General features: G+C 41.1%; 1 protein-coding gene across 1 annotated transcript; it reads left to right on the top strand.

Annotated features, from left to right (window-relative positions):
• Positions 1–31054: 31054 nt before the first annotated feature.
• ZFP64 (ZFP64 zinc finger protein) lies at positions 31055–47919 on the top strand. Its single transcript, XM_064167460.1, has 6 exons — positions 31055–31283; positions 31765–32004; positions 33374–33535; positions 34498–34560; positions 35092–35343; positions 39123–47919. The coding sequence occupies exons 1-6, from the start codon at positions 31232–31234 to the stop codon at positions 40421–40423; spliced, it is 2070 nt and encodes a 689-aa protein (XP_064023530.1). The 5' UTR covers positions 31055–31231; the 3' UTR covers positions 40424–47919.
• The last annotated feature ends 24170 nt before the right edge of the window (positions 47920–72089 follow it).

Below are 72089 nucleotides of genomic sequence, written 5' to 3'. Positions count from 1 at the left end.
CTAGTGTCACTAAGGCCAAGCTGCCAGTTTGTGCACCTAAAGCAATCTACAGCAATCCTAATACAAACTCCAAGCTTGTAAATCAGTTAAAGTATTTGGTGCCCACTGTTCTTCTCTTACCATCTTTCTCTGCTGAGTACATTTGGCGTTAACTGCTGTGTGTACCAAAGAGCTGTCAATAGGAAGCAACCTGCCAGGAGACGTGGAGTTAATCTATCCTGCCTGTGGTCATGCAAAGTTTCTGAAGGTTACTTCTTCAGTGGTTTTGAGAGGTTTTATTGAACCTGCAAATAAACTGTCTTTAAAGAGACTGTCTGGGCTTCGTGAACAGAGCAGTAATTATAAGGAAAATTAATTGCATCCTTGAGGTGTGACCCTGTTGAGCACCATTTGGTCAGCAGCAGTTTCAGATGCTAACAGCATGAACAAGAAGTCAGCCCCACTGGCTGAAGAATTATTCCTGCAAGCCTGAAGTCTAGTTTTACCCTGGCAGTGTCAAGCAATAAAAAGCTCCTGCTATCAGTATGCTGATGGCTCATTTTATAGAGGACACTAACCAACACTTCTCTGTGGAGCAAACACAAGAAGCATTTCTTAATTCCACTAACCAGTCACTGGCTGATATGGATTTCTGCCAAGAATTTGTAAATGATGTAAAGCAAGCTGAAGAAACAGAAACATGCTCAGTAACATAAAATATGGCATAATAAGCACACATTCTCTGCATGGACAAACAGGAAGGCACAGAACTATAAGCACATAAGTGAAAGTCTCACAATTAACACAGATGTGGCAAAAAGAAGCATGCTGAGATGAGGAGAATTATTTCTCCATCATATCAGGGAAGAAACAAAACATTCACCATTTTCCTCAGTTGCAGACAGTCATTACCTGGGTGCAGCCTGGATGCTCACCCAAGGCAAAGCAAATGCAGATTTGGGACGTGTGGAGCTCAGTGCACAGAGGATTGCACTTTGCCCAAAAAAAGGGTGAGGCAAGAGGAATGTGATGAGCAGACAGAGAGCTCACAGGGAACCTGCAGGAGCCTCCCGCAGCTCCTGGGCTTGTTCCAGCCCTGCACTGCCAAAGGCAGACCTGTGTGCCCAGTGCCCCATCATACCCAGACTGTTGTAACCGCTGTGGTCACCAAAGTGTGAGCAGTATCTACATGCACAGGCTGTCATAAAATCTTAATCCAACACATCTTTCTCCAGGCATCATTTCTCCAATAGTCCCCCTGGCCCCTGTGGAAACCTTCCTTAGATTGACTTTTCAGTATTTTTAACAGTATTAGAAGTGACTTCTTGCCTCTGTGCATACAAATGATTGTAACTATCCCTATTTATCACTGTGACAGATACATCCACTAATTAGATATTCTTTTATACTTTCAACCAAATCTCAACTTCTGAAAATCAGAGCCTCCAACAAGCTCTTCAAAATGGCTTCTTCCTCTTCAAGAATGCTTTCAAAATTCACTGCGTCCTACCACAAGGAATGGTGATGCTAAGGGTGCAACAAATGAATCTTGATCAAGAAAGCCATAACAAACCAAGCTTTAGAGGCATAATGATTTCTACATATAATGTGAAACTGCAGATTGCACTTTTCCAGCTAAGTGAATGAAACAGTGGGCAGAAGATATTGTAGCAGCATCTTTCACACTAGTGAATTTTGCACTGCTGTGCACAGTCTAAAGACTTTAACAGGCACAGGGCTGCCTGTGCAGATCAGTTCCCAACACTTTGATTCCTCTGGACCAGGCACAGGACCTCAGGAATGAAATGCCCAGGAGCTACTGGCAGAGCACATGCCCCCACTCACCTATGCTTGTGGGGAAGCTGCTGTCTGCTACACAGTGCAGCAGCAGAAGCCAAGAATGATGAGAATGAGTAAAGACCTTCCAGGAGAAGTACAAGGATGGTGTTTTTCCATGCAGTGCAAGTTTGTGACCTTGAGACTTGATGTATCTAGCAAGAAAGCAATGGAGTGATCTTCACCAGGCACCCCAGGCCCTTAAAGGGCTCAGGGTCCCACCACAATATCCTCCAAGGCACTGTCAATCCACAGGGAGCCCTGGGAACTGATTGGAACTAACAAATGCTAACAGAGGTAAGACTTAGATACAAATATTCGAAACACCTCAGGGCCGGTTTCTATATGTTCATTACTCATAACCACCTCAAGATTTCCATAAGCACTTTCTTTGTATGTAATTAAATAAGAGCCAGCTTTTTCAAAGGGCTTCATAGATCCCACCCCACTGTGAAACCATTGCTGAGCTCTTCTGGGAATCTGGCTGCAAGGGTGTGTGTTGAGCACTTGGAAAATCTAGCTCATTCAGATCTGGCAGGCTGATTTTGAAGTACTATCTGGTAATCCACTTGCAACATTTGTAATAACTATCCATTTGCATATACAAAAGCTGACTTTTGGCATGAATATATATTTCTTACACTTTTCCTTTGAAAGCCTGGGACAGACTGTCTAGACAAGTCAAAACTCTCATTTGTGCTTAATATTTTATAATTTATCATGTTGCTTTCCTTTCTGATTAATTTGGAGACATCCCTTAGCAAAGATGCAGTGATAGGAGGATATAGTTTTACAGGCTACTCATATAATCCCACTGCTCTGGTCATGCACACCCTTACACGCACACACACAGCCTCATAAATCTCATTCTACCTACTGGCATGCAGTTTCAGACATCCACAGCTCATCCAAACACACACTTATGCATTTGCTTTATATTTCTTCTTATTTGTTTTTTCCAATAGTAGTACTGTAAATGTTTAAGTAGAGGAACATTGTAGAGCTAAAAGAAATTTAAACGTGCCATGTATTTGCTAAGCAGATACCATAGCAAGACACAGAGACACCTTTAAAAGGGTCTGCCTCTTCTCTCTCTCTTTCTTACTCAAAATGCAGCTTCTACAAATATGACATCTTAAAATTAAAATGTTTGTTCTGAAAGTAGTAGCCAAGATCATAGAATATTTATGTGATCATTAATATTTTAATTTTGAATTATGCATACTTACATATTTCCACAAAAGAATGCAATGTGTGTTTTATACCAAAGTCATATTCTTTTCCCTGTAACAAGTAGAGAAGCAACTTTATTTGCACTACTTACTTGCAGGTATGTAGTATCAGGTTACACCGTTAATTCTCTTTGTTTCCTGAGAATGTCTATGTCAGGCTTTTCTACTGTGCATCCATTGGAAGCCATATTCATAACAGTCTATTTTAAATGCAGAAAGGTTCTGTGCACTTAACTGTTAATTTTGAAACAGCTTCTCTTTTAATTTGTCCTCTTTCACTTGTCACTAATTGTATCTGCTTCTTACCAAAAGTTTTGTCTCTAGGAAATCTAAGCCACATCCTACCACCTCATCAGTAATGGTGTATCTGTGTGGAAGGACACACAGCTGCATATCAAATAGCACTTCCATGCTCTGTCATTCACCATCACTCCTCAGGATGCTGATGAATGTGCTGACAGACAAAGGCTAATTGGCAGACTGTACGGAGTCAGTTTTTGATGACATAGGAGAAATAACAGGAGACAGAGCAGGTAACAAAGAAAGTTTAGAGGGAATAATAACAGAGCTATAGACAGAGAGGATTTCATGCAAGGAGAGGACACAGCCTGAAATACAGTGCAAGGGAACTGAAAAGCCTAAGAAATGCACAAAAGCATGAAAGAGGGAAAAGGGAAAGAGGAGCTAAGCTTGTACTCACTGCTGTTATAACACAGAAAACCTCTCTGAGAGAAAACTAGGTTTGAGATGGCACTTTCAAAACTGCGATCTGGTTCACTGAAATGTTTGCTTAGGGTTCATGAACCTACTAAGAAAACATGAACTCATTTTCTGAGAGCCTGCACTTGATATCAGTTTTGTATTCCAAATTGTGGGCTCAGCATGCAGCAATTTCGCCTGGAGATCTGGGTGCAGACACAGTACTTATGAATGCAAACACTCGTTAAAATAACGTGCTGGACATTCACTGTCAAGCACAGTACATGTTTTATGACCACCAGAGTGTTCATGGCTTTTTTTGTGAGGCTACTTGTGAATGGACAATTCTGAGCATGTGGACAGAGAACTAATTTGAATGCAGCCCAGATTTTGCATGTGCTCATGCTGACTCTTATTATGGATTTCTGTGGCACCCAGCTGCAGGAGAGCTGATGTAGTCTTCAAGTACAGTCACAAAACTTAAAACCTGAAGAAGGGATTTTATGGAAAAACCACTTGAGAAAGATAGTGTAAAGTGAAACAAGTCCAGAAAATTGTCCACAGACAGTTCTTCTTTAATTGCAACTGATTGGTAAAGGATTTCCTATACTTAACTCTGTAATTAAAAGGAGATTGACAACCTCTAGTGCATTCTTCCATTAGAAATCCTGCATGTATTTCCAAAGCTGAATTTTGAACCTTAGAAAATGCATTTGATCTGTTGCCTTACATAAATCACTTTTTCTCCACAATTCTCAGCAAAACTGCAGAAGTTGAGTCTGCAAACCTTTATTTCTAAACTAAGTGCTGACTAGCAGAAGTAGGGGGAGGGCTTCCATGCTCAGGCAACTAAGGGATGTAACTGATTGAGGAAGAACATGTGCATTTAAATCAGTTGAGCCTGTTGCTGACATCTTTTGCCTCAGTTTTTAAAGGGAGCCAGAGTACTTGGCACCTTCTTCCCCAGCATAATCCCATTGAGCCAAACAGACTGTGGCTAGACAAAGTGTCTGCATTGCCGTCTGTGAGCTTCCATCAAGGACTTAGACATCTCCCTGATCTAAACTCCAGTTGTAAATAATTGCAGGTGAAATATGCACCCATAATTGTTATTTTCCTCATAAAAAATGTTGGCATTTGATCCTTTCCTTTCTCTTGTTTTTATGATAAAGCACAAACATGAAAAATATACCATCACACTCTGCACTGTGAGAGACATTTTACCCTTTAAGCCTCCACAGAAATATCAGGCCCAAGCAAATGACCTAATTACTGTGTCTCCATTCAGTGTGTCCCAGGTCAGTGTGCAGATATATGCATAAAGGCAATAGCAGCTTTGGGAAATAATCTTCTTGATTATAAACCAGCCATATATGTGTTCTCCTGTGCGTGAATATGTGCCACTTAACAAAACAGAACCTCGCGCTTTTGCTGATGAGTTATTAAAACAGACGGGGGATATAGGTATGTTTAAGAGCCTTTTTTAAAGCTATTTCTCCCTTAAATCACACAGAACATCAGTTAGTGGGAGTTAGCCTTTTAAAGCCTGACCTTTGCATCACACATAATGTCTTTAAGCGAGATATTTTTCTCGGTAACTCACTTCAGAGGTAGCTGAATAACACTCCCTGATAAAAGGAACAAATGCAACCCATGCATTTACTTTTATTTTTCCAGCATCCTTAATGTTGGGGTTTCTTGCTCAAAACTGAGCATTTACTACTGCACTGAGGCAATGAAGAAGACCTGCCTTTTTCTTCTTCCCTCAGCATACGAACTGGATTTCTAAAAATTCACTGTAGTAATCACAAAATGCTGCTGCAAAGAATTACTTGATAAAACCTTCTGAGATTTCAGCCTACCTCGTCCCTTTGTTTCATAACTAGAAGGAGCATAATGAATGCAAAAACTCTGTGAATAGAGCTCAGCAGGGCCTACTTTTTTCTCATGACTCCTGTGATTATAATAATTTGATTTTATAGGTGTCTATCCTAAGACCCCAGCTAGGGAGCAATCTTTACTGAGTCATGAACTTTCACATCATTAAATCTCTCTACATTTATCTTAAACATATCAGAAGTGTCAAACAACTTTAGATCTACTAAATTTTATTTGCATTGGGTAAAATGAAGTTTAGCCACTCGGGAAAAGAAATGAAATCGTTTCCTTAACGCTCAGGAAAGCAGTTGGGCTCTGGAGGCTGTGTGATTCCACCCGTGCGGCAGCACAGCACATCTCCTGTATGGGCCAGGACACATGTTTGCAAGGACAGGAATCTGAGTAATTTCCTACCAGTCTGAAGGGATATTAAACTCTTCTGTCAGTTGGATGTATATTATTTATGTTCCCTTTTTTATTGTTGTTGTTGTTGTTGATTTCAAAAAATATTTCTTTGTTGGTCCAACGCTGACTCCCGATAGAAAGTGATGAAATGCCCAATATGTTAAAAAACCTTATCACTAAATCAGAAGCAGAACTATAAATTTTGGCTTTTGAAACTGAACTGACTGTTGAGGATCATTTTGCTCCTGAAATATTACAGCAGTGATCAATTTGCTGTAAAATTAAGCAGTTTAGCTCTGCAATCTATAGATGGAAAACATGTTGTTCTTGAGCAAAGTTTATGCCCTGCCCAAGGGATAAATTAAATTTTATGGGTAAGACATGCATTATTATATGCTTATCTGTTTAACATATCATTCTTTTCCACATCAGTATTATAAATATTTTTAATCATACATTTGATCTCTTGTGCATATAGTGATATGGTAATTCCCCCTACCCCCCTGAAAAAATATGACCAAACACAGTTAATTCATCACAGAACAGGGGAGAATATTCTAATCTTAAAAAGAAATATGCTGAAGATTGAAGCAGAAGCACTTAAAATTGGGGCTACTTTGCAATCATGCAGTGGGATAAAATTTTCCTGAAGGAAGGGGTGGAACAACATTACCCATTTTTATTACAGTTGTTATTATTGCATATTTATATTACAAGTCTCTAATCAAAACTAGAGACTGCGATCTAAGACAATTCACTGGTGACACAAGTTGGAGAAATCAGTCAAATGGATGCATCTGATACCTTTGTTACTGGTTCTATAAATTTTTACTACTTTCCCTTGAATTTTAGTTTCAAAGCTCTCAAACTGGCCATCACCCTGGCTGCCAAAGAGTGGGCAACTTCTCTTAAAAGTTTCAAGAAATTAATCTCTTTAAGGAAATGGAAAGAAGAGTGAAAAGCTGCAAATCATTTGGCTTTCATAGATGAGAAACAGCATGAAGATGGCCCTTTAAGGTGTCTGTAGGAAGAATCACAGAATCACAGAACTTTAGAGGTTGGAAGGGACCTCCAGAGATCATCCAGTCCAACATCCCTGCCAAGGCAGGATACCCTAGGGTAGTTCACTCATGAACGCATGCAGGCAGGTTTTGAAAGTCTCCAGAGAAGGAGACTCCATAACCTCTCTGGGCAGCCTCTTCTAGGGCTTTGTCACCCTCACTGTAAAGTTTCTCTTCATGTTTAGGTGAAACCTTCTCTGTTTCAGTTTGTAGCTGTTGTTCCTTGTCTTATTGCTGCTGACCAGTGAGAAGAGATTGGCCCTAGCCTCTACACACCCACTCCTCAGATATTTGTGTACATTATAGGAGCTCTTTTCAGTCTTCTCCTTTCCAGACTAAACAGCCCCAAGGTTCTCAGTCTCTCTTCACAGGGGAGATGCTCAAGTCTCCAAATCATCCCCTTGGCTCTCCACTGGACTCTCTCCAGCAGGTCCCTGTCTCTCTTGAACTGGGGAGCGCAAAACTGGACACAGAGGGGACCCAGTAGTCCTCCTTCTCTGGAGACATTCAAGGCCTGTCTGGATGTGTTCCTCTGTGATCCGTGTTAGATAGTATTGTCCTGCTCTGGCAGGGGGGTTGGACTCAATGATCTCCTTGGGTCCCTTCCAACTCCTAACATCCTGTGATCCTGTGATCCTGTGATGCAGTGACAAATAAATTCACAGGCTCAAGGTGTACAATATGTGACACTATAGCATCCAAATGAGAAGCGAATGAGCACCATTTACCCATATTTACTATCAGCCACATCACTGCATATATATTTTTCTAAATGGCAGTGTTTTAAGACCAGAGAAGGTGAAGGTGGACAAGCTGGCAGCGTCAGTTACCTCCAGCATCTTTTTGCCTTTTTATGTTTGTTCATTTGTGTCTGGTAAAGCAGATTAAAGGGGGTAGACTCAAATCCTCAATTATGAGTTCATTCTTGGGTTAAGTTTGAATGGAAAAAGTAAACAACAAAGACATCTCCATTTGGATATTTGCTCACCAGCCACCTCCAGCATCCATTGTCTCTCCTTGATGCTGTGAATGCTATTTTATGTAAAATCTCTCCCCACACAGAGTTTGGATTTGAGATACATGCAAATTCTACTAATTTCATCTGGAACTGTGTGACTTATTTCTTTGCTCAGCTTTGCAAATCCAAAGCGTGGGTCTTTGTAACATTATCTTCATGGCTGACAGCCCTTTTCTGCTCTCACCACCCACTTGCTTCCTTTCAGTCACACAGATCATCAATCAGTCTTCCCAGAGTTTTGGTGACATGGGTATCACTGACATATTAATTCCAGTCCTCTTCATCTGCACCTTCCTGTTTCTTGTTCATTTCTGCAGCATACACTTCCATCCTTTTTGTCTTATCGGTATAAATGCTCTAAGCAAGCACATCTGAGCCCCTATTTTAGGCCACCTATGTTTCCACTGAACTATGTTTTTTCCATTTTTATGGATTGAGAAATTTAAAGTGAATATTAAAAAAAGAGAGAGAGAGAGGAATCCCTCACCTTCCTTCAAGGTGAGATCTACTCCTCTGTGGAGAAAGCACTGCAGAGGACAACCCTGCCCTGCCAGAAAGATGTACCTAGTGAAAACACCTTGCCTTCCTCACCAGGGTGCTGTGACGATTAGCCAGTGAGTGTTTATAGTTCTCTGAACTCATAAATAGCCACAGAACTGGTAAATATTAGGATGGTCTTGTCATGTTTTCACACTTTGCATTGAAAGCTGAGCAGTCTGGAGAAGACAATGCAGATGTGTCACCAAGCTGGAGAGCTGGGGCTAGGCCAAGCACAGGACATTCAGCAAGGCCAAGCAGAAGGTCCTGCGCCTGGGTCAGTGCAGTCCCAAGCACAAATCCAGGCCAGGTGGTTGAATGACTGAGAGCAGCCCTGAGGAAAAGGACCTGAGGAAAAGGTCTGGGTTGATGAAAAGCTCAACAGGAGCTGGTAGTGTGAGTGCAGCCCAGACAGCAACTGTGTGCTGGGCTGCAGCAAGGGCAGGGCAAGGGAGGGGGTTCTCCCCCTCTGCTCTCGTCATTCCCCACCTGGAGTACTGTGTGCAGTTCTGGAGCCTCCAGCATAAGAAGGACATTGAACTGTTGGAATGAGTCCAGAGGAGGCCACGAAGATGATCAGAGGGCTGGAACAGCTCTGCTATGAGGACAGGCTACAAGAGTTGGGGCTCTTCAGCCTGCAGAAGAGAAGGTTTCGAGGAGATCTTGTAGCAGCCTTTCAGTATCTGAAGAGGATCTACAGAGAGGCTGGGGAGGGACTGTTGACAAGGTCTTGTAATGACAGGACAAGGGGTAATGGGTTTAAACTGGCAGCAAGGAGATTCAAACTAGCTGTTAGGAAAGGGTTCTTTACAGTGAGGCTGGTGAGACACTGGCACAGGTTGCCCAGGGAGGCTGTGGCTGTTCCCTCCCTGGAGGTGTTCAAGGCCAGGCTGGATGAGGCCTTGAGTGACCTGTTCTAGTGGGAGGTGTCCTTGCCTGTGGCAGGGGGTTGGAACTGGATGAGCTTTGAGGCCCCTTTGAGGTCCCAACCTAAACCATTCTATGATTCTGCATATTCTCCATCACAGCAAAAAGCTGTACAGATGTACATCTCCAGAGTGTGCTGCCACAGTGAGTTGCTGCATGTGTGTAAATGAGCTGCTCCTCAGGCTCTGAAGTAAAATCTAATTCTATTTCTATAAAAATCCCTTCTAAAATGCATCTCTCTGGGGCAGGCACTGTCTGTACGATCTGTATTTGTACAGCTTGGTGAGATCTTGCTCTGTGACTCAGTGTCTTGGATACCAGCACTCCAAAATATTAAATACACACACAAATGTCACTCACTGAGCAGAAGTTGTATCAGGCGAAAGATTCAGGACCTAGACATAACAAAGGTAAACACCAACACTTTTCAACTTGTCTTTGTGAGGGACATAGTGCTGCCAGGAAATTATGCACCAAAACTGACTTGTAACCTATGTACGAGCACAGATTTTTACCTGCACACTAGGAGGAGGTCATTGTACATCTGGATTTTAAGAACTATCACAATGATCATAACTAAATGGAAACTCTTTGAAAAACAAGCATCCAACAAAACAGTGCCCTCCAGACAAGCACTCTGGTGGCCTCTTCACCTGAAAGGCACCTACTGGGAAGCTGGGAGGGGGATTTTCACAAGGGTTTGTAGTAATAGGATGAGAGGGAAAGGATTGAGGCTTGAGGAGGGTAGATTTAGACTAAATATTAGGAAGAAATTCTTTACATTAAGGTTGGTGAGACACTGGAACAGGTTGCACATGAAGGTTGTGGATGCTTCCTCCCCGGAAGCTTTCAAGGCCAGGTTGGATGAGGCCTGGATCAACCTGGTCTAGTGAAAGGTGTCCCTGCTCACTGCAGGGGGGCTGGAACTGGATGATCTTTAAGGTCCCTTCCAACTCAAATCATTCTATGAATCTATTAAATTCCTGAGGTCAATGTAAGTGAATGACGTTCTCTGAAAGTGACAACTTTTTGATGCAACACCTATGTAGTTTTGCTCATGTCAAAGCTATCCTGTAGGAGCTGCTCCACCTTCTAACTCCTGAGGAATGTGCATCAGGCACCGTGGGCAAGCATTTTAACAGCATCCTAACAAAAAAATGATCCCGTGCACTGAATTCAATCACTATTTCCTACTGTCTTCACTGTCCCTGAATGGGACAGCAAAATATGTTCATACACTTCCCTGTCTCTTGGAGAAGAGCAAGACAAAGGAGGTGGTTCTAGGACTCCAATATCTCACACAACTCAACTACATTTGATTATTATTTGCTGCTCACAACCTGAAAAGAAACCTACTACCAGATTTGTCTGTCTCAACTCTGCTGAAGCTGAATACTTTCATACATATGTATGGATAGCTTAAGTTTTTATGAGCATAATTTGGGCTTTTCAAAATAGTGACACAATAACAAAGCAAAATTGAGACATGCATGTAATTTGAATACTGATTTGGTTTTATCTCTTCTGGTGCTGGCACTTTTGATGCTGCTCTTTTCCATTCCATCTTCCCTCTGTTCTTATTTCCCAATGAATGGAATTAGTTGTGAGTGCATTTGCTGCTTCTACCAACCAAATACAAAACCTGAGGAAATATATATCTATGACCTCCCTAAGAGTTTTGGACAGTTACTCATTTGCTGCTACCTCTGAGTTGTCTATCAACTACTTAGAGACACACTCCTGATCCTCTTGTCAGATAGGAAAATGAGCCCTGTGAGATGGCTACTGCCAAGTTTCATGGCAGTTTCAGTACCATAAGTCCTGGGTTTTATTTACAGCAATGCGACATTTTGAGGGTGTTGCTGCAAAGGATGCCTTCTGATAATATTTCAGGTCAAATACACTCAGTGAGCTGTGTGCACTGACTTGTAGACTTAGGACAGGATTCCCAGTGCTCTTCTGCAGTGAGTTGAAGATGCTCAACCAGTAGGTCATAAGTCAGATTCACCTCTACCTCTCCTGGATTCTCTTGTGAGTTTCACATTATTGAAGGGTAGTCTATGGAACAGAACTGGGTATCGTGAAACTCTGCCACGTCTCCTCACCCTTCCTTGTGATTTACAAGTAAAAGGCAAAACTCCAGGCCTGTCATACCTCTACAGCAGTGCAGAGACCCCTCGCATGCAGCACCAGGCAGATCTGAAGAGTCTAGCATTGTGGAGAATCTGGTCCTAAAATTTATTCATACAAAGTACTTAATAATTTCAAAGAGAAAAGTAGAAAATGCTCAGGGGCAACCTATGAACAGAAAAAGGGGGTTAAATTCACCTAATAAATTATTTGCAGACTGAATAATTCATGGAAAATCCAGGCCTCATTTAGAAGCATTTGATTCAGTGTGTCAGCCTCCTCTGGAAAGTGAAGCCACCTCAGAAACTTTGCCTTTTCTAAGGTATTACTTTGGTATGTTACCACAGAAGAATTTCCACCTGGAACCAGATGCATCATTCATTACTTGCCCCTGACACCAGCCAATACTTGATGTTAGAGGGAAAGCCACAAGAAAAACCTTGCAACTGGTTTATTCTGTCATCATCTAATATGGAGCTTCTTGCACTGGGCAGAAACAAAAAAAAGGTTTTTCTTAACTGTAACCCCACCCTGATGGATATTTCCACATGTTTGCACTTCTGTAACATGAACAGAGATTTGATCACTTCTTTATCCTGGGCTGCATCAAAAGAAGTGTGACTGGGCAGCACAAGTGAGGTGATTCCCCCCTCTGCTCTCATGAGAAGCCATGTGAAGTGCTTTGTTCCCAGTATAAGAGGGACATCAAACTGATGGAGCGGGTCTGGAGGAGGGCTATGAAGATGATCAGAGGGCTGGAGCATGCCCTCCATGGGGACAGGCTGAGAGAGCTGGGGCCATTCAGCCTGGAGAAAAGAAGGCTCCAAGGAGACCTTAGAGCAGCCTTCCAGTACCTGAAACAGGCCTACAAGCAAGCCAGGAAGGGACTTTTTGCAAGAGCTTGTAGTGACAGGTTGCGTAGCAATGGCCTTGAGCTTGAGGAGGGCAAACCTAGACCGGGAATCAGGGGAAAATTCTTTACAATGAGGGTGGTGAGACAGTGGAATGATTTGCCCAGGGAAGTTGTGGATGCCCCCTCCCTGAGATGCTCAAGGCCAGGGTGGACAAGACTTTTAGCAATCTAGTCTAGTGGAAAGCACCCCTGCCTGTGACAAAGGGGTTGGAAACTTTATGGTCCATTCCAATCCAAACCACTCAATGAATCTATTTTTAAAGTTAAGCAGATGTATAGAATCAAGTGCAAGAGTGCATGTGGGTATCATTTACTGGTCACCTTATCATCTGAACAGTTGTTATGTCATGGACAGACAGAGTTAAAATTACTCATCTATAAATGTAAATGAACATCTGAGACCTTTTTGAAAGCTGTTAAACACTTGGCTTCATCTTGTGGCAAAGAGTTAAATGCAGCACAAGCACGGAGTTTACTTTAACTTTGGAGCTGAATTTCAAAACATACATCTAAGTAGGCTGAAGTCTGTTCAAATGCAATTGAAAGCCCAGCATTTTAATCTGGAAAGTAGGTAACAAAAGAGACTCCGTAAACAGAGATTTTAAAACAAACATAATAATAGACTTTTTAAACTACCAAATCACTGTCACAGCATATATATGTTAAAAGACCTATAAATATATTTTAAAACACTCTATTTTCCTTTCACTTAGCTGCCAAGATCTCCATTAGGAGGTTTGTGTTTCCTTACAACATTAAAGAATCTCTCTAACATCTGTAGCGATGATGGGTGAAGAGTGTCAGTTCTGCTGCTGAAACAAGCAGTGCCACCATTTGAAGGAGGAAAAATGTGAAATAATGAATGTGCCTTTGGAAAGCAGTCTGTTGAGTAATAGAGGATGTGCAAAGACTCTTGCTAGGTTTGATCCCTTTAGTCTCCTCTATACAAAATTAGAGTCAATTATACAAAACTTCGTCAATGGGACAAGCATTGCCCAGAGATGCCGAACCCAAATATCAAGTGCCAGAGACCATGCTGCAAGGACTTTGTTTCATGTTTCCTTTTTTCCAGGAAAGAAAGGTATCACATTAAAACATGAGTCAATCTCAGCTTAGCTGGAGCAGCCAAAACTTTTTTTTTTCCCTCATGAAGGTTCCCAGAAATATGAGAGAAAATGCAGCACTGGCAGGTTCATCAGCCCAGAGTTTAGGCTGGATGATAGGAAGAAAGTTCTTCACAGAAAGAGTGAATGGCCATCGGAACAGTCTGCTCTGGGAGGTCGTGGAATCACCATCCCTGGAAGTGTTTAAAAAAGACTGAATATGCCACTTAGTGCCATGGTTTAGTTGATTAGATGGTGTTAGGTTGGACTTGATGATCTCAAAGGTCTTTTCTAAACTGGTTAATGCTGTGATTGCTCTTCTTTTCCAAAGTCACTTCCTGCATGACTTGTGCTCCTCTGGGATTTATTCCCCTATCAGTAAAGAAAAGTAATAGCATTTTAGGGAGGTTATTCTTCCCCTGTACTCAGCACTGGTCAGGCCACACCTTGAGTACTGTGTCCAGTTCTGGGCCACTCAATTCAAGAGAGATGTTGAGGTGCTGGAACATGTCCAGAGAAGGGCAACAAAGCTGGTGAGGGGCCTGGAACACAAACTCTACGAGGAGAGGCTGAGGGAGCTGGGGCTATTTAGCCTGAAGAAGAGGAGGCTCAGGGGTGACCTTACTGCTATCTACGACTACCTGAAGGGAGGTTGTAGCCAGGTGGGGTTGGTCTCTTCTGCCAGGTAACCAGCAATAGAACAAGGGGACACAGTCTCAAGTTGTGCTGGGGGAGGTATAGGCTGGATGTTAGGAGGACTTTCTTCACAGAGAGAGCGATTGGCATTGGAATGGGCTGCCCAGGGAGGTGGTGGAGTGACTGTTCCTGGAGGTGTTCAAGAAAAGACTGGATGAGGCACTTAGTGCCATGGTCTAGTTGACTGGCTAGGGCTGGGGGATAGGTTGAACTGGATGATCTTGGAGGTCTCTTCCAACCTGGTTGATTCTATGATTTTCTGATGTTTTCATAACCATCAAAAAACAAGTGGGTATATTGATGACTTGAAAATGTTCAGTCATGATAGTAATAGGGAGGTATCTACAGGCATTGCAGGGTGATAAAACTAACATCTGCAGGAGCTTTACTGGCACCACAGCACCAGGTGCCACAGATCCTGCTGTAATAGGATGGGCAAGATTTTATCATTGCAAGTACTTTTTGGGAAAAAAAAATCCCTATGTCTAATTTATAACCAAGAGGATCTGCAGAACTTCCAAGGCTAGGAGAATTCACAACCAACATTTTCAAGCAAAGCGATATCACTCCTCACTTTGAGAAGTGAATGCAAACAATCCATGCTTGGTGATTTAAACTGTGTAAACAATGTCTGACACTCACAGACACAGTTGATTAAACACTTAATTGGCCTAAAACTGCACACAATTTTTAGCATGAAGGTTTTCACAAGTATTTTCGATATCCCCTAAATTTATGTGGGAAAAAATCCTGCAATTCTGCATGGAAATGTGTCTTTATTAATCTAGAGAGGGTGTCCTGCCACTTCTACAGGTAAGAATGAACACAGACTTCAGTGACTCTCAGTCTTAAAAATAGCAAAAAGGAAGACTTCTTTTTAAAAAGCAATTTGTAAAAAAAAAAAAAATCTTGTGCTGCACTTTAATCTCAGAACTACATTATCTAACTGTACTTATAAATAATTTTAACTGACATGTGAATTAGTTAGTTTTATACCCAAATGAATACATACAATGCCAAGTGTGTAAGTATGTAATTTACCAAGACATAGGGGTATTCATAGGACTGTATTTGCAGATCTGAAGGGTTTTTTAAAAACCTGATTCCTAATACTCATGTGTCAAAGAAGGAGGCTGAAAACCACAATGGATAGAAAGGAAGATAATGAACTGCTTGCTACTCGACCTTAACTACAATGAAGGCGGGGGGGAAATTCACTGCAAATCTTGCTACTCGAACCTTACTCAATTTTGTATTTTGCTTAACTTTTCTTTTTCCAGCACGTAAATAATTTTACTTACAAGATATGCCTGCTTTTACATTTATTATCTGTATATATGCTCACCCCAAACTGCTAATTCATCCTTGATTCTTCTGGTTAAAGTTACACACTTAGTGTTATTTTAACATAGGGCTTCTTTGTAATGTAATGATATTTAATTTGCATTAGCACAAGTGACATACAATAGATCATGCTATTATCATGATTGATATCAGATGAACTGGCATAAATTCAACGTTATAAATTGAGCCTATAAATGAAACTATTATTTTACAGGAATTACTGTAGCAGAAAGGCTACGGACCCTCAAGTCAACCTCAGTCAAACCCACTCTTTAAGAGTTTTATATTTTATGCCTGCAATAAATGCTTTTGTGAAAGCCCATAACGGGGGAGGGGGGGAAAGTCATTGGAAGTCTATTAATTATAATAATACTATCCAAAAAGCTGTGAGGGCTTATTTTTGTGACATCACTCTTTGATTTCTTACTGCCTTAAATTATCCCTTTGTTGGCTGGGTGAGGGTAACAGTCATATTTTTGTCATTAAACATAAGGAGTTTTAAAGCCTGATCCACCCTAGCTCTAATTGATATTGCTTTCATTTGGCAGATAGTGACCTGATTTATAATTTAAATATGCATCATTATATGCACCTCTTCTGTATAATGAAAAAGCAAAGTTACTCTCATCTTTTCCCGCAATGTTAACATCAAGGAAAAGTATCTTTCTTTTTTCCCTTTTATACTCAGAGCCTAATTGAAAACTGTTCATTGAATTTCAACATGATAGAAAAGTCTTTTTATCTCTCAATTTGTCCATTAGCTATTATAATTGAAGTATCTGCTACACAGCTGAATTGATATTGTTCTTGTTTAAATTCTGGATTTCTCTAAATCTTCTATGAGGCATCAACTAAAAAAATATGGGTTAGGAGACATTAGCTAACAATATTGCCTAAATGGGACATTAGACTAACACTCCACATGTGTAAAGCTACAGAAAGGAGGAAGTCATCTAATTTTACTGGAGAACGTGTTGCATAATAATCTTAACAGCATGACCATAAGGTTTGCTAATTGCCACATCTGTTTAACAGCTGTCAGATGTTTGCCATATGCTGCCATCAATATTACAACAGAGTACATTACAGGGAGTTTTATTGTGTTCGACTGTTATTTATTTGCCACAGACATTACTACAGCCAGTGACGTCTATTTATGTTAGATCACTAATTATATTTTAAAAGCTGCATGCAAAATCCAGGGGTTTTAGCTTCTTTAGCCCCCAGTTTTGATGATGTAACTAAGAACATTTTTCCCTACAGATCTCTGAACTGATTTATAAATTTCTATCTCTTCTTATGGTAAATAATTCCTCTGCAAAATAACTTATTTATGTTGATTTTGAAGGATGTCTTCTAAACCCAAGGTATGTTTTAATGGTGATGTTTGCAAGGACTCAAAAATGAACTTCCTTTTCAAAGAACCCACTTCATCCTATGTCTTTTTCACCAGTACAGTAGTCAGGGATGGAAAGTAAGCCAGTTTTGCAGACCAGAAGGTTGGACACCCCAATTCTAGTCCCAGAATTGACACTGACTCACTATGTGATCTTGCACTGTGTGACCCTCATTACGTTATGCCAGTCTGCAAGCTAAATACCTGCTGTACAGCTTAACATCAAAACTCATTTCTTATGTGTCTGTAAAAAGCAAAAGGTGGTACAGCACCATTGTCATTAAGCAGAGAAATATGGCTGATCTTTGCTGTTCTTTTAAACATTATTTCAGGGATCTGTTTAAATTACTTCTTTCAACTGGTCTGTGCATTACTTTTTTTCCTTAACTGTAGCTACTACAGCAATGAAATAGGAAGCAGAGATTGACAAAGTGCAGACTAGGCAAAATATGCATGATGTGATTTAATATGAGTTGATAGGTGTCACTGATCTCTATTATAAATAGACTGTGTGAATTCCATATGATGTATTATTTATCCATTGTAGATGCCTTTTTGTTTCATTAATAAACCTGGAAATCAGACATATACATTTCCAGTGATGAGGTTTTGGCAATACAAGGCATCGTGGCATTTGTCTGCAAATGCTCAATTATTTTGATGATTTTCTTCTTCTTTCTATATAAATTATTAATGCTTGAGATGTTTGTTCAAGATTCTCCTGATTTTAGCTCATTTGTCCAGCTGAATTCTTTTTTTCTCCTCTCATTAGAGAAGATTATTGCAGTGTAAGGACTTCCACTTTGACCTGAATTCCGACTCCTTTGAGATACTGCAGTGGAGTACACAACATAGACTCTGAGGTCTGAGAACTCCAGCAAATCTCACGTTAACAGTGCATTTTCAGTTGAAATCTGCCTCAAAGCAGAAACTCTTAGGCTGCTGCTCTACCCACAATTAAAAATGTTTCCCTGGTTATTTCTGTACTTGAGGAAGTTAAGAAGCTACATTGCTGTTTATTCAGACAAGAAAGGGCTTCAATTTTTCAGATTTCTGAAGAAAACAATAAGCAGCCCCCAGTGCCTCCCATTTGCTCTTTCTGAAGATGTTCAAGCAAAGCTATCTGGGAAGACACTAAAGGGCAATGTTTAAAATATAAGACAAATCTGGAGGTTGTTGCAGAAGCTACATCATAGAGCCTCAGAGTCCTCTGATGGGCAAGGGTGTTGGGGTGTTCACTGAAGGAAGACAATGGGACTGGGAGGTCAAACAACACATGGCTAGAGGAAAAGTAGGTGCTCAACTCCCATGAGAAACCAAGCTGCCTTAAGGAACGTCTGCATCAGTAATCTGAAATTTGTCTGCCTTCTACATTTGATCTCCTTATTTTCTTCTTATATGCTCTTTAATGCTGTTTGTAGCCATTTCAATTATGTGATTTCCTTATCTGTATACCATTGAGAATACAGTACAAGACTTTATAAACAGCTACTAAGTTTATCTGCCTGTCATTTGGTTTTCATTATGCGAGATAACAATCTTTCTCATATCTTATAAGAAGATATAATGTGATTGTTTCTAAATGGGGAGGGGGGGGAAAAAGTCTAGTCTGCATTATCCTTAGCCTCGTAGAATTTGTAACATCAGTGGCGTCAGCACAATCCCCAGCATTTTTCCTTGCTGTGGTCCAGGAAGAATTATCTCTCTAGGTTTTTGTGTTTGCTGCTATCTCCACTCTTTCTCCATTTTAGACACAGTGAATTTCTTATCTGGAGCACAGTTATGTGGCCACAGATTTGCCTGTATTCAGTCTGATCATTCCTAACTGTTTTGAGGGGCTCATGCACTGAAGGGAAGGATGAGAGGCAATTGTCAACAGTTCGCTGTATTAAATGTGGGTAGATATTATTCATGTAATTTGACAGTTTTTGACTTTCAGCTGTATAATGACAGTGAAACGGTAGGAATTTCAGCAGCTGAACTTCTGTCTTACTTCAAGATAAGCTTATCAACTGTAGCCTGAATCCATTCAACTCATAAGCAGATCAAAACTCATGTCATGCTGAACTGCTGTGCTGATTCCTGCTTCCTACTATTGCTTTACATGTCCATATGGTCTTAGTTGTTTGCCATCTTACAGTTATTTTGCAAGGTTTTTAGGAGACAGACTGTCTCTTGTATTCATTCAGCACCTAGTAGAGTGAAGCAATGGATGCTGCTTGATGCCACCAAATGCTCATGTAAGATAAATAACATGTAATGAAGTGATAATAGTGATGGTCAGCACTTTATTTTTTTCCTCTCTTCGTCAGCTATGCACTTGATCTATGAAGAGTAGCTGCTTTGTTTGGCTTCCCATTTAACATGAAAAACCTCCCTGAGTTTCTCTTGTGCTATTTATCCCAGAGATTCAGAGAGATCTCTGAACAGTACACAGAAATCATTCGGGTGCTCATACTATGCAGCATGGTGTGGCAGCTGCAGACTAAACAATGTCTTTAGGTTAAGGATTGATCAAGCATCTGTGGAATTTCCATGCTCCATTATTAGCCTTCCAGATTACAATACTGTTTGAAACTCTTCCTCACCAGTTTGAAACTCTCCCTCACCGGTTTGAAAACTGAGGGAGAACACATGGCAGACTTTAAGAACTTTTGGCAGTTGAATATTCAATTTTAAAGGGAAAAAAAATAGAAAGTAAATGTGAAATTGCTCTTTAATCTCTTCAGGCATCTCAGTCTTTTTTCCTCTCTGCCATTCTGCCTTTCTGTTCCTGCCTCTGCAGTGAAGAGGCCAAAACCATACAGAAATGTCCATTATGTTGCTACTGGCTGCAGCCACAGGCTGGTGTCCCATTTTCAGCCAGACCTTGTCCACTCACCATTGTGTCCAGCATCCCTCTTACAGTTCACAGATTTGTGACACTAACGAAAGTTAGTCACTACAGACTTCCCCAGAGCATTCTCAAATCATTTATCTTCTTAAATCCTTGTTGGTATGTTTTCCTTCTCTGCATTTTGTTGCTTTTTGAGAACACTTTTGAGCAGCAGTAAACAAAATACCAGAATAATGGAAGATACAGAAGTTCTATTTGACTTTTCACCATAATACGTTGGTAGGAATTTGACTTCAGGTTTCAGAATTAAATGCATGTCTCAATGGATCAGTTTTTGCAGTCTTAATTATATTTACAATTAGAAATAATGTAATCAGGAATAGATTTTTATTTTGTTTAGTGACTGAGTACACAAAACGAGTTGGCAAGAAAATGTAGTTTTAAGCCATGCTTTCTTCCCCACAATTTAGGATCATTTAAGCTTCATCTCTGACATACATCAGGAAATTATAAGCTAATGAAGTCCACATGGGACACTGTTACAGCTAAAGATTGCTGGGTCCCTCACTAGGTTCCCTTTTGCATAGCAAAGCCTCAATGCTGTGGACACAACAAGAGGACATAAAACCACAGCAGCGACTCTGCAGAGTTACAGCATGCAGTGGTTGCCTGTAAATATTTTAATTCCTTTCTAACAAAACAGCAAAGCCTTAACTGGAAAGGCAGATGGGGAGAGGGCACGCTGCATCATGTAATTGAGAATTCACGTGCCCTGCCAGGCAGGGTTAATGGGCATCGCCCTGCAGTAAACCGGCTCCTGTGAATCCTTGAAATGTCAAAGTGGTACAAAACAAGATTGTGAACCAGGTCCTTCTGGTGTTAAATGGAGGCTGCAGGGCAGCTCTGAACCCAAATGCATAATTTGTAGACGCAGGATGTCATTTACGATTGCTTACCTCTCATTAAAACTAATCAGAATAGCTTTCTGTGAAAAATTGATTTTTAATTGGAAGAGTGAAATCTGTGAGCCCATTTTATTTTTCCTTGAAAAGCTGGAAATGTTTCACTGGGAACTGATGGAGAAGAGCCCTCGTTTGCTGACAATCTCAGAAGTACTGACTAACTTCTTTTTGCTTCGACCTCTGGTCAAAATTCATAATGAAAGATATTTGTTCGCATGCTTTGCAGAGTGACTTTAGCCAGAAAAGTAATTGTCCCTTTAAACAAGAAAATCCAAAGGATGTTTTCACTTGCCAGATTGAGAAGCGCATGAATGCTGTGATACAAACAGGAGGGCAGGCTCTTACAGTGGGCTTCCACACTTCTCATGGTACTTTTCAACAGGACTGTCACAAGCAGCACAAGGTGCAGCAATGTCAGCTTTAATTAAAACCTTTTGTTTTACCTGCTGCACAGAACAGCTGCAGCATAAACTGAGAAGCAAAGGCACCACAACGTGTACAAGCGCAGGTTTTGTTGAACATAAATAGGAGACATTACTGATGTGAACCTCACACAAAGCTGGCTTCTCACACAAATTCCAGGAAATGTTGACCACTTCTGCCTGAAATACTCCACACAAACTTCTGCAGATTTTTAAAGAACATCAGCTAGAAAAATCTGCATTTTTTTTCCTCAAAGTGTAAAAGGCAACCAACCATTTTATGTTTGGCTGTATGTGTGTGTGGCTTATGAATCACAGCTTAGATACCGTTAAATAAGTAGTTGCTCAACCTAATTCAGTAGCAATTACAAATTTAAGCCTGCTGCCCAGGCTTTCTGAAGAAAACAATACTCCTCACAGGGTGGACAGTAGATGTTGATTGTTACTACCACAGATAAACTCTGAAGACATTTACGATGAAGGGGCTTTAGTAACATATAGTTGCAGGCATCAAGTTCTGTTTTAATTTCAGCATGACTGAAAGTACAATGTAAGTATGTAAACTTTAAGCTGACCCAGCACACAGGACAAATATTGCCTAGAAATGAATGTTCATCTGACAATATAGAGAATGAGCTGGATGAGCAGGTGTGATTCTGAAAGAAGTAAGTTATTTCCTTCCCCAGCAATTAAAATGGGGCTGGAACTGTGTGCCACAAACCCAGGGCAGACCTTAATCTCCTTAAGGACCCATTATTAAATAATTACTACAGGATAGCATAAGCTGGTGTGTGTCTGATAGTTCTTTTATAAATCTAAGCTGCAGCTGTGAGAGTGTAAGCAAAAGCTATGTGAGTAGAAAGGCTATGACAGAGCAGCCATCCCGGCCTCACTACAGCCTCCAAGCCCTTCAGCAGAGCTGGCTGGGTGTTTCCCAACCCCTTCCACCTAAAACAAATCAAGTAAGCAAACATGATTTGCACAAACACATGAACTGAAAAACAGTAGGGAGCATTTATGACTGCCCTATTGTAAGTGGTGGAGGTAGAAATGCCCCACATGGGAAAGGGTGAAAAGACCCTGAAAATGGCAACGTCTCTGGGCAACAGGATCTGAGGAGGATATTTGCCTCCAGCCTCACTCTCACTGCCAAGTCCCCTTTTAGTTGTTTTCCCTTACATGCAAAATCTAGGTAAACTTGTTCATCTCCAAGGAGGGGAAGATTGTTAATTAGATAATGAAAGTCATGTTATTTGAAATTGCAGACCTGCTAATTCTAATGTGCAATGTGTGTTGATTACTTTTTTTTCAGAGACTGTTTTTTTTTCCTTTGTGAGCATTACAGAAGTATCCTTGCAATATGTGCATCTCATTTTCATGAGAATTATACAAAAACCCCAGGGAACAGCCACTATATTACCTGAAGTTACTTTTATATTGTAAGATGCAGGTAGCAACTAGTCGAGAGACACAAAGGACCTTTGGAATTTAAACTTGTTAAGCATTCTGCTTAATATAGCTGAACAGGAGTTTATGCTGGCATTGAAGTTTCCAGAGCTAGGCTGTGCTATTTAAAATGGAATTTCACACTAATGAGCCTAAAAGAAAATAATGTGTGGAAAGAGATTTCAAAGTATACCAAGTTGTACCAGTCGTTTTGTATAAACAGAAAAACCCCCCAAGTACAACCAAAGAGCACCCTCTCCTGGACACCAACACCCTGCATCTGCAGAAATACAGATCTGGCAGCAAGCCTTGAGAGCTATGCTGGTCCTAAAGGAGAAAGGGAGAGAAGGTAAGATGCTGGAGATAATGTTTCACATTCCATTTTCATTCTCCAAGAAAAACACAGCAATTATTCCTCTACTTTTAAATTTCCCTTTGTATTCTATTAGATCGGGGAATAAGAAGGAAAAAAAAAAAAAAAACAGAGCCAATTTGAAAGGTTCATTTTCATCACAGTTTTGTATTACTGTAAGACCTTTCAGGCAGTTCACTTAAAAGATCTGGGTTCATAATTTCTTCTATCCAACAGATAATTCTTACTTCTATTTCTGAGTTTACCATAAAAATATCCTTTTTTTTTTCTCCACTATGTATGTTCAGAAAATAGTTTGTAGAGCTATGCTTTATTCTATACTTCTTTAGCAGTAAACATATTTTATGTACTTGATATTCTGCCTCCTCCAGGAAAATGATCTTATATTTCCGTGTCTTGACTGAATAAATTTAGTTCTTAAGTTCATGTTTTCAATGCAAATTTAAAATTTGCTTTCAATGACTATGCTGCCACACTCTCTGAGACTCATGAAGTCTGATAATAGAGGAATGAATTTGTTACAGCATTCCTGGAAAGCAAACACACATGACAATCGGGAATATTACCATGATAAAGATTTAATTGCAAAATGAAAACGAGCATCAGTTGAAGTTCAGACAGCATTTCACCAGCTGTGCTTTTTGCATGCAGATGTTAGTCTAAAGGAACTTAAGATGTTACCCCCTCATGTTTGTTACACCTTTCAGGACCTCTTCAGTGCCTGGAAAAAAGACAAGCACCAATATCTTGTGACATGAACAAAAAGCTAAAGTCTTCTTTCAGCAGGATTCTAATTTTTGTTATTTCTCTTCTTGTGCAATGAGTTCAAGAATAGTAGCATGAAGTTATGGTGCAAGAACAGAATACTTTCTGTTATTCTTTTACATCAGGATTGACCAAGCTTGATACTTTGACAAGCAGAGATCAGTAAACAGAATTTTCTAGTTGGAATATCCTCCAATGCACTGCATAGTAGCAGTATGTTTAAACAGTTCAAATGCAGAGTTCTTTGCACATCGTTTCTGACAAAGACTTGGAGTCATATTTCTCTCTGTGTCATGGCTGAGTTTATTGAAATTAGACACAAAGAAAGTGTCTCATATACGTTACTTATCATTCTACCACTATCAAATGTAATCTACAATAGCATAGAAAGAAACTCAACTCTCACTTGGTTCAATAATCCCACTAAACTCAGAACAGGACTTTTCTTGTCAGAAAAACCTGCAGTCATCAGGAGCTGTAGCTCCAATGCCCACGATGTGATATTTAATAACTGGTGTATAATTACACAATACAAAAGGAATTTTCTTTTTATCTGTCATCAGCTAATCTAGCTGAAGAAATCTTTTAATTTAAAAGTTGGAGAGGTGTGATCTCTAGGAGCCAAGATATAAGCAGAAGTCCTTCCTGTTATCATCTGACAGTACAACACCACTCTTTTTATAGAATCATAGAATCATAGAATCAACCTTTGCATAAAGAACAGCAGCATGAAGAAGAAACTCAACGAAGGTGGGTTTGGGGCAAATCAACAGGCATTGCCCGTACTGGGATTCTGCAGTCTTTTCTGTATGCACAGGCTTTTTGAAGGATGGTAAGATACATAGAAAAAAACTGCAGGAAGAAGATTACTTTTTGTAAGCTTAGAGTGCATGAATTAATAAATTCTACTTGTCCTGACTCTTAGGAATTCCATTCTGTCTAAATTTCAGTTTTGTTTTCTACTTTCCCTCCCCAGTAGAGTTGAATCTGGGAATAGCATCACTCAATGGCTCGTTAGTTTGATAAAGTGGCATAAGTGACTATAGCTACAATGGGAACTTGTAGCTCAGAAGCATTCATAGGTCTCTAGAGAATTCTGGAAAACACCAGAAAGTCTTTAGGTACTGAATCACAGGCAAGTATTTTGAATCTTTAATTTTTTTATATATATTCTTTTCTATGGGAATGTCAGAACTAAAATATAGAATATGCTTTTCCCACTTGGTTTCTGTTACTTGTAAAGCATTCAAAAGCTCCTAGAATAAAATTACCTCTATGCCCTGCTAGGGAGCAGGCAAAACTTCACTGAGTATCAAGGGAGTCCCTCTGCTGGTCTTGCTTTCCATTTTTAACCCAAATATAATAATAAAAATGACTAAATATTAGACTGGAGCAGTACAATCTTAGATCCAGCATTTATTTGTTATCATGTTTCTCCCAGTGGAGTTTTACTGTACATTTATATTTACACAAACTGCGCTGAAATATATTCCACAAATTAACTAGTTTATTTTCAAGTGTGACATATTCATCATCATAACAACCTGAGTTTGTGTTAAAAGTTTGTTCAAGTGATAGCAGCCAATTTGCATCTAGGGGAGAAGAAAGAAAAAGAACTGAAACAGAAATGCAGAGAGATAAGAGGTGCAGGAAGCAAAGGAAGGTATGGTAGAGAAGCAGTCTGCACATAAAAAAGCAAATTGCAGATAACAGACTTTAAAATAAATAACTACATGAAAGACAGATTACAGCTTTAAAAAAATCCAACCAATTCAGAATAGTTTAGGGATACTCCAATTCAGCAAAAATCTGAAGTCCACACAACACTCAGCAGAAAAAGCAGCATAAAACATTTTCCTAAGGATACTCAGAGCCTGATATCAGAACAAGCGTTTTCATGCCCAAAGCCCCAGGCCACTGCAGGCTGCCTGAGCACCCAGCTGCAGCAGAACAGAAATGGAAAGCTCAGGTGGATGCAACTGGTTACTCGTTCTCAGGTACCCTACGCTGCACCTCCATCCTCGCAGGCAGTAACAGAGCGAGGACACTGTGCCAGCCAAGGCTGCCAGACATCAGGTATGGGACAAGTTACGCTGAGCAACTGCAGATGATCAGAAATTCCCTAAGAAACTGATTTCAATCCTGAAACAATACAGCTAACTTTTCTAATCATAACTTGGTGTTTTCCATTGTGTGAAGGACAGTGAAGCATAGTTGCAGAGTTAACCCCATAAAACCCTGAAAATTTCCCCTGTGTCGATTCAGGTCTGCTTTCTGACAATGAATAATTAGGCATCTCAGCATCAAAATACATTTCTATTTTGTTACAGTATTCATCTGAGGTTTAATCACAGTTGTCAATGTGCTATTTCAGTGAATAATATTTTCATATTGAGTTATTTTACAGCTCACACAGCAGTAAGAAACATCTTCAGGTACTCACTGATTATTTAAACTTTATTTATTGTAGACTAAAGCAACGACATCGAAAATATTGTACAAACAGCAAATACACTAAACAGCAAAATCCCTACCTTGCATTATGAATTGAAGTGACATTATTTTAAAACATTTGAAAAACATCATCATAATTACATGTTATCAACACAGAGGCAGATTACCTATTATTTTAACATAATTAATCTGAGCTCAGCGCACTCACGTGGCTGTGTATGTCATTATCCATCAATAGAATTACAAAATGCTAAAAATTAGGTTTCGAATCTTCAGGTAATTTTAATTGGCTGGCTTTTTCCCTCTAAACCCCACCATTCAATTGTCTCTGTCTTCAATTTTTAACCTCTTTTTTGTCTGTCCCCTGTTCCTATCCCACTGGGACGTTTTCGCACCAGGGCCTTCATGAGATAAGCTTAGAACCACCAACTTGACCGCTACATTATAACCATGTTAATATTCTTTTCCTTGCAATACTTCTGAGTTGGGGATTTTTTTCATGTCTGATTGATATGTTCTGCTTCATTTATACTTTCACAGCTCTGGTTTTTATTACTTCTTTTCTCTTTTAAACCTATCCTCCTGCATCCTATATGAAAGGCAAACGAAACAACACTGTGATAATTTAAAGGGCTTTCTGTGTGTCAGGGTTTGTTTTCCTGTCTAGCTCAAGTGAAGACTCTTTTCCCAGTACTTCAATAGGTTTGGTTGGTTTTCTTTTCTCTCTGCTTGCAAGGTAGGATACGCTGCCCCCGTATGACCTCGGATGACAGGGGGGAGTGGATGGAAGCGCCGCATGAAGGTAAAAGTCTACACGTTTCTTGTTGTACATAAATGTCTGTCTCCAGGAAAGCATTCAGGCCACAGATGTCCAACACAGTGCCTGGGAATGCCTGTCTCCGAGGCTCTGATGAGGCTTGACTTTTTCATGCCTCTGATTTCTTTTTACTTTCCCTCTCATGATTGACATTTGTCTTTTCTGGGCCTTGTTTGCTTGCACTGCATTTGTAGGGAGCCTGAAGCACTGCAGTATTTTCATTTCAGTCAGGTTAAGGGTGACAAAGATTACACATGCATACTGATTTATGCCTTAAAGGCTGGAAATAGTGTCAAGTGTGATCTCAGCAGAGCTGTTCGATGACTCAAGTGCTCAGTATGGTCTTACACTCTCAGACATCAATCTTCATCCAGTAAAATGAAAACTCTCTGTCCAGAACATCGTTCAATAAAGTCCTGATCTCTAAGTCTTATTAGTTATTAATAAGATAATAATGGTGTTTTCAGTGTTCACGCCAACGTCAGAATCAAGCCTTTATCAGGGCAAGAACTGCTGAAACTCCAAGCAGTGAGCAGTGCCAGCCTCAAAGAGCTTTCACTGTAAATATGCACTTGATAACCAGCATCTCTGCAAGCCATGTTATGCACATACTGAGAATGTTTCACTCAAAAGGTCGCATGCGAAGAGGCGATTTAACTGCAAGTCCAATGTTTCTAAAGACAGGTCCTCACATGATTATATTTGAAAGTATCATATGCCAGGAATTATTGTAAACAGCAGCGGATGTTATCCCAAAGGCATGAAGCATTTTAAAGTATATGAAGCTCTGCATAAGGTTGAAATAACTATTGACAATTTTTACTTTTTTAAGCATATATGCAAAACAAAAACAAAACAAAACCCAGTGAGTGATTTGACAGCAATTGTTCCCTTAAGCTATAATAGCCCAAGGACTTGAACCACAGGCACCTGCACTGCAAGCTACTGGTTCTCCTCGGGCAGGTGCCTTTCTTCCATTCTTTTTTAATCCTGTGTAGCTGCCTGGACCTGAAAACATTTCCCAGCACAGACATTACCGAGATTCCTATGTCCCAATGAAAAGTACTAATCTCGCCTCACCTCCTTTTCGAGAGATGGGAATAACAATGCAAGAGCAGTCCAAGACTGAGCACTTTCATTCCAGTTGCCTCTAGCCTCTGTCAGAATAGGGAACTAAGCAGTTCATTTTCTTACTGAGCGAGTCTTTTTTGCAAGACAACTGGAAGGAATGATGGAAGGGATGGAGGGAATTCCTCTTTCCAATGCCAGCTGCAGCAACACAGTTAGTTCTGGATCTTTTCCTGTAAGTTAATTTATCACATCTTGTTAGTAGTGTCCAACTGAATAACATAGGCAATGTGTCCAAAGGAGCTGGTAACACATCGGTCATGAAACCATTCATACCTGACTCAGTTGTGCAACCTCAAACCCTCCCTGCCTCAATTAAATATTGTTACCCTGACACCCACTCTGAAGGAGCAAGCACATCAGTGAGTACAGCTGCAATGCTCTTTCTCTGCTGGATTTGTTCTGGCAGTCAAAAGGGGGCACGCAGCTTTGCCTAACTGTCACGACAGGACCTTGCATAAAAGAAATTTCACTTTTAACAAAACATAACACCTATTCTTTTCTAATCAAGTCAAGCAGGTTTTTATTCTAACGGCATTAAATGGAGGGAGAAACAGATAAAAATAAGTTGTGCTGTATGCCAAAGTACACCTGTGACTGCAACTATAATTGGTGGATAGACAGACAGGCAGACACTCTGTCAGCTTTGGAAACAGGTCATGGTGTTCTGGAAAAAACAGCAAAATGAGTTAAAAGTCAGCTTTCAGTTCTACAGCTCTATCTACACTCTGGAAAAAAACAGATTCAGGTCGATTATGCTTACTCTAAGATTTAATTTCTTTTGGCTATATTCCCAAAACAGTCTCATCAGCACTAACCATATTCTTATTTCTGTGCTGTGCTTTGCAGTTAGTGGCTGCATAAGCCATGCTACCAGAAAACCATCTAGATTTCCAGAATATTTATTGGTTTGGAGTGGGGGGGAGAGGGTCTAAGTAAAATTTTTAAACTTCTAGTAATGTTGTCATATTCAATACATTTTGTGTGGAACTTAGTTGGTTTTCTTCTTTGTTAGTATTGTAATTATCATGAAACTTTTAGTCTAAGATTGGACTGAAATGTACCCAAGGTCTAGAAGTGAGATAAATCTGATTATTGCAGCCAGCACTAGGATGTACTATCACAGCAGGTTTCACAGGGCAGAACTATGACTCACCTTTTGTGTCTTATCTTGGCCCCTTAACAATCCCATGTCTGTGCTATATTGTTTTGGCAAAGTAGGTCAATGGAAATGGCAAGCAGACACCACTTTCCCAGGAAAATAAAACTTCAAGTGTAATGTAAGATAGCCTCTGAGATTCTGGGTATGCTTAATGCATATACAAACTATTCCACATTTACTAATGAATACACAGTTACATTTGCACAGCTACAAAAGCATTCAGGAAAAAAACAAATTCACAAGGAGAAAGCAGAATTCATAGTTTGTTTTCCTGTTCAGCTGTGTTATATGACCTTCAGGTCTCATGTTAGTCCTTCTGCAGCTGTTTCATTCCTGTATCACCACTTAGGTGTCTTCCTCTCCACGACTGTGCACTCCCCAGAGCACAGAAGAAATATCAGGGCATAACACAAGTCTGAAGGTAGCAGGACTCTGAATCGGATGCAAAGTGCAAGTAGATGGAATGTGTTTGCCAGAGAATTCATCTGCCAAACACTAAGTCTTTACAGAGCACATGCAAATGAAGGGTTTTTTGCATCTTACAGCTTGCTGAAATTCAAGTAGCAAAAGGCAACTACCCAAAGTAAAGGTCATCTGACTTCCATATTTCCATTTTCTACGCAGTGTATGTATAATGCCGTGGGTCTTTCCCAAATAGCTGCATTTTTAATATAGGGCAAAGCAACATTAACTTCCAGCGAGCTGGCACTGCAAAACAGCTCAGCCTATTTGTTGCTGCAAAGCATGAAACACATTTGGCACAAAACGTGTCAGTCCCTGCTAAAAAGGGGTTTCACTGTACAGGAAAGAGTCTTCTCCAACTCCAAGCATGAGGAACACTATCTGCCTGTAATGCACACTGAGGTGTACATACAGAAACCCACTCCAACAATGGGGAGGCTTTCCAGTAAGTTGGGTACCAGATTCCTGTTTTGGAACTATAGATGAAATGATCAAGATTTAGCGTGAGCATAACACTCCTTGTTGAAGACAAAATACCCTGGCAAACAAGAAGTCTTGGAAAGGTAAGAGCTGGAATATGAGTGACTCTGTTACTCATGCCCATGCAATCAGTTTGGTTCTCTGCGTAGTAACTGAAGTTAACAATAAACAGCATTGCACATGAAGGCCAGTAACACCCAAAAGGTCAAAACCTGAGACCATTCACTCCTACTCCCCCAAGATTGAATCCCATCCCTCTTTGCCAAACTTCCACAAGCACTGCTGAGGAAACCAAAGCTCCAGTTTAAGGTCTGTGTGAACCAGGCAGTCCGAGCCCTGCTTCCACTCCATGGCAGCACAGGGCAGCTGCCTCAGCGCCCAGCCAGGGCAGCCATCCGCTCCAGAGCAAGGCACACAGGGGCAGTTCGCCTCCAGGGAAGGCACAAGCCTCTCGTTTGCGGCGACAGGGTTTCATAAATCGGTTTGGCATGTCAGGGATGTTGCTGCGCGGGGCGTGCCCGAGAGGCCTGCTAGAGCGAACGGCAGAAATAGAGGGCACTCTGCCGTGCTATGGCAAGGCAGGCTGCGGTAGCGGCAGTCCTCAGCCCGGCGGTAGGTGAGGGCAGCCCAACCTCGCCGCCGCCACTGAGCATGCTCGGCTCCTCCACATCCGCCCTTACTCGGCGGCCGACGGGCGCGGGGAAGCAGTTCCCCGCCGGTAATGAGCCCCGTGCAGGTGGCGGAGGCGGTGTGTGCTGCTCGCGGCAGCCATGAACCCCGGTGGCGGGGGCGCGGCGCCGGCTTTCCCGGGCCCCGTGCAGTGTAAGTGCCGCTGCGCGTCACTGGGTATGCGCGCTCCGGGGCCTGCGGCCATGGAAGCCGCGCTGAGCCGGGGCCTGGGCAGGCCCCGAAACCTGAGTAGTGCATGAAACACGCGGGAGCGGAGCCCGGGAACCTGGCTGGGGAGGGAACCCGGGAATCTGGGTGAGCGCGGCGGGAGCAGCTGCGTGGGGCTGCGGGGCACCGGGCTGCGGCCCCGGGCGAGCGCGATGGGGACAGGCCGAGGCCGCTGGGCGGGTGACCTCCTCGCGGCACGGCGGGAGGGACCCTCACGGCCCCCTGAGACTTGTAGGGAACCGGGCACGGGCGGCCTCTTCCCTCAGCCCCGGGGCTCCCGCAGCTCCAGGTAGGGCCTGGGCGCCCCGCGCTCAGCGCCTTTGGCCAGCGGGATGTCAGCTTGAGCGGTTTCCACCCGTGCCCATTTTCTCAGGGCTAGCTCTTGACCGCGCTCCTGTTTCCACAGTTCCAGGCGGCACCACGGTGCTGGTGGAGCTCACCCCTGACATCCACATCTGTGGCATCTGCAAGCAGCAGTTTAATAACCTCGATGCCTTTGTTGGGCACAAGCAGAGTGGTTGCCAGCTCACTAGTGCAACGGCTGGGGCCACCAGCACGGTCCAGTTTGTGTCAGAAGAAACGGTGCCATCGACACAGGCACAAACAGCAGCCAGGACCATCGCGTCAGAGACCCAAACCATCACAGGTAGCGTGGAGTTAGCCACCAGGAACTTGAGAGCGCTTGAATTGTGCAGAGTGGCAGCCTGACCTAGCCCTCTGCCCGTATGTCCCTATCCCACTATGCTAAAGGAAAAATGTCCACGTTGCTCCTAGAGTGTCTGCAGGCAAGGGAAGAAAAATTAAGTCGTGTGTTGTCTTGGCTTTGGGATGGCAACAGTTACTGCTAATTGAGAATCAAATTCACTTAGAGAATTGCTCGAGTCTAATGTGTTGTGTAACCAGCTTGTGCAAACTAATTACAATTGTCAATACTTATGAAAAATAATCAAATTACTATGCATTTTATATTTTTTAAGAGTGCACTTGATGGAAAACAGACACAGAATTGCTGTTGGGCACCCATCCAGGCGTTTTTATGTGAGAACACTAACATTGCTCCCACAGCTTATTGGCAAGAAAAATATTACTCAACATTTCTGCCTCTGCGAAGGCTCAAGTGAGGTCCTGATCCTGGAGACACTTAAATAAAACTAGAATTTTGTTCCATGTGTGAAGGTTTGCCCTTCTATATATAGTTTTATTTTGGTGAGAGACCTCAGTAAAATCCAAATTACTTGACTTTAATTTGGATAGACAGCTAAGGGCAGAGCATCTGGAAGAGCAGTGAAACAAACTGAATTCAGGGCGCACTTCCAGGAATTTTTGTATTATAATCCCTCAACTCAGTGTGGGTTTTGGATGAGTCATTTTTCTGCTTCATATTTACTCATCTTTAAAATGCAGCCGCTTATAGCCTTCTGCCCTTTTGGGGTGTAGCAGTTTAATTGATTTAAAAGCTGCTACTTTGGCTGAGATACTTTCACCTGTTATTCTTGTGAGTAACAGCTAAAAACAGTAACTTTGAAAGATGCTGATTTTTTTTACCTTTTTCTTTTTTTAATTGTTTATATGATGCTTTTTGGACATCATTTGCCAACAATTATTTATATAGAATTCATGGGTTGCTTTTTTTCTCCTTTGGGCTGTAGTACAGGCAGTTTTGAGAAACAGACATACCTTTATTAATGTAAGACCTGGACAGGCACCAGAAAAAAAATGACTGAATGGTGCAATCCGAATTCAGAGGGACACAAGTGGGCCTATACAGGGTTATACTAAGAGCAGTGTGGCTCAAATCATAACAGACTTTTCACTAGTAATTGCAGGATAGCAAGGAAGAGAAGAGACTTTTTTCCTTTTCGCCTCCACAAGTTGAATAGAAAAACCCATGAGCTAAAATGCTACTGATAAAAAACACAATACAGGAGGTTTTTTTAATTAAAACAGAAAATAAATTGATTTTTGTCTGACTGGATACGTTCATGTTCTCAAATTGAGCTCGTTTATGTGTTTAGTTTCTGCACCAGAGTTTGTTTTTGAGCATGGCTACCAAACATACCTGCCCAGTGAGAGCAGTGAGCCGCCAGCTGCTACTGTTGTCTCAACCCCACCAAAAGTACGTTCAAGAAAATCCAACTCCTCACTTACGCAGAAGAAATTAAACTGCTGCTATCCAGGTAAGGTGTGGATTAAATCTTCTTCCTCTTAGTTTTAAAATTGATAGATTTCAAGCAATGGTATGCATGGTGGTTCTATCTTAAGCAGTTAAGACATGCAGAAGCTGGAAGGCTACCTATTTACTAAGGGTGCGATGTAGTACCATGGATACCAGTAGCAGTTGTGTTTCTGATTTCCACATATTGTTAGACCTTGGGCCTATGCTGTGGAATAGTCTGGCAGTGCTGCAGTGCATTTCTGTACAAACATTGGCCTGTGCCCGCAGCATAGCAATGTAAGAGCAAACTCACTGTTACTTTTTGCTAGCTGCCATATTGTACATAAGAAATGTTAACACATGCATGTTACATGTGTTCTCTTTGCATTTTTGTAAGAATGGATTGCACAACATTATTTGGAGACCTTGATGAATAAAACCCATGCAATATGCAGAAAACCTATGCAGAGACAGCCATGTAGATGAGTAAACTTGTGAAGAGTAGCAGAAGTCCCAGTCTCTCTTCATAAGCTTGGTTTTATTTGAAAGGCAGGTTTCAAGTGTTTAGCATTCATTTCTGTGCTCTTATACTGTAGCCCTTTCCCCTTGGACAGAATTCCTGAGTGGCCAGTTGTTACCTGAGTTTCCAATTGCACTAATTAATTCCCCTAGCATCCTCTATGTACTGCAAAGAGAATCTCAAATCCTAGACAGACATCCCAGAGAATTTGTTTCAAAGCTTAGAGGAAACAGGCAGAGAGTGGGCTGGCTCCTAGGGAGAGCTTTGGAACACTGAAGTTCACAGGTAAGTCAGTCACTATTTTGAGTAGATACCAATAAACAAGATGGTGAGCTCACTTTCTCTTAATACTGAATGTCACAGAAAATGCTCTTGGAAAAGCAACATAATGCCCAGAATATAGTGGTGTATTTTTACTGTTTTGTTAGAGTTTTCCTTGAATTTAATGATCTTGCCATTTTCAGGTTGCCAGTTCAAGACCTCCTATGGTATGAAGGACATGGAACGTCATCTACGGACGCACACAGGTTTTATACAGTTGCTGTACTTTCTTTCTTTTAGGCGATTTATTCCTTCTGATGTTTTGTCAAAGGTTATTTTTCTACAAAGTAACATTACCTATAGATTAACTGGATAGAATGTATATGCGTGTGTGTAGTTCTCTGCATCTAGGGAATTGTCCATTTTAGGTAAGCCGTGTCCCACAGTTGTACCTGTGAGTACCATTCACAGCTGTGAAGCTTGAAGGGTTACATTTCAGAGGTTCAGGCCATGTGTTTATTGGGGTGGTAGTGCATTAACTTACTTGGTCCTTCATATGGAACAATGTTTTCCACATTTCACCTCCCTTCCCCCTCAACCACAGTTTCAAAGTTGTAAAGGGAGAAGTTCCCAAGGGTCTTGAAATAGTTTTGCACTTGTGCATCCAGCCTTCTGGATCATAGCAGAGTTCTGAGCATCAGAAGGAGGGCTGATAGAGATGGGTTCCAGGGTGCCCAGCTTTTGAAAACGTCTTAATGGCACAAAAATTGTTGCTGCATTAGTGCTCTTTGTTTCAGGAGACAAGCCCCATAAGTGTGAAGTTTGTAACAAGTGTTTCAGTCGTAAGGATAAGCTGAAGATGCACATGCGGTCTCACACTGGGGTGAAGCCTTACAAGTGTAAGCATTGCGACTATGCAGCTGCTGACAGCAGCAGCCTCAACAAGCACCAGCGAATTCACTCCAACGAGCGTCCGTTTAAGTGCCAGATCTGTCCTTATGCAAGTCGCAACTCCAGCCAGCTAACTGTACATCTCAGATCTCACACAGGTAACTTTACACTGACATTCAGATCTGTAAACCTTTGGAGGTCACAAGGAAGAGTTTAAAAGGCACAGAGGTGTCAGGACGCCAGAAGGGGCCTGTTTGGGTTCTCAGAAGCACCAAGGCATCCAGCTTCAGTGAATTTCTTGGGCACAGAATCTGGTAAGGCAGTAACAGTTCTACTAAAAATACCTGGAAGCAATCAAAAGAAAGATCTGACTCTTGGAAGATTTGCTTCTAAATTGGTTTTGAAACTGCCAATTAGATGGTCTCAAAACAGTAGAACTGAGGGATCTGATTGATTGATTAAGAACATCTAGTTCCTAGATGTGTCTCTCAGATCCAGTCCATTACATTAGAAACACTGAAATGACTTTATAATTGAAGTAGTTGTTTCAGTGCAAACCTCAGCTGCACAGATTAATTTTTCTTGAACCAGTAAATTAGCAAGTAATTACCAGCTTAAGTTATATCTTTCTTTGACCACTCTTTCTGGTACCTTCTATATGCAGACTGATGGACATCAGAAGTATATGAGCAGCCAGAACTATATTCTACCTGTATAATTTTTGATCTGCAGATAGAAGGCTTTAGCCTCCAGGCTTATGAACATTGTGTTCTTTTATATTTGCATTATTTGCCTCAGTTTAATTTTCATAGGATTTCTCTTTTATGGATTGATCCTAGAAGATATTTGCTGTAAAGATGCTGCTGTACAGTTGTCCTTGTACAGTGGGTTTTATTATGTTGTTTTTTGCCTAATCTGGGGTACTGGATTAGTTTTTGTGTTGTCTTTTATATGTTTTATTAGTTCTGTGAATTTTAGCTGCAAGGTGGTTACGGTTCAGTGATTATTAGATTAGCTTTGAACCTATCCTACATCTGGTTCTGAATTCAAGTACTAAACAGCATTAGTTCAGATGTGTGCAAGATGGGATTTATTTTGAGTAGATAAAAGGAATAAATCCCTTGTGCATTGTGAAGGAAAGGAGGGTTAAACCAATCTGTCTCTGGAAGAAAAGAATCTTTTATACTTCACAAATCTGTTGTGATGGAACAGGCAGCACTGTCAGGCAGTTGTTTTACAAATTTCTCTCTTTTTGTTGCTGTATAAGATGATACGTTAGTCTGTTAAAATAGTATGGGTTGGTATATGGAAAGTTATCTATTAGTAAACAACTAGTCAGAGAACATGGTATTGGATTTTCCCTGTGTCATAGAAGAACATGCATTCTTGAGTCTTTATGGGCAGGTATGCTCTGGATCTGGCTGTGGAAGAACCTGAGTGATCATGGGCCCTGTATTTCCAGCAGAGTTAGATTTTTATGGCATTAAATACTGCAATAGTTGGGAAGGAGTTTAGGCAACTTTCTTGGCACATTACTCTCTTGAATCTTAAGCAGTTGAATTATGCTAAAACTTGAGTCTTTAGTTTTGTTATCTCTTCCATTTCTCAAAACAAGCTCGTCTTTTGTAAATGGACTTTTTTTTAACTGCTGAAAGAAGGCATGAGACTTTTGAAAATAATTTCATCCTTGTTAGGTTACAAAGTCATTACACAGTTTTAGGATAAAAAGTAGAGTGGTATGTAGGATAGACTGGTTACTGGAATGAAATTACTCATTCTCTAGGTGACTGTAATCCACATTGCTCAGAGTGAGATCATCTGCATAGTATTACTTGTTGAACTAAATGTCAGTGTACTGTTAATTTGACTGAAACTGCTCTTACAATTAATAGTTGGAGGATCAGACTCTTTTACTTAAGTTTTAGTCAACTAAGCGTGCACAGAAATGTAAAGAAATATAAGCAACAGGAGACCACTCTAAATAAACAGCACCAACATACTTTGCTATATTGAGTAAATTACTAATTCTTTTTCATAGCCTGCATGTGAAAATTGTCAGTGAAACACATACCATGCCTTCATCAACAAAGTAAATAAAAATTCAGGAGCTGAGTGTGCAGCGGAGACTGTGAAATAAACTAGACGAACAAACAGTGCATCTTCATTAATAAAATCTGTTTAATACAGATAATACACCATGTATCTCAATTATTAAACAGATACATGGATTAGCACAGTAGGCCACAACTTGATTTGAAAAATATGCAGCTAAACCTATGACATATGCAGCTGGATAAGCAAATTATGCAAAATTATACAGCTAGCACATACCCCATAAAATATTAACTTATAAATCAGCCATTTGCAGCTTGATTATTAAAGAAGATAAATGCTTCCTGAGCTGAGTACACTCTACTTTTCCTTCCCCCACCAAGGGTGTCTTAGAATTTAATAGTATAGTTCTATTTTTTCAAAATAATACCTACCTAAAGACCTAATACTTTGGTACTTTATAAAAGAGCATATTTAAATTACCATAAAAAGTGAACAGTTACTTAGTTCATAGGTTTGCTTTGGATTTTTTTTTAAGGACTTTAGAATGGAATCACTGCTCTTTTCTCTGAGATTGATAATAGCTGAAACAGAATTACAGCTTCATTTGGTCATGGATATAGTGACACAAGCCTTAAAATAAGGAAGATGCAAGGTAGTGGCTTATTTGTGCAGGTCGTCTGACATAAATAGGCTTACAGAGGTTTTGCAGATGAATGTGTTCATTTTTCATGCGTTGCCACTTAAGAATTTGACCTAACTTCCAACCACTATTGTTAGGTTTTTGAAACAGCATTGCTATGAAGTGGGAAGAAAAGACAAAAAGAGGCACTTCTGAACATTTTCTCTACCTGTTTGCATGAATGCAAACTGATACTGTGTGAATACAAACCGGTATTCAATTTTCCTTAAGTGACCTGTGGAACTTTGTTAGGTATGATACATGGTACAAATATCTCCTTCTTTCTGGCTGCAGTGCCAGAAGAACAAAAGCTTAATGTTGCTTCTCTATGTAAGCACATTTCCTCAGAGTCACATACTTGTACACATGTTTCATTAGTCTCCCATTTGTCTTTTCCAGTTGCACTTGTATAGTTCTGAACCCTATTTTGTCTTTAACTGTAATAATGCTGTGGTTGTACAGTCATCTGACACTGATCTAGGTATGGACTTTTGTCCCTACCTCTCCCTATGTTCTGGACAAGAATTTTCACTGCCATCCTGTACCAGCAGTAGTGTTTGTGCCATGCCACGTGGACCAGGACAAAAAAAAAGCAATCGGATTTTCTTGTCTGCTAATCTAACTCGCCATGTGGACAGAAGTACAGGAGAGACAGTATGCAATATGTGGTTGGGCAGTAAGGTTGGTGCCCATAAAGCATCAGTTTCTGCAGTAGCCTGCTATTTACCCTGGCTAAAGTTCACCAGGAAGCCTCCTTATAGAGCTTGTGTGAATCCAAGACATGGATATGTTTATGTTGTTTTCTTAGACTTCAAAAATAGAGCAGCTGTTAAAGTTGCAATGTTTATTCTTGCTGATTTTGAAGACTAGTTGAGATATGCTGTTGCTAAAGAGGGACAAATGAGAAACCTCAGTCACTTCTCTGGAGCAGGCTGAAAAGTTTTGCACACAAAATTAACTAAAAATTGAGAGTATCTAAGATGCAGATATGAAGAAGCAACCAATCTGATCAGGCATGCTCATGGAGAGTTTGCACACAGATACACAAATACGATGCCATTGAAGCTCTCCACATCTTGGAAGTGTGTTGGGAGTTTACAGGTATTTAGAAGAAGTCAGCTGAATATAACTGATTATAGCATTGGTTTCTCCAGTGGGTCTTGGTGCCTTTGCTGTAATTTGAACTGGTTTTTTCGTTGGCAGGAGATGCTCCTTTCCAATGTCAAATGTGTCCTGCTAAATTTAAAATCAACTCAGACTTGAAGAGGCACATGCGTGTGCATTCTGGTGAGAAGCCCTACAAATGTGAGTTCTGCGAGGTGCGGTGCGCCATGAAGGGAAACCTCAAATCACACATTCGTATCAAGCACAGCATGGAAAATACTCTCAAGTGTCCAGAGTGTGAATTTCAGTGTGGAAACAAAACAAGCCTTCGACAACACATAAGAACTCATCAGCCTGAACAACCAGTGAAGTGCTCAGAGTGCAACTACTCCTGCTCCAACAAGGCAGCTCTGAAAGTGCATGAGCGAATCCACTGCAAAGATCGACCTTTCAAGTGTGAGTTCTGCAGCTTTGATACCAAGCAGCGGAGCAACCTGACAACTCATGTGAGGAAAGCTCATGGTGACAAAGTCAAGACCAAGAGGCAAACGGTGGAGAAGAAGGAAGGAGATAGGCCAAAACAAGGTGGCTCCAGGCAAGTTGCGAAATTGGATGCTAAGAAAGCATTTAAGTGTGACCTATGTGACGCTTCCTTTGTCCGAGAGGATTCTCTTAGGAGCCATAAGAAGCAGCACAGTATGTATAATGGATCTAAAACCAATGAGCTGGCTGTCCTGCAGCTCCAGATGGATCCTAGCCGACAGACCAGTGCCCCGATTACAGTCAGTCACCTACAGGTCCCACTTCAGGCAGCTCAGGTTTCTCCATACAATGAGGGAAGAGTCAAGATCATTGTGGGTCACCAGGTGCCTCAGACCAGCAGTATTGTTCAGGCTGCATCAGTGAATGTTGTGCCTCCTACGTTAGTTAGCCAGAATCAGGATGACCTCTCTGCCAACAGCCGCTTGCAGCTCCTGGGCCAAGTCAGTCTGCTGGCACCACCTCCCCCTCCCATATCTCAAAGTGAAGCAGGGCCTGTGGCACAACCAGCAGTTCTTCTCACAACCCACGACCAAAGCGATGGAAGTGCTTTACATCAGACTCTGATTCCCACTGCTCCTGTCAGCAGTCACGAGGCTTCAGCAAACCAGGCTTTCATCACCAGCTCTGGAATCAGCTGCTCTGATTTAGAAGGCCTTAATGCTTTGATACAAGAAGGAGCAACTGAAGTGACTGTGGTTAGTGATGGAGGTCAGAGCATAACAGTGTCCACTTCAGCTCCCCCTCCTCCCATCTTTTCTTCATCCTCTCACACAGAAGCCCCTAAGCAGACCTATTCTATCATTCAGAGTGGAGCCCATACAGCTTTGCTGTGTCCAGCAGACTCCATACCAGATTAGCCCTGAAGTTCTATAACTAAACAAATTTCAGTCTTGGAGGCAGTGCTGAGTTCAGCAGAAATGCACAGGACACAAGTGAATGCAGGATTTGCCCTACAAAGCAAGATACCTTCCCCTTACACATTTCACTTATCTGCACATAGAAACATGTCTCGTATGTGAAAAAAATGATGTGTATATTTATGTGCTTCTGTTGAAAGCAGAAGCTATGTTCTTTGTAAAATCTGAGCATCCAGGCAACTGTTGAGGAGTTGAAGCAGTAAGCCTCTGGAACCCTGTTCTTGTATTGTGCTGGCTGAAATAAGAAAACCTGACTTTGTGATGAGTTACCTTCACAGCAGATCATTTATTTCATGCACACACAATGAGGTAATGGTCCAAGCCATTCTGGAGTATGTTTTTAAACGGAGTCTTCAATTATGTGCTGTGTATGCATGTAATTATCTGGGTCTAATGCAGCCCCAGTGAAGTTTAAAGGGGCTCTTCCTTAATGTCTGCAAAAGTTGCTAGCGCCTGGCACTTGATCTGGAAAATGTTTATGCAGAAAACCAGGTGTTTTTAGAAAAGAGAAGCATTTTCTCCAGCCATCAGTAGTAGCCAATTTTGTTAGCAAGTTAATTACAAATTATCTACATGGTGCAGTGACCTCTGTCAGAGGCATCTGCATTTTAAAAAAACAGAAGAACTGCAAATCTATTTTTTACAAATATGATTTAAATTTTGGTTTTCTTTTGATGCCACCTGTTTGTAGTTGCATGAGCACTAACAGTGCATTACATTTTGGCTCTGTTCTTTTCAAATTAAAGGGGAAAAAGGAAAAGATTGCATTAATTCTGTTTACAATCAAATAATTGTTTTTAAAATCTAAGCCAAGGCCTGAAAGCAGCATAAATTCAAACTGGATCAGAACAACATAGTACTTTTACCATTACAGGATGCATGTTTCCATAATGAATGAATTCTAGGCTGTCTTCTGAACTATGCAGTATTACAGTGCTATCTGGTGAGCATTCTTGTAGTGGTAGCTAATAATACCTTCACTTCCATACTGTCTAATTGAAGAACACTCTTGGGAGCAAAATCAGATCTGCAAAAATCAAGATTCCGTAGCCAGTCAGCATCCCAAGGACAGTTGCTAACGTCCATGAAGACTGAAGAGACTCTTAGCAAAACTAGCTCTTGAGATTCCCTCTTGGGGAATCAAAGTCAAATTAAATTTCACCATATTTGCTAGTGGGAGATATTGAATGATTGTTTTATGTGCTAGAAACATGCTTAGAAAACTTGTATAATTAGGTCCACTTTCTGAACAGGGCTGCTATTTGAAATTCTCAGCTGTAGAGCCTTTATTTTGTGTATGTGGGAGTGCTCCCTGCTTCTTCCCACTGAGTGGTACGTACTCGTGTACAGTGGAAGGCTTCCTGCTTCACAACGCTGAGTAGGAGAATGCAGTCTTAAGAGCACAGTCATACAGGCTGTATGTGAAAGTGTGACCTTTGTTTTTTGTTGAAACAAGGTTTGGTTAAATTTGTTCCAGTATTACTGTCTTTATTATTTATGAGAAAGAATACTTTTGAAGATCTGTATCTATTCAGCCTTCCTAATCCTTGATGCTTAATTAGTCTTCTTTTAAAACAACAAAAAAAAAATCCAAATCAGCACTTTAAAATTTGGGATTGGAGACAAACTGCCCAACAGTGTGCTTGACACTTGTGGATGTCAGAAAAGACAACACTCCAGCTTCATAAATGCCTCATTAAAAAAGACTTGTTTCCTAGCCCCTTGCTGTATTGAAATATGAAGCAAAAGTTTTAAGTTCACTGACAGTTGTATTTCAGGGTTTATTGTTTCCTACACTTGTTCTCCAACTTTTCTGGTGATGCAAGTTTGTCACTTGTTAATTATCTCTTCCCTACAGACAGGTGCTTTAAGGAACTGACAAGACCCAGTTCCGAGTCACTGAGCACACCTATTTTTATATCAATTAGAAGTAAGCAGGAGGTTTTTACTACATTAGATCACTGTAGATCATTCATTGAGAACAGTAAGTTGAAAGCCTAAGTACTTGGAATTTTAACACTGGCATAGCTGTTTTGCAACTCTCTGGTCACATTCCCTTGTACCTATATCGCAGAGCAGGTCACTGCATTTCATCTCTGCTGAGACTGTTTGTAAAGATACTTGGAAGATATAAAGCATCACAGATAGGTGCTTGATCTTACTACATAGGCTCTCTGATAACCAGGTTGTAAATGATGGCAGGAGCCGCACAGATCAAATGCTGTTACCTTTGAATTAAAATGCATGGCATGGAAGTGATTCTTCACTATGAACCAGACCTTCGTGTACTTGTGTGCCTTGTCTGGATCACCTGGCTCTGTGCAGCATTTCTGTGCACTAGGCCAGTAGATGTTACGGAGTCCTTTAGCAGTAAATACACATTTCTCACCTAGCTTCTCGGCCACATGCAGCACTGGTGTTGCAGAGGAGGAATGACAGTGCCTGCAAGGGCTCAGCTACCCAGACAGTGCCATGCGCTAGCAGGCAATTTAGCTGCAGAAGAGAAAGCCTGGGGAGGTTCAGTGCAGGTGGAAGTCTGCTTGACACACAAAGGCAAAATGATCCTTGTGATTATCTCAGTAAGCCAGTTCACAGCACTGCAGTTAATACCAGCATAGCAAAGTAGATGGTAAACTGCAACCAAAACCAACCAGGGGTGGGTCAGCAGGCGATTCTTTCCTTCTTTCTTTTTGCCAAATAGTAATAATGAGTGACTTGAATGGTGATAGCAAATGATACTCTCAGCTTTCATAACCTGTGCTGGGCCTTTGAATAGGAGTAACTGGTCCATTGATGATCTAGGTTTTAGTATCAGTTATTACAATATTTTTGTGTATTGCAAGATGGAAGAACCTAAATTGATCTGCCCTTGCTTTTGTTACTGTCTGCTTGCTCACATAACTATCTTCGTAATTTATCCTGCTGGTTGATTTTTTGAAGGCTGCAAATCTGAAGGATAATTATGTTCCTGTTTCTACAATCCATATGGTTAGAAAGTTTATCCTCACTGAGGAGCTTGTATGTCAAGAAACTCTGGTGATGGAGCTTTGCAAGTGCTCTGGTTGGACAAGAAACTTCTGCCCGAAACATGGATGGTTGGACGAAACGTTCTTAAAAACTTTTCCAACCAAAGTGATTCTGCAATTCTGTGGGATAGGAGCTGGTGGACATGTGCTGCTCTGGGATTTGAGCTGATGGCTGCGTGTGACTGCAAAGGCAGTGATAGTACTGTTTGGGCTTAGAGTAGCTGTTGCTGGTGGGTAAGGTAGGCAGGCTTTTGGGTACAGAAAACTGTACCAGGCCTACAGACCTGTAAGTGCAAACGTACTACAATTTGTTAACTCAAAAATAGCATTAATTTTGGCTTGGCAGTTGGTGTAAGTTAACTCCGCATGAAGTATTTTGTGTTGTCTATAGGTGGTGCTGGAGATCCAGATAAGCTTCAGTGTAGTCTGCTTGGCTTGATGTTGTGTTTGCTGTTAAACAGCGTACTGCACCTAACTCTTTACCGGGTAAAAACATTTGAAAATCCACTTCTACAAGTCGTTACAAAAAGCTGTCAGAGTCTTACTTTTGCTTGAGATAAAAAAAAGCAACAAATAAAGACTGAAGTTTTCTACTGTTGAGATCCCATGAAGCTGATCTATGGCCAAAAATGTGATCTCACTATTTATATTAAATTAGAGGTTTCTTTTTCTGTTCTTTTTTTTTACTGAATGTTACTTAGTTTTTTTCTGTACATAGTTTTCAGCTGCAGAGTGCACTATAATAACGATGCAAAGTGAGCAATTTTGACAAAGCTGTTGGTTGGAACTGCAATTTACTTGTGTTTGCACTTGGCCAACAGACCTGCACCCAGGGGATGCACAACCAAGTCCAGGAATCTCATGTTCAATCTAATGTCACACCTAATGTTACACAGCTCTGTTATCCGCATTTCAGCTTCACAAAAAGCCTTGTGTACCTTCTAAAATAGGAAACCAGTAGATTTGTCATATTGTGAAGGCCAACCTTCGTTCTGGTCCTCTGCATGTCTCTTAAGATAAACAGGAAAGATAACAAAACGGTGTGACTTAGGGTTGCTTCTTCAACATTGTTTAGCTGATTGCATTATGTTTAAGAGAACAATCTGGAGACTTCTTTCCTCCACCCTTTAAAAAAAGAGAAAAAAAAAAAAGGCAGCTGATAACCAAGGCTAACATGGGGGCAATGGTTTGTTTTCAATTTTCTGTTTGAATATTCTGGCTTCATTTCTGTGTATGACAGTAATGCTCTTTGTGTTTTGGAGCTGGCAGAAGCAGATTGTTTTCATCTCTGATATTTAACTCATTCTTCATCTTATCAACGCAAAAATCCCTTGGGAGAAGACCATGGTAATTCATAACAAGTGTCTGTTGTAGAGCTTGCTTGTTTTCAAGTACATGGAAAATAAACCCTGCTAGAGTTCTGATATACCCTCAGAGCTCTGTAACAAGTTGCCTCTTTCCAGGAGACACTATTAGGATGAGTTTTGTGTTTGTCTGGATATGTCTAAGCCCTCCTTGGTAACCACTGAGCCCCATGGCACATGTGGCACAGAGTGAGCAAGCCTGCCTGCCTGGGCTGCTGCTGGGAGCTTCCTACTTCTGCCCACTTGTCACAAGTGGATGATGTTTACCCTGTATTGCACTGAGCTGGCTCTAAGAGGAAAACGAGTAACTAAATACTCCATGGTTAGTCTCCTGCAGAACCTTTGTGTCAGGTTTTGCTCTCTATAGAGTCTTGGGATTTTTACACGTTTTGTCTTTTGGATCCCAGTTGTGACTTCAGAGTCTTACAGTCCTCGCTCCTCTGTGAATATGAATCTCTGTGGCTACTTAAAGAAATGAAGTTAAGCAGAGCAAGAATGTTAGCAAGAACACTAAGCAAGCAGTGGTGCTTAGTGTGTGTGCATTTCAAATACAGCAACCCTAGCTTTTGAGTCCTTTCTGACTTTGAGCTTGTCTTTACTCTGTGGCACTGCTTTTTAAAACCAGACCCAAGTGTCACATGAGCAGGGCTTACTCTCTGCAAGCCTGACGAGAATGTGCTTTTCACCCTTTGTTTTTGTGAGGTGGAAATGTGCAACAGGCAAGAGCCCACAAGAAAGTTTTGTCTTTAACACCTTGAACTGCATTTCGAGGTGGCAATCGTTTGCATCTTCTGCACCATGTCCCTGGAAGACATAGCGCTGACTTTGAACAATAAACCAGCAGCACTCTGGATTAAGCCTCCATTAGTGTTGCTTGAATCGTCTATGCAGTTTTGATAAAGACTTTTAGCTATCACTTGCATTAAAATGGCAAATTCTTGCTCAAAACCAGCATCAGTTTGTCATGTGCACAGGGGAGGTGGCTATGCAGATGCCCAAGGAAGCACTTCTGGAAGACTGGATGGGTTCAAGTCCTCACATGAGATGAGACCTAAATGCAGTAGAACTTGGCCCAAAGCTAGCTCCTTGGGGGTCTGGGGAAATCTGAGCTTCTATTGAATATGTGTGGGGTTTACAATGAAATAATTAATATCAGGAATATTTCCCAATGCTTTTGGCAGCGCTGTTTGTTGCTGTGATGATCCTACTGCACTGGAAAGTACCTTCTCTTTTGGGGTTTTAAATTGTTCTTTTAAAATACTAGAAGCATGCCAAGGCATTTTTTTTTCTGGATTCCAAACAACTGAGGAAAGACTTCTTTTTTAGCTATATTTATTTTATTCTGCATTTCTTAATCTTTATTTATGTATTTGTGTCTGCAGTCAAAATGTAGTCATTCTTTTTGCAATGTGGTGCTCTGCTCTCTGTAAAAGTATTTGCTGTGTCCTAAATGGAAAGGCTTCTGTCCTATAATTTCAGGAATATTGACTGGATACTCTAATGGCCTTTTACCTCTAGTTGGAAAATCTTTAACCTACTATTTAAATTTTAAGAAGATAAACCAATATTGTTAAAAGAAACTGACGTCTCCTGTCACTTATCCTGATGACCTTTCATAAGGTGATAAAGGTTTCTATAGTGACCTGAGGAAATAATGTCTCAGGTATCATTGTGAATTAAAAGTCTGAAAAGCTTTTCTCTCTCAGGTATCTAGTTCTGCCTTTGTCTTTATTCCAGTTGCTTGCAATGGAGAAGGACTCATAAAACTTACAGTATTTGGTTACATGGCTGCCTTTCATCTTTTAGAGGCTTCATGACACTGAATTCTGTGGACTGTTAGATAATTTATTCTATAAGCTTCAGGAACTGGGTTTGCTTCTCTAAAACCTGGAAATTCTGTGTTACTCCACGTCCAAATTTGGCACAGTTGTTGGGGTATTGCTCTAAATGCCTAGTTTCAGACCTCATGTAAACTTGCTTTTAATGTCTGAAAGTGAAAGCTCACTTGCCTGGTGAAAGTGTGGCTAAATTTTGTAGGTGAAAGTTGAACATTATCTGGGAAATAATAATCTCAGGACTTGTAGAAGCTTTAGGGGAGTTGCTGTTTTGGTTATTATTTTTTTTAAGGCTACAAGGATGCACTTATGCCTTTTGGTCCTGGATAAAACCACACATTATCTTTCAGTTTATCAGCTCTGATGTGACAGACACCTAAAGCCAAGCTTGGTGTTTCAGTTTGAGTTGTCCCCTGGTACCTTTTAAAATGAAGAAAAGCTGTTAAAATCATTGTGCTGTCTGTATACACTTGGAGGTAAAGGTTGGCCCTACATGGCAGACTCGGGCTCTGTTAGTCAGAGCTGTTCTGGCTGGTTTGTATCCTTTTTCTCTTGGTCACAAAATGGAAACTTACCAAGACCGGGAGCCCCTGGGCCAAATGAGGCAGACCAAGGCCAGTGACATCATCAGGCCAGCCCTTGAGCTATCAACCCATTCTGCCTGGTGGATGTATTTGCAGTTTTAAGTGACAACCTCTGAAATTAAAAATCCATCCCCTGGCTTTTCTTAACACAGATCACAACTTCATACTTCTGAAGTGTCTCCATGTACTGTTGCTGACTACATTTAATTGTATTAGTATTTTTTATTACTGGAGTAGTGCTGCTGAATTCCCCACTTGGAGAAGGTGCAGCTCAGAAGTATACTGTGAGGATGAGAATAACTTGGATACCTCAGTGATGAGCGAGATGCAAATACCTAGGTAGATGCTGGAGATAGTCACATCTCATGATGGCCTAAAGGAAAATTTGAAAGAACAGGAATGCATAAAGTTAAACTGCATAATGCATAGCAGTCATAATTAATAGATTAAAGTTCTTTGTGAAACATGGGGGGTTGTTTTAATCAAGGAAAAGGACTATAAACGGTGACAGTGTTAGAAAAATACCAGTGTAAGATGCCATGTTAAAGTTGTAAAGCTAAAGAGGTGATTAAAATGTACCTTGTTTTTAAAGCTTTACAAGACTAATATAATGCTTATTATCTTCAAGAGCAACACTTTCCCTCATCTCGGCATACTGGGTCATTCTGTTTCTTAACTTTCATACAGTTGCTGGGGGAGTATGAAAATAGTCGACAGTCTTTGCTTCTTAGCCCCTTCTAAAAAGTTGAGAGTTTATCATGTGCATCAATTTACCTAAACAATGTTACTTTTGCTTTAAAGTTATGTAGATCAGTCATTGATAGAACTTTAATTAGCTAGGGATGGTCATGATTTTTTTTTTTCCTTTAAAAAAAAGCCTGCCAGCAAAATTGCTTTTTGGTGATGACTCTGCTTGAAAAGTGCTCTGCAGGGGCCCATTCCCAATTGATTATCTTTCACAGCTAATAGCTTCAAAGGCTATTTGGTGGACAGTCCAGTTTTACATTTAAATGTAAATCTTGATAGCCTTGACAGACTGATGATCAGAAAAAAAGGGAGGCAAAACCAGTAAAATAAATGTACAGCTGGTATAACTTTCACCAGCTCCTCAGGGACAATTGTAGTAAAATTAAAATGGTTACAGTTTGACAAAGCTCTTTAGAGTGGACGTGACTGAAAACTTTCCTCAAAAGATCTAGCATTAATAAGTTGCTAAGTAGTGTGTCAGCCTTAAAAGTTCAGTACTGTGTCAATGGCTCCCATTTGTGCTTCATTTGGATTCAGGAGTAAAGTTCAAAGCACTGGAGGCACTGGGGTAAAGCCAGTCTTTTGATGAAGCTACAGCAGAGAGGTTCTCTAGAAAATCAAGTTCTTATTTGCAGATAAATCCTCATCCCAGGCCAGGTGGCATCAGTGCAAGGAGACACATTGGTCAGCTACCAATTTCCTGCAGCATGGGAGAGGTGCCACAGCTCCTGTTTGCACTGGGTTGGTTCTATCTTTCAGGAATAGGAGCTTGGCCAGCCCTGGGTCTCTTTGCTTGGATGGGTGAAAGTAGAGTCTGGATTTTGCTAGGTCTCTATAAAAATCACCAAAATAGCATGAAGAGAAAGTTAACTAAGATGACAGAAGTCTGGTTCCCAGGAGTGTGCTAACTGCCCCGTCGTTTTTGTGAGCTGGCTGGGGTTTTGGCATGGTGAGGGGGGTATAGGCTTCAACCTGCCATTGGAAACATGAGGCAACAAAAGGACTCCTTCAGAAGTGATGCGTTTGTTATCTTTGCTGTGGAATGACTGAATGGAGGTAGCCTGGAGGGCCCTGCCAAAGTAGCCTATGTTCGTTGCCATTACTGCTTTGCTTCTCTTGTCCTTTTCCTGAGCCTTCTCCTTTCCTTACATGTTCCCATCAGATTACAGTTAGCATCTTTGTCAGCTTCATTGCCTGAAATCCTCAAGACCCTCCCTGGCTGTGATATATTCTCACACTAGCTATACCACATTGAAAGAGAAAAATGCTCATTGAGGATGGAGCAAATGGTTAATGCCATCCTATTGGCAGGAACCCTGGGGAGAGGCTCTTCACACAGAAAACTACTGAACTACTGAAATAAAAGGTTGTTCAAAAGTAATGCAAGTTTCTTACTTCAGTACCATCTTCTTTAAGCTGATAAGCTCCAGGACTCCTTACATAGCAATAGTTAAGTGCATTTTTAAGCTCTTGGGTTGTGTGAGTCAGTGATGAGTCCTTGACCACAGGAACTGCTTGCAGGGTTACAGATGCATCTGCTATGCTGGCCCTGTTAGCCAACTTCACCATCTGCTCCCCATGCAGAAAGTGCTCTGAAGCTGGTCAGTGAGTAGTGCTGCTTCTCTGTCTCATGCTGAAATGTGTTGTAGGGCAGCTGTAATCTCAAACCGAGCCTCTGACCGCCGTGAAGTGTCCGAGTGCTGCTGGTGCCTGTAGTGTGCCTCCACAGCCCACGGTGGCAAACGGTAGACAGGGAATTCCTCATCTCCAAAACCTCTCAAAGACTGGGAGTAGGTGCCTTTTTCTTAATCTTTGTTGCCATGGAAACTGAGTTAGAGACACTCACTGCTTATTTTCTCCTGCATGGTCCTCGTGTCCAGGAATACCAGTTAGCCACTGTCCAGCATTTTCCAGACTTCCAAAAGAAGGAAAAGTAAGGGACAAAAGGGAAAATGCTCAGTGTACAAGCCACTGAGAAACAGATCAAAGAAAGAAAGTCTGTTTCAGGGAAAAATAGGAAGCTAAAGAATTAAGGATATTTGATGATGAAGAGAGATTAGACAAGGTGTTTACTCTGAGAAAGGGTTGCTGCAAGGAACTGGCACACTCTGCTGAAACCACTCATTGTCCTCTATTCTCTTTTTCATGCCAGTTTCTGAAATCATCTCCATAAGGTCTAAGTCCTTGATCTGGTTTGTACTACTACAGCCAAAAAAAACCACCCAGCACAACTCATGTGTAACAAAGAAACCAGCAGCCTGGTAGGAGGCAAATCTTACTGGTGTCTCCAGCCTCATTATGGAATCCCTTGGCCATGCTTGATGCCTGAATGAAGGATTAAGTAGCACCTGTCCAGCTCTGGGTGTTGAGCCAAAGCCAAAATGTTGCAGATAGAGGAACTCTCAGTAGTGTGTCCTTTGCAGGAGGAGGATGCTTTTGTTTAAATTATGTTTAAATTCCACTCAAATGTCACAGTATTCATGTGTGATAATTCTCTCATATATATATATATCTATTTGGTACATATCTGTGGCTCTGCCATCAGTCCCAAGCTCTCTTAGGAGCAATGACTACTACATTGACCATAGCAAACTGTCATCAAATCCAGGCAAAAGCCCATTTGCCTTTTATTTTTCCATCAGTCCTAAAAGGCAGGACCATGAATTAACAGTAACCCTCCCCAGTGAAACTATATCCTGCTTCCAATATAAAATGAAAAATAAATGCATAAAGCATGTTGAAGAAAAACTGATGCATACCCCCTTCTCCCTTGCCCTGGCTGTATCCACTCCTCTGCTTTTTGTTTGCCCAGGACATATAAAACCAAAGAGCCAGCACATCCAGAAGCTTCACCCAGTCAGCCACAGCACTGAGCTACAGCATTGAAATGCCTCAAAATGAAAAGGTTTGTGCCATGAGAGAACTCAAGCTGTGGGACTTTTTTGGAGCCTGACACTGTCACAGTAAATGTCCCTGCTGCGGCAGGAGCAGCCAACAGATAGGCAGAGCCTGGGAGTAGCCAGGAGTTGGGGATCCTTGGCACAGGGAGTGGGGGTGAGAAACTCCTTCGTGCAGAGAAGGTGACTAAAACTCAGCTGGCTTTTTGCGGTGTTGCTGAACATCAGCTAACAGGGGGCAGTTGCTGCAAAGCATTTAAATTTGAATTAATCCTCTTTTCCTCCCCATGTAGCTGAGTCTTTAATAATAAATCCAGCTATCAATCCAGTTTATATTAAAAGGTATGACGTATAAAACCCATCTACAGAAACGCAAAGTTCTGTCTATATTAAGCTCTGAATAAATCATTCATGTGGCTATGAAATTTCCTAAGGATCTTTCCATTGACTTCACCACACTTATATTACACGCCTGGTTAAAATCTCCTTCCTCATAGGACTAGTACAGAAACTAGCAGTTAGACAAAAGAAGAAGTTTGCTTGACTTGTCCTCTTACCTTTTTGACATGCCAATTTCCTGCTCTGGGGTAGGATTTCAAGTATTTGTTTCACAAGCTGCTGATGCTCACAAGCATAACTGCTCTATTTGCATGTGCAAATTTCGGTTATTTGTCTCCCAGCTACCTCTGCACATTCCACTGTCTGCATTCCATTTTTGCATTTGTTAAAAAGAGATACTTTCGATTTAGAGGAAAGCTGGACCTCACAATCAATTCTTCTGTTTACTGGATAACTAACAACGAGTATTAAAACCCAAACATTAAAAAAGCCCAAACAAAAACACCTTTAAAGCTTTACCCAAAGTTTTTTTGTTCGGTACTTATCTGTGATGTCTCTAAACCACAAACTACCTTCACTTTAGTTCATATTTTGACCCATAAACTTAAGAATATTATTTTCTTTCTTTCTGCATTGTAATTAGGGGAAAACAAAGCACAATTTCATTGCAAGGAACTTCCTGAAAACTTAATCCCTCTTCCTGTCAATTTTACAGATGCAACATTTAAATATTGCATAGAATTTTCTGTGTTCATGCTTGGTAAAACTCTTGGTGTCTGACAGTTTGTCCTGCCCTGCTTCTTTCAGTTCGCTTGTCTAAGGCAAATGAGAGCAGTTTGACAATAAGGGGCTAGTTAGCATGGCTGATGAGTTATGCCATCAATACCAAACTGATTTCCAAGATAAATGCAACCCTGAGGCATTACAAAGCACAAGTTATGGCCAACTGTCTGCATATGTGATCGTTTTCTAGTGACAATACATCTTAAAGCTGCTTTTATCACTAGCCCGGCGATGCATTTATTGTGGGTTTTGGAAAGAGAAGGATTAAATTAAGACAGTGCAGTGTTATCAGCTAAATTCTTTAGTTCAGCTCCTTATCATTAAGTGAGTTGCTCAGATGGCAATAAATGAACCTAAGAAAAAAATGAAGTATAAATGACTTGTTAGAAAATCAAATAATTTGGGTTACAATTACAGAAACAGAATGCAAGGCCCCTCAGTGACCACATCATCTTCTATGTACAAACAGTTGATAATCTTATCAATGCAAAGTTGCCTCCGTGCTGCATTTAAAAGCAAGTTGCCTTCATTCCAGCTTCCAGTCCATTGAAATCTGCTATAAATACCTGCTTTATAACACTGACCCAATATATAAATTGCTTAGTTCAAAAGAAAAGCTTTCTTTTTGGAGGAAAGGGAGAATGGAGTAAACGCAGTGTGTTGTAAAAGCTAAGTGGTTTTATTGGCACTTTAAAATACCCTTTTATGCTGAACTCTATCAGCTCTGATTGTATATAACAACAGTAGTTATGTATTAAAAATGTGTGTCAATAGTTCTAGTAACTCTGATTTGTCATTTGTGTGCCAGAGGTCCCGACAGGCTTGACTGACAGAGTCTAGCCACAGCTTGCAGGGATCAGACCTTGGGGTATGTTGTTGGTTTGGTAAATGGATGAGTAACCATCTTGGTTATTTAAACAAGAAACTACATATATCAACCACAAATATGCTGATGCAGCCTGAACACACACACCTCTTGTAATGCCAATTTGTGATGCCCCTGGAGAAGCTATGACTGCCATACGAAGTCACCGGCCTGCCTGGTGCAGTTTATCAATCAAATGAGTAAACTCCCTAGTAAATATTAAGGAAGTTTAGCAATGCTTGCATAGAACAAAGGACACTCTCTGATACTCAGTGATTTAGTACATGCCCTCATAACTGTGTCTAGATGTCAATGTTGATAGAGTCTCTTGCTCCCAAAACAACCTCTCTTTACAGGAGGCAAAGGTCTGCCTCACTGAGGGGTATTAAATCTTGTCTTTTCCATGGATGAGCTACTCAAAAGTAGCATACATTTTTGTGTGTGTGAGACTGTAACCAGGCTGCAGCCACTCAGGCAGCCTTGTCTTGCCTAAACTTCTTAAATAAGCAACACATAAACCAAGCAATACCACAACTGCTTGCAAAGATCAGCCAAGATTTTAGAAAGGATGGTTTTAAGGCAGTGCTGTATATAAAACAGTGACTAAAGTTTCACTGCACTTGCTACTAGTGAAGCTGCCCCCAGACAGCAGGTGTTGAGCTGTTTTGTTCAGTGAGGGGAGCCTCTTTCTTTTAACCAGCTTCTTCTGCCTACGTGTGAATTCACGGGCTGTGAAATGAAACATCCCCCAGGACAGCTCACTGAATTCTCTTAGCTGTATTGTACATAAATTATGGTACTCTCAGACTAGAGGAAGTAATTTAATGCTGGAATTCTCCAAAGGGTTTGACTGCTTGTTTTGCTGAGGAGTAGCCATGTTATACATTATATATAAGCTGTGACTTTTGAAGACCCCCTCCTCTTCTTTGCTGTCATAACTATTCCCGTAGGAATTAGATCAGTGGCATTGCATGGATAATTGTGGACTACTCAGTACTTTGCTTTTTATACCATCCTCAGCTGAAGGCCAAGCTGAGTAATGCCTGCAGAAGCAGCCAGCTGCTTCTGTCCCTTGGGGAGCATGCTTTGGACAATGGGCCACAGCTGCAAAACATGCACCTTTCATCTCTCTTTATGTGCCAGCTCCCACCACCCTTGAAATTGTGTCCTTGGGTGCATCCTTCAGTCCCAGCTCTTCCTTACTGCACACATTAGTCACTAAGCCAATGTAAGGTGCTGGTGTCTCCTGCTGTATGGCTTCATTACCTCCTGAGACCTCTGTAGCTGGAGCTAGCTTGTGGAACGTTTGGCTGCCCTGCTGCAGCTCTGATTCCTCTTCTCAAAGAAAATAACGTTATTACAGGTGGTTAATGCTGTTATGCTGTTCACCAGGGTGATGGTGCAAGTTTTCTGCTCTGGAAACAGCAGTCTCCAAGAGAAAGCAGGAGACAACCAGGAGCAGGGGCGTTTGGAACTACCTGAGTGAGCCTTGGGGCCAGCACTGGAGTCCTAGTCCTAGTCCAGGACAGCACAGGGCAGGAACATCCTGCCAAGTATTAGTCATGGCTGATGTCAGTGAATCCTTTTGTGGATGGGAAGTTTGCAGAATTATCAATTTAGAGACAAAAGTAGCCTGGTCCAATTTATAAAGTACTACTACCCTTTTAGTGGCTTAAAAACACAAGGTAAAAGAAATAAGCATTTCAAAACATTTTTGTTTTAAAGTTCCATTTATAACTTTGCAATCTAGACTGATGGGGATAGTCACAAAGACTGGCTGTCACCTAATGAGGCTAATCACACCCTGCCTGCTCCATATCAGTGGAGGGAATTGGTTTTCTTCTGATCCGAGTCAGAACAGTGTCAGCTTTGACTTGCCCATTGGCAGAGCTTCTCTCTGCATTGATACACAGTGCAATTAAAGCCCTGAGGCTGAAGTGTTTTGCAAGTATTCCCTGTAAAGGTGAGAGATGTCTTGGAGATTCCCTTCCTTCATCCATACCTGCTTACTTTAGAGGCAATTGTTTTCAATTTTAAGAGCAGAAGGAGTGTTAGAAGAAGTGTAGATTTTATTGTTACTACTTTTCATTCAAAAATAAGTTGAGCTTTCAGCGTAAGCTGCGTATTTCAGCAAGGCTATGGGGTTTGACTCTGTGTATCAGCACTGTACTGCTTCTTCTGTTCTATAATACAAAATACATCCAATAAACTGCTCAGCCAGTTCTGTTAGTAGCCTTAAGATGTCACTAACTGACTTGGCCTTGGCTTTTCTGCTGTTTTCCTCTGCAGGGCTGGAGAAGCGGAAGTAGGCTGTTATTTTTAACACATCTCCCCCTCCTACAGTGAGTGACAGACAAGGTGCTGATGTCAATTGGCTAGTGTTACAGGCATTAATTAAGTCAACTAAAAGTCCTTTTAGTTTTCATTTCCTTCTGCAGGGACAGCGAACCGACATATATGGGAAGTGCAAGAAGAGAAGGCGAGTGCGGGACTGACCCGCGGCTCGCTGTGCTGGGGAATGAGGCCAGGCTCATCTGCATCCGCTCACAGGGCAGCACTCACGGGAGGGCCCCAGATGAAGGCTTGCTTTCTTTTGAGGGTTATGTTGAGCATCTCAGTGTTTTTCACTCCTCTGGATTCAACTCCTCCTCTTTTCTTAGTCCTGTTATGAAGCCCCTCTGTGGTGGTAGCCTGCTGTTGGCTGGTTTCAAAACTGTTCTTTCCCCATTGGCTTGATCTTAGTCCTGCTTTGTAATACATTCCTTTTAGCAGCAGCGCTGCGATTGTTTTGATTGTCTGCGCTGAGATATGTATATTGAATGTGCATGGATGGAGACTGGTGGAGATCTGTTCTGTAGGAGGGCTTGCTTGTGCCTGCCCACCGTGGGTTTCTGTAGTGCCTGATACTGTGGGATGCAGCAGGGAAGGTTCTGGGAGCCCAGAAGCCTTGACTGGTACAACATTAATCCTTATGTACCAAGCTCCTTGTAAGCACTGTTAAATTGATGTTTCATTCTGCATTTGCAGTGGGATATGGCTGTACTAAAGCAGCTGATACCTGATAACCAGGGCCTTGAACTGCTGATTCTTTAGTTCTCAGTTGTTTTAGATCTTGTTGCCGCCAAAGTGCCTTACTTTGGTGCTAAAAGGGAAATCACTGACCACCTCCAGTGATCTTTAAATTAGACCTGTAGTATTCATCAGGACAGCCATGCATACAGCGGAGACTGGTGCCAGAATTGTCTTTTCTGTTAAGCAAGTATTTGGGTACTGCAAGGGCTGGAATTTAGCACAGGATTTCTACTGTGGTGCATTAAGATGTGCTGCATGTCCCCTGAGCATCTGCAGTAAATAAAGGTTCACCTGGGAGATTCCATCTTTCAGCTCCCATGTCTGTATTTACAGCTGTTAAACAGATATTGTCTTTCTAGAAAACCTCTCATTATGAACTTCTTAATATTTAGTTCAAGCTGTCCTTGCCCTCTTTCCCTTCCAGTCAGTATACCTTACCATGGACAAATCCGTATCTATATCTTATTTATGTGAGTAACATATATCACTTCACCAGATAAAAGCATACTTTACAAAACCAAATCTGCACTAAAATCTAGCAAATCTGTTTTAATCTGTTGTTTTGTTAGGTTTTTTGGGTTTTCAGGTTTTTTTCCCAGCTACTCAATCCTCTCTGATAGAAACTTTTTTTCTTACAACTCTACAGACAGTTACCTAATTGTGGTCTGGTCTGCATGGTACTTCCTTACCAGTAGCATTATTTTAAGTGCTTATAGGAGTCAACTGGTGACTCTTGTGAGAGACAGGTGTTATTCCTGCACAGTATATTCCCAGCAGCAAACAGGACAACTTCAAGTCATGTACTGGTAGTTAAGATGACATAAATCCTACAGCTCAAGTTTTGTCTCTTTTCACCTGACGAGGATTCATAGCACACTTATCTTGGCACAGATTTGTCAGGACAGGAAAAGCTGCTGTCTGTCAGTTTCCTGACTTATCTTCACTGAGGAAGAAAAAGATTATGGCCAATGTGGGGGGTGGGTAAGGGGACACACACAACTGACCACCACTTTAGTGGTGCTCATCAGTTGGAAACCGCTTTTGTGTTGTGAAGTTTTAAAGCACTCGCGTTAAATGGTTACATTTTCAAGGAAACTACGAATTCACATCTTAGAAGCTTTACTACTTAAAAAAAATGAACAGTAACCACCAGACAAGGTGGAAAAGCACAGAAAGAGAGGGCGTGGTGGCTCTGAGTTATAGTACAGGTCTCTGATTCAAGGTTTACTACTCTACCATGGTTTTGTGAACCTTTTTGTGACCCCAAGCAAGTTACTCCCATCTCACTATTCTTCCATTTCCTCTTTCTGTAAAATGATATTAATAGCACTTCAGCTGCAGAGCAGGTTTATTGTACAAGGCTTAATGAATGTTTGTCTCCCTCTGATTGAGATTCTTTCTGGCTGGAGGCAAGAATTTTAATCAGTTTGATTAAATATAAAGGGGCTCTAACTCTGAGGCTATTATTAAAAGCAGAAGGAATTATTTCTTAGGGAATTTTTAATTTTGTGTCCATTAGAATTGTCTAAAACATAGCAGCTTTAGTTCTTTTGTTATTTAGCAACTTTAGTTTTGTTTCCCCTAGGAATTCTCTTGGAGGATGCTCTAACTTTTTAAATTATCCAAGGCAATTAATGCCTAAACTAACAATGATAATCATAGAATCATAGAATCAACCACGTTGGAAGAGACCTCCAAGATCATCCAGTCCAACCTATCCCCCAGCCCTATGCAGTCAACTAGACCATGGCACCAAGTGCCTCATCCAGTCTTTTCTTGAATACCTCTAGGGATGGTGACTCCACTACCTCCCTGGGCAGCCCATTCCAATGGCAAATCACTCTCTCTGTGAAGAACTTCCTCCTAACACCCAGCCTATACCTCCCCCAGCATAAATTCCTCTTGTGCTGAGGAACAGCATATCACAGCATTTATATAGTCAGAAAACTTGTCATGTTATCAGCAATACATCCAGAGTTCTGGAATTGCAGGGGGAAAATAAGTTTGGATTTTTGACCAGATCCAGTCCTCTTCCCTAAGGCTGTGATATGTATTATGCTCTCCTGAGAGTTCAAGTGCTGAGAGATGCAAGACTTCTTGCTGTTTGCAGCAGCCTGCAACAGGATAAATGAAAAGGATTGTGCTGAGCATGGAACACTAACTCAGGCCACCAGGAAATGCTGGAGAGCACTTTAGGACACCCCAAATACCTTGTGGAAGTCAGCAGTGGTGTGCCCATATTTACCTGTAACTGAGAACCCAGAACATCTCAGGTATCTCACTTTTTGAAAGATGGTTGCCACTCTTCTTTTTAAAGGCTGCTACCAGAAAATGTGTTTGTGCCCTCCTCTGCTATACTTTATTGCTAAGAGCCATTACAGAGATAATAGTTCATGCCTTCTACTTTCGTCTGTCCTGGGGTGTTGGATACAGCTTCATCCATCATAAGTGGTAACCAGTGTGTGCCCCAGAGCCTTTTCTCTTCTGAGTCGAAATCACACAGCTCCTGGTCTGTTTATGTGAATGATGTAAAACCATCTTTGACTAGGACACAGTTCTGTCTAGTACTTGTTTTCATCAGATGGCTACCTGCACCCCAGGGTGCAGCCCCATACTCCTTCTCTGGGAGGGAATCTTTTATTACAGCCCAGCAAAGTCAGAGCTTTGGGAAGTACAGCTCTCAGTGTTTGGGGGCTTTTGGCACAGCCTATGGTGCAGCTCAACAGCTGATTCTTTTATCAGATCTGGAGCTTTTCTCCTGAAAAAAGAAGCTGCTTCCCAAGCCTTACTTTTATCTGCACAGTATCTCTTAAGCAGAACGGTGAAATTCCAAATTAGAGGTATTAATTGTGCCAGGTTTTTATCTGAAATCCTGTATTTTCATTCCCCACTGCTTGCTGTCATGTTCACATAGCTTCTGCCATCAAAAACATTTAAGTGACTGCTCCTGCTGAAATAAAACTATCAGGCATTAAGTAAACTGGGAGTATTTTAATCCTTATGGGATTAAATAGTGTGTGGCTCACGGGAAAATATTAAGCAGGCATAGCATGAGCTTAATTTGATGGACACTGGTCTTGTGTTTGGTTTGCAACTCTAGGTGCAACTCTAGGCTCCAAGACAAGGGTCACACATGACAGCAGTGGTGTAAGGCCATTTCAAGCACCCTGTGCTCAGCCCAGCAAGCATGCTTAAAATTCTGTTGTGTCAGTATAAAGTTACATACTTAGTCATGGCATTTGCTACCGGAGCTGAACACCCAGCTCTAGTGCTTCTGAAAATTGCCACAGAATCACACTCTGCAAGGGATACTTCATAAGTATACCTCCATAAAACCAACAAATTTAACAGTAATAAAAGCATAACTACAGAATTCTGTTTTACTTTTGGTGGCACAAAAGAAAGAATTTGTAAACGCTCTCAAAACTTTCCAAAAAGCTTCAAGGAGTCCTCCCCAAATCTAAGCATTTAAAGTGTTATCATTCCTTTCTGGAACCAGTTCCCTATAGCTATGAGATTAAACAGTCTGAGTTGTACAGCTGTATTGGCTGTTTGCAGTTATAGATAATGTTCTTCCTAGCGAGTGGGTGGCAGCAAATCTGAGAAGGTTCTGGTAGGGAAGCCTTGCAGCCAGATCTCCTTCAGTGCAGTGTGTACAAGCACTGAGCCAGAGGTGACTGCACCCCATACTGTAACATGCAAGGGGCAAGGAGGCGGATTTAACATCTTCTCTGGATTCAGATATTTACTATCAAGTGGACCTACATGCTTGACTATGGAGGTTTTACAAGCAGTGGTAGGAACTGATGTTAGCAGTTACATCTCTTCTGTGGGTAAAATGAAAAACCTGACAAGAATTTAGGCGGTTGTCAAGGCAAGTGTTACAAGAGCACTATTGTGGGTCAGGGATTATATAGCTGCTGCTGGTGGCCAGAAACAAAAGATGTGATGTTTTGAGAGTTAGCCCCAAATAGAAACTGCAGTGTTTCCATTCTTATACAAACAGGGCTTAAAATCCTTGTCTTTCTTCCTGATGTGTTAAAAGAAATTGCACTGGTTAATAAATTTCAAGGACAAGTTTTATTTTTCTCAGAAAATGGAGTGGATGGAGCCTCTTCAGAAAGCTGTGTGATGTAGCTTTGCTAATATCTGCAACGTATAGCTAAGAAACTTAATTTGTGGTTCCCCTGTTACAATCACAATGGCCAACAGAGGCTTTGTAAAACTGGCAAAGGAAGGCAATCACAAGGGAGTGTATAAAGGAAGATTTTGCTGTGGGAGCAATAGCTTTAATATACAACACACACGTGGCCAGCAAATCTTTTTTTTTTTCACTTTACTTTGGTTCAGTGACCTTACATTTACTCCTAAACCTAATCTGCTTCTCTTGTTCATGATATCAACTACAGAATAAATAGATCAATGTCAGGAGTCAGTGTGATGACACGGGAGCAGTGCTTAACTTGCTGGGATTTATAGGTGGTCAAGGGTGGCAGATACACAGCACAAGTGAGGATGTCAGCAGCTTTTATACCAATGGTTTAGGAGCATCCTGACAACAAGCCACCTCTGAACCCATGACAACATAAGGAATCTGTTCAGCCTCCTCAGATACCCTTAGATACAAAACCATCAGAAACTGTTGAAATCATCTTCTGTTGTCAAACTTCTTAACTGAACAGCCTCATGTAACAGTCCTTGTAGACAGATTCACAGATTCAAGGACTGCATTGGGCTGGATGGGAGCCTCGAAGGTCATCTTGTTCAACCTCCCTGCAGTCGGCAGGGACATCTCCAACCAGACCAGGCTGCCCAAGGCCACATGGAGTCTCATCTAAATGTCTCCAGGAGTGAGGCCTGAACCACATCCCTGGCCAACCTGTTCCATTATTTCACAACTCTCATTGTAAAGAACTTCTTCCTTGTGTCCAGCCTAAATCTACCCTGCTCCAGTTTCAAGCCATTGCCTCTTGCCCTATTGCAACAAGACCTTCTAAAGAGTCCCTCCCCAGCCTTTCTGTAGGTCCCCTTCAGATGCTGAAATGTAGCTATATATCTCCCCGGAGCCTTCTCTTCTCCAGGCTGAGCAGCCTCAATTCTTTGAGCTATCTTCAAAGGAGAGGTGCTTCAGTGCTCTGATCATCTTGGTGGTCCCCCTTTGGACCCACTCCAGTAGGTCCATGTCTCTCTTTTGTTGGGGGTCCTAGAGCTGGACATAGTACTTCCAGATATCTGGAAGGACGTTGATTAAGAGCTGTGCAAATTGCCAGAAAGTCTCACCAGTGTCACTTTTGTCAGGGTTTGGATTCCAGATAACAAACTAGGCTCAGTTTAGGGAGATTTTTGAGGGTTTTGCATGAATTTATCATTTGCTTACTTTTCTGTGTTACGAGTGCTATTCTTCTGTTTGGCAAAGAAGCTTGGAGTCAAACTGTTTAGTGTCAGTTTAATCCTTGTGGTGTTTGAGAGTCACTCATTTATGAAATCCTCCGGTTATTCATATCCTGCTCATGTAGAAGTTACTACAACATTAGCATGAAACCTCCCAGCAGAAATCAGAGGTTTCATGGAGCTTTTGCTCTGAAAGAATGATAACCATAATTTCTTGAAACCTGTCCAGAATGTCATAGTAAGTTTTGGATGCCTTTAAAAAAATCAAACAGATCTTACCTGTCACTCATTTCTCTCAAAATAAATTGTGAGAACTCCTCCGACAGCCTAACTCGGAGCTCATGTCTTTTTCACATCCATTACATTTTGCCATACTCAGGCACTAAACCAAATCATCTTCCCCATGTGAAAATTTGTTTAATAAATAACAAAACTACATTCTGTTCCCTCTTCTCTGTTAAAGGGATCTTTCAGCATCGGTGTAGAATAGTGCACACAGAAAGGCTGCAGTGACAGATTTAGGATCTTCTTTTGCCAAGAATCATATTTTTTTCAGGTTGTTTACAGACTTATCAGAATCCGTTATGAACAGAGATCTACTTTTACCACCCTTAGTCTTTAACAGTCTTTAATTTTCAAATGTGGGTAGAGTGGTTGCACCTTTGTAACAGATGCAGTAGCTGTTCAGAGGGAAGCATTTATGTAGATGCTTCAAAGGGGGATTTTTATCTCGAGTTTGTTAAAGACGTTTTCGAAGGCACACTTCCAAAGAAAAGTGGCCCATATTCCTTGCTTTCCATATTAACAGTTTATTTACTTATTTACTTCTTTCAGCTGCTGATCTCTCTCTAACTTGCATTCCCAATCACTTTTCTTCCATTAGAGGAAGCAATCAGAAAAATCTGTCATTGCCCCTCAAGGTTTCTTCTTGGCTAATTGGAGGTTTGGGGTCTTTACTCTGATGATTAAAAGAACAGCTGAGTGGAAGTCAGAATGCATTTACAGAGCTGACACACCCAGCTCTGCTCTTTGCTTTGCTCTGATTAATTTAGCAAATGAAACTGCTGTAAACTCACATTACGTTTTGCCTATACAAAATATGGTTGCTATATAGTTTTAAGTAAGCCTTGAGTAAACTGTCCTGTAGATAACTAAATCACTATCACAAAAGCTTTTTGTTGAAAAGTGGTTTTCTGAGAAGTAGCATTTTGTGCTGGGGCATATAGATTGTATGAAATGAAACAGCTCTTTTCAAGAAGCTGCCTTTATTTTTAGTGTATGAGAAAAACAACTGTTACTGTTTACACTCTTCAATCAGAGTAAGCGTGTTTGTCTAAAGTATTACTACAGCTTGGCTTGCAAATACTTGAGGATTGCTTCCCATTTTTCTATATATAGTCTGCTCTGTGGAATTGTCTTTATCAAAACTTTGGGGAAAATCTTTAACAGAATCTGAGAAACTTGCCTAATTTATGCAGCCAGCTATTCTCCTTCTATTGATTCCCTCCATGATATATGTTTATCCTCCCTGCCTGTGAAAACCTCGAATTAAAACTGAAGCATTTCTATTTTATGCCTGTAATTGTTGGTAGAAAAGAGATGGGGTTTATGGGTAAAAGCTGTAATCTATTTAGTGAGCTTTAAACAAATCATTCTGTGAAAGCGAATGCCAAACTCTCCCAAGTTTACAAGACGAGAATTTCCAAGCAGTGAAGCCTTACCTCACCACAATTTTTAGAAACTAGTTTTAAAGAACTAAGCATTCCCACCCCTTTTGTCATGAAATAATAAGAAGTGAACCAGCCAGCTTCCAGGTTTTGAGAGGGGACAGAGATTGTTGGGGACATGGTCCCCCACATCAAAACTGTCCTGGAGAGATGAACCATTGATGATTTAAATCTTCGCTACTTTATCTCTTTGTTTGCTGCTTGGAATGCTATTGATACCTTCTTTGTCTTTGTAATTGTTTTAATTAGCCACCCAGCATGGGCCCCTGACAGTGCTTGTGATAGAGTATTATGGACAACCCAGCAGGACAGTGAGCCTGTTAACATGAAACACAGACATTATGGCAAGCTTAATTTCTTTTATTTGTGTCATTTTTTTCCCCCTCGTGTCTTCTTTCTATGTGTGTGTGTGCCTGCGTTGTTACCTGGGAGAATAAAAACCTCTTCCCAAATCCTTTGCCTCTTAAAAGGGCGAAAGAAGCATGAAAACACCATCGTGGACATTTCTCGGGGGTTGTGCAATTAAAGCTGATATTACCACATATCATTTCTGGAGTCAGACAAAGAATGAGACACTGCCCATATTGATTAGTCTTTTCATGCATCGTGTCTTTAGCAATTAGGCTGATATTTATGTCACTTACTGTACTCCCAACTCCGCAAATTTCATCTTAATTATTATTAGTATTTTTTTCTGGCTCTGTAACGTTTTTTGTTCTTGTTGACCACATCCTTCTTTTGTAAATGGAAATCTGGATGTTCAATTATGATGCAGATCTGCAACTCATTAGCAGTAAGCTTTGGCACCCTTGCGGTTTGAAGACAATTCTGTCATTTAACTCGTGGGAACTTTTGGCAATGTGTATATTCTGAGGGGGAAAAAAATACAAACCCTAGAAGTTTGGGTTTAGAGATGCACATTCAACACCGTCAAAACCTCAAATCCTTTCATAGCATAGTTTTTTGTTGTTCCCCCCCCAAAAAAAGAAAAATCTCTGCTTGGGATAGAGGAATGTGAATAGAGGTACTTCATGAAAGCACAAGTTTCCTTTGAATTTAGTTTGTTCAAATTAGCCCAAGGTCAGTCCCTGCCAATTATTGTCCCACTTCAGCTGTTCTCTGGACATTAATAAAAGCATCTGTTTTATTAACTAGGAATCCAGTTTTGCGCTCTTAAAGCAATGAGTTTGGGGAGTTTTCCCCCACTGCATTGAATTTCTAACTTGCTGCCTAATTGTAACCTTTTATATCTCTTTTTTTCCCCTCCTTGAAATACATCTGTGATAAAGTATTCATTTGTGACTTGGTGGACCAGATTGGAATCATTCTCCACTTTGACAGAGTTGAATGTAAATCCTAGACGCCTGGGAATTCCTCTGTTGTGTTAACCTAAAGGCACTGCTTATTTTCAGTGTTGCCAACTCTTGCAGGTTTTCACATCCCTCAAGCAGGAGGAAAAGGTGTGTAGCAGTGGCAGGCTTGTTTCCTAAGGAAGATTTTAATCAGACTGTTTTGAGGCGTTGAAGCACAACCTGTGGTGTTCACTGCCTCCCAAAGGGAAGCCTGCGTGCAAAGAGTAGAGGGCAGGAGGCTGCCAGGCTGCTGGCTGGGACGGTAGTAAGCCTAAGCACCAGAGTGGGTGAATCCCTGCACATACAGTGAGCCAAAATCTTAAAATCCAAGGGTGTTGCCCCCGGGGCAGGGGTGGCTGCACAGGAGGCACAGCTGCACAGTTTGCAGCTCAGCAGTTGAAGCCAAATTCTCATTCTCTTCTGTTTATGTTATTACAGCAGCAATGACTCTGAGGGTTAGAGGGCTCTGAGCTCTGGCTGGAGTGGTGGCAAGAGCCTTCTTAGCATCTATGGGGACAGTAAATCAAAGACAGGTTAGCCTTAACTCCATAATTCAATGCACTAGAAAAATGTCTTAATTGAAATTGAGAGGATGAGAAATCCCTTCTGCCAGTGAAGTAGTGAAAGAAGGGTCTTTATTGGAGCAAACAAGTAAAATTGCCTTAGGTAGAATCTGAGGAACATGAGGTCGTGTACGTCCACCACTGGCCACATTTTGCCCATCCTCAAGACAGTCTAAAATGTGCTACTGTTACGTTTCTGTGCACCTCGTTCCCATTGCCTTCGCAGGCAGATAGGAGGGAGAAGAGGAGACAGCTGTAGTTCCCCTCAGCACAGTTCATCTGTGTCAGCTGAGTTGGGGCACAGCAGAAATGAAGTTGTCTTGGGATTTGTTCATTTTTACTTAAAAGCAAGAAGTCGTGACGTGTGTTATCTTGGCCACAGACTCGATGTTTGACCTTGGGCAGCTTGACCAGCCCACCATGTGCTTCAGCCTCCTCCCCTCATGAGTACATGCAGCTCCTTTTGCTTTGCTGGAATGTCATAGGGCTCAAAAGCCACTCGTGACTGCAAAAAGCTCAGAGGCTGCTTTAAAGAAAGCAGTTGGGGCTGAATGGATCAGAACTGATAGGATCTCTGATGCCAGTGCTTAGCCATGCTATACAGAAATAGAAATCATCTTAGTTATGTCTATGTCTATTTGTTTCTCTTCTCCAAAATCTTTAGCGTAGCACTCAGAGCGGAATCGCTGTTGCATGCCGTGTTTCCCAAACTGATACTTGCATTTGATTTCAGTATTGTACTGAAAGGTGGTTAGGCTCAACATTGGAAATGCCTGCACTGTGAAATTGTGCACTTGCAAACTTTGATTTTTATATTTCTGAAGTATCTATTCTGATTACTTTGACGCTGGGTGCAAGCATTTTCCTGCGAGCAGCAGTGGTGGCACTGCTGATTAGGTGATTAGCTTTTGATTTGCTTATTTCCATATGTATACATGGAAAATGTGTGTACAAATTAAAGGTACAAGTTGGTCTTTGGTGCTTATTATATCCCAAATACTGTGCCTATTCCTTTTGATAAACCCAATTGTAAAGTAGATACTGAAATTTATGTGACAGTGTAAATGCAGCTGGCTGTGGGCAGCATGAGCTCAGTGACATGATGAGTTAAGAGCCAGATGGTTGCTTTAATTACCTTGGACTCAAAATCATTTCTGCTGAAGTCAATGGTGCCTCTTTCATTGATCCCACTGATTCAGCACCTGATGGGTGCTGAGGTTGCTTGGGACATGCATGGACTCTGCAAAGGGCAGCATCAGCTCCATCAGTTCCTGTTTCCCTTTATTCCACCATCTTTTTCCATCTCACTGCCCTGTGCTGGCCATTCTGGTAGATCAGTATAGTTGTTGGGCTGCTTTGGGTTTTGTTTTTTTCCAGCTTGACAGGTATCCTGATGGTGCTGCTAAATGGGAGGGATTAAAAGCTCCAGGACAGCTACAGTGGCAATACTGTAAGCTACTTTTCCTTGCTCAACACTTTGTGATATTGAACCACAGTTTAAGGAGAGCATCCTTTGCAGGACAAAAGTTGGATACCCTGCAAAGCCAACGGAAGAATATAGGTGCCCTCAGGGAAAGTGGTTCAGCACATGAATTAGATGCCTACCTTGTAAAGATATAAGCAAAAGCAGAGCAAACTAAAGTCAGAAAGAATCTCTTGCACTCTAAAAGCTTGTGGCAAGAGGCAGAATTCCTCTGGTTTAAAGGACGTTTGATGTGTTATTAAGAGCTTAATATACTCTCTGTGAGTATGATGGAGCCATTGGTCTGGAGTAGATTCTCTTTTCAGATCAAGAAACCTTGTTCACTGGTTAATAGATATGAAGACTCCTCTAAAGCAACAGTAAAGAGCTTTTTGTGTTCTTTAATCTGACTCATGATTTATAAATAATAGCTGTGTTTACAAATGAACCATGAGTAAAAGTCTCTTGGGTTAGGCAGTGTCTAAACAGAGACACTTTAATTAGTTCTTACTCGATAATTGGTAGGTGATTGGTTGCTGCTTTCATGCAGTGCTGGATTTGGCCACTTTGGTCACAGAACTTTAATTTTACATTGGAAAACTTAACATGGGAAAGCTTTGTAAGTTATCTGTAAGCTCCAAACCCTGGCATGCAGTAGCACAGCCTGAATCATGTGGGCCTGTCCTCTGCCCAGGCAAATTCATGTGTCATAGAGTTTAAAAAGAAAAATATCTTCTGCATCATGGCCTGACATTCTCACTGGCAAAGGCTACTAGAACATATTTGATCTTTAATCCCCCTTTTCATACTGGCTAATATTTATTCCTGTCATTAATGACCCTACTGCACAGGCTGCCAGTGGCCTCCCCTAGACTGGGGACATGGAAATGCCCTTCATGAGGGTATGTGTGTAGGGAACCAGGGATATCGTAGAATCATAGTCAGGGCTGGAAGAGACCTCAATAGTCATCTAGCTCCATCCTCCCTGCTATTGGCAGGGACGTGGTCATGGAGGAGTGTGCACCTCTTGGAGAACACACCTTACCCAGCCTTGAAGAGACCAACAGTTTAAACCCATCCCGATGGAGATGTCATGGTAAGGAGGTGATTTCTTGTACATCAAGCAGTGGGGAAGGTCATTATAGACCTGCTGGGGAGAATGGAGTCATGTCTGAAATGGGAGAAGTACATGACATAGCTAAGCCCATCCATCTGTTACACAAGATTTCCTGTAGTAATGCATTTACCAAAAGGCAGCTCGAGTGTAAACAACTAATTGTAAAGGTTGAGTGATTATTTTCTGGTTTCCATTTTGAAGTAGATGGTGAAATGTTTACATCTCCTATAGATATGATTGATGCAAAGAGCAAACAAGAAAAAATCCTTCACTGAGTCAACAAGTATCTTAGAAAAGTGTGGAAAGGTTAATCCCAAGGCTTCTGTCCTTCTTAAGTGACCATTGTTATTTAGGTATTCATAACCCTGGAAAAATCATAAAGACCTTTCCCCCCACTCCAGGAAGTTATACTCATGCAGTTACCTGTTACAAATGACTAACTGAAGTAATCCACGGTTTTTATGACCTCTCACTGCACTTTCAAATGAGTTGCTTTTTTGGTTTTTTCCTTTGTGAGAGCTTGGTGAGGTATTACTTTCTGCTCAGGTGTAACTGAAGTCTTGGCTCATCCATTCAAGATTGTTGTTCCCTGCAAGATATTAATTGCTTCTCAAACCTTAGAACTACTCCAACTTCCAAAGGTTAATGAAGCAGATAGATTTAGGACATGTTCCTAACCACACAAGTTATCCTCCCTTCCAGAAATATGACACTCACTGGAGATGGGTCATTCATTTTTATTGTTTAAAATGTAATGAAGCATGGCATTTATAATCCACTGGCTGCATTATAAATCTTGTGGGGGAAAAAAGCAAAAAAGAAAAAAGGAGACACAATATACCCTGGGTTTATGGATGTTAGCACATCTCTCTTTGCTCTCAGGCTCTGGAAGCTGGCCACAGAGGTGCCTGGTTTAGGTAAAGCATCTGGTTACCCTTAAAGGGCAAACTTAGTGTGCTTCTCTGGAGTAGTAGTGCCCAAAGCCTTTCCTTCCAGGGTGGGTGGTTTGCAAATCCACTGAGAGCTGCAGAAGCCAGATTGATGTGAGGAGCTTGAAAAGGGACAGCAGGAGAACATGCCATCTAGTTGGCAGCAGTGAGAAGTAGCTGGTTCAGCTTTGCAGGCTGTGACTGTGGTGGGTTATGTGCTTTGGTTATGAGCAAAGCCTTCCAGTACTGATGTTTCAGAAGTTTCTGAGCTTCCTTGGAGTAGCTTCACACCAAAGAGTAGTGTATTCTGTCTTACGTTACACTTGGTTGACACAAGATTGCTTTTCTGAGGTGTAAAATATACTCAGCTGAAATTTGGAGTGAAATGTTAGTTTCTTCAAATATCAGTAGGCCAAGACCCTTGAACTCTGTGCCAGATGAGGCTCTTGAACAGCAACAGCAAATTCCTCATGCGAACTTCATTATCCACTCCTAATTTTCAGAAGTTACCTGAATTCTATCTATCATAAAACCTTGGCAAAACAACTGCTAAGTTTTGATAAATATTCAATAAGCCTCAGGATTTACTAAGAAGATTCATGAGGGTCCCCTGGTCCCTCCTACATGCACTATGGGCTCTGGAATTTTACAAATATTTGTGCAGGTTGTGTGTGAGCTTGGGGGGGGGGGGGGAGGAACATGGCTACCATAGCATGGATATCCTCCAGCTTCTTCTCTTTGTCTTACACAAGTGGATGCAGTAGTTTGGCTTACCAGTAAGTGTCAAAACTACAACTGAGGAGCTCTAAATCTGGTTTGTATCAGTTAATAGCCATGCCTCTTTAGTGAAAGTTTAGACTAACAAATATAAATAAATATTCTGTGCAAAAGACCAGGAATACTTCTGGCTTTCTGATGTGTGTCAGTGATAGGTTGAATAGGTTGAATCTGTGATACAAAAATGCCATACTCGTTGTTATAACAGGCTGTACCAAAAACAGTGAGGAAAGGTATTTTCAGGAGGATAAGGAGAACAAAAGAGAACTTCCATCTTGGTTGCAAGACATCATCTTGGTTGCAAGACATCCATGCAAGCACTGAACTTCAGTTGCAGTCCAAGGGAAGTCAGTCAAATTCTGTGCAAAGGCAGGTGCCATCCAGATGTGTTTTTTACCTTTAAAGATTAGGGCCCAAATAAATGCTGTCTTCAAATCTGTTGGTGATTTTCCATTGGGAGATAATGGTAAATGTTATTCTGTAAGTTTTGATCTTGTGGAAGAGTCTGCCCAGCATTTCTGACTGCAGTGTCATTGCAATCCAAGATGCTTCACATTGCTACTAGATTCTAATGATATTGAGATATGGCAGGAATTTTTCATGTAGTACTCATTAAATCTCAAAATATCCACTGTAGTCTTATTTTGCAAATCTGATTTTAAAACTTTTGCCTTTTTGTTTTGGTTTTGTTTGTTTAATTTATTTACATTTCTGAATTCTGAGTCTATTCACCCTTTCCTCTCAAAAATAGGAGGCTCCTGTTTCTTTTTTGCAGTTTCTCTATAGACTTCTTACAGATCACAGCAGTAGCTCAACAGCTTGTCAGGCAAGTATGAATGCATATGGCCTAGCACTCTGATGATAAAGTGTATTGGCTGGAGACTGGGTTTAAATTCTGTAGCAGTTTACCTTCTGCACTGTTGCCAAGTATCTTAAATGAGTTAAGGTCTCTTTAGGAGACAATCTCTGCTGTAATAAATACAGTATTTAAGGAAAGTCCTGAGGAACTGGGATTAGCACTGCAATTTCCATAGAGACCTACTGGAAGCACCTGCAGACTTTTTGCTGAGGGGTATCTCCCTTCACCAGCCAAAGACACTAGTGACAGGAAAGCCACAGTGATCTAGGTTGCCCACAGAGAGGGATGGTAAATGATGTGATGCTCCTTATGGTCTCCTTCAGTGGAAACTTTATTTCATAAGCTTCAGAACTGAGACTTAATACTGCAAAATGCGGACGGGGAAATTTTACATCTTCATCACAAAGTAATAACAAGGATAAAATTATTCCAACACTTGGGACAAAACAGAAGTGAGAGGTCAGTAGATAGAGAAATTAAGAGCACCCAAAAGGTCAGCACGTCTTCCTGTGGAGCCAGGCAGAAGCCAGGCACACTGAGGAGCAAGATATTTGTGAGCTCCTGATACAGTATGGGCTGCCTCTGCAGCTGCTTAACACACAGTCCCATCAGGCTGTGGTGGGCTATATACATCACAAGAAGAGAGCAGTTGTTTAACAGAATTTCTTCACTGCTGCATTTGGATTAATTGAATCCTGTGTGAGGCCTTATCAGGAAGAGCTGTTAGCAAAGAATTCCAATAATCCAATCAGGAGGTCACAAGAGCAAGAATAAGTATCTACAAATCGGATTGAGAGAACCAAACTTGAGGCCAAGCAATATTCCAGAGATGACAGAACAGATGATTTCACCAACGTGCTGGTATAATTAATGGAGATTGATAAGTACATCACAACACCAGAGTTTTGTTTGTTGTACTGGAAAGGTGATAATCTAAAATCCTGATTAAAAAGGCAAGCGAACAAAACAAGAAATGTAAATCAGGTGATAATAGCAGCTAAACAATCATGTCTGTCATGCTAAAGTCTGTGCAATATTATGAATATCAAGTGTTTTTAAACAGGTGTCTGATGTTAACCAGCACGTTAAGTACAAAGCCAACTAATAACTAACACATGAGTTAGAGGTTGTTTAAATTTAAAAAACCATCGACTCTGTCCAAAAGTTATCTAAAAAAACAACTCTTCTGCAGTACAGGTACCCAGGGATATCATCTGCATCAAACTCTTCTTGGGGAGAAATATTTCAGCTTGATGACTCAAACATTATTCACTTCTTCTTGTGTGTTTCCCATTGTATTTATCAAAGAAGTCTCTTAACTTGAGCTATCTTAAAGAAAAGTAAAGCTGCCGATAACTAACAAAATACAGTAAGTCCAACATTCACCCTAGCTTCACTTATCAGTCTACTGATGTAATGTTTTCTTGTTTGTGTGCTTGGGTTTTTCCTTACAGGAAAGGATAGTCTCAAAATGAGAAATTCAGTGTGTGCTCAGGACTAGGTTATGACTAGGAAAAGAATTGTAAATGTGTGTGTAATTTTTAACATACTGGCCCAGCTGAAAGGTGGCATTTGACCAGGACAGACCACAGAAGTTTCAACTCTCTAAAGCAAAGGAGCCTATGACCTTTCTCATTCAGGACAAATTCAGATCTGTGAACCAGTGATGTAAAAGAAAATGCCAGGATGTGTGCCACAAATAGGTCATTCCCTCACTTTTGTCAAAGAAGTGTAATGTGCTGTGCTTTGGTTTGCTGCCTTGTGGTGCAAAGACAATATGCCTGCATACCTATATATTCTTTGGTTTATTTTTGTTTCAGTGTTCCAAGGCAGTAAAATCTGTATATGCCAATAATTTGAAAGGAACCCCAAATGAGAACAAATGACATGCTGTGTTCAACTTGCCTTACACAGCAA

The sequence above is a fragment of the Pogoniulus pusillus genome, chromosome 29 (genome assembly GCF_015220805.1).
Source record: "Pogoniulus pusillus isolate bPogPus1 chromosome 29, bPogPus1.pri, whole genome shotgun sequence".
Lineage (NCBI taxonomy): Eukaryota > Metazoa > Chordata > Aves > Piciformes > Lybiidae > Pogoniulus > Pogoniulus pusillus.
This window is presented reverse-complemented; position numbering and strand designations above follow the sequence as displayed.

Bases quoted from the DNA above. Each gene is read 5' to 3' on its own strand.
- ZFP64 (XM_064167460.1), top strand. From the start codon at position 31,232: ATGAACCCCGGTGGCGGGGGCGCGGCGCCGGCTTTCCCGGGCCCCGTG. The intron at 32,005-33,373 runs GTAGCGTGGAGT...TTATGTGTTTAG, and splicing joins AGAGACCCAAACCATCACAG to TTTCTGCACCAGAGTTTGTT. The intron at 35,344-39,122 runs GTAACTTTACAC...TTTCGTTGGCAG, and splicing joins ACATCTCAGATCTCACACAG to GAGATGCTCCTTTCCAATGT.